A 72,089-nucleotide genomic window follows, 5' to 3' on the forward strand; every position below is an offset into this window, starting at 1 on the left:
GAAAAATTCGTCGTAGTGTTCATTGACGATATTTTGGTATACTCCAAGGATGAAGTCGAGCACGAGGAACATTTAAGACTTACCATGCTACGACTAAAGAAGCATAAACTTTATGCCAAGTTCAAGAAATGCGAATTTTGGCTATCACAAGTGGTGTTCCTCGACCATATAGTATCCAAGGATGGAGTCACAGTAGACCTAACTAAAGTAGAGGCTGCGAAGGTGTAACGCCCTGGATAACCAAGACCGTTACACTGTGTGTTTAAAATAGTGCAAGACTTGCTAATCAAGTCGTTTAAACAAAGTGTGATTTCCAAGTCGTCAACAGATTAGGAATAAAAGATTTTGGTCACAAACAGGCTATTTTTGTTAAAAATGACAGTTTAATACATGGAAACTCAAAACAGGATTTAGACGTCTTAGTTACAACAAATTCCAAGAGTTACAAATAGTTCAAGCCACTCTAATGGCAAAATATACATTTTAGGTTTCCGTCCCTGTACAATCCCTCGACCGTGGCGGCCGAGTAGCTGACAATGTACACCTCGCCCCCAGAGCTCTCCAACTCATGGTTGATTCAGCCTACCCTTGCCTTTACCTGCACCACGTAGCACCCGTGAGCCAAGGCCCAGCAAGAAAGCATGATAACATAGCAAGATCAACATCATCTATCAAATATTTCACAATGCACAACCAAGAATTCAGCATTTCATAACATTTATCCAATCAGTGATATCACACAACAGATTAATAGTTTGTCATCCAAACAGCCATCAAATCACGTTCATAACACAATATTCACAATCATAATCAATAGTTCATCACATCATTAAATGATATTTAGGGTCAGCGCCCTTAGTCGCACCCTCTATTTAATACACTGTCTTCGGCACTCTTGGGCTGCCCCTAGTGTAATACTCACTGACTCCGGCCAGCTTAACCAAGCTCAGTGATAGATAAGCTGCCTCAGCTACCAGTGGCCGAGTCGCGCCCTGTGCGCCAATATTGATTCCGACACTCTTAGGCCGGCTATCGCATGTCCCATGGCATAGTAATACCATCTCATGACATGATATACAAGTGTAGGGAGCTCTTAGTCCCACCATGTCCACATGGTTAAACACATTCACATAACGATGCATACAAACATAGGGAACACTTAGTCCCAACCTAGCCACATAATCAGGTGCAGCTTTCTTACCTTTGGCTTTCAAACGAGCTAGTTATAAGCGATGTTCCTTGAGCGCGATCCGATCCCCGAGCCCTAGCTTAGCACCTAGTCACAACCAAGATAAAGGTTACCATTAACAATCTTAAATGAGCTTCTAAACCAAGTTCTAGTTCTCGGAACATTGAACTTCACCAAATATGGTAAAAGACTCAACCCCGAGCACCCTAGGTTAAATTCCTAAGCCTAAATTCTCAAAATCCCAAAATCCCTTAAGCGCCGCGGCATGGGCCATCCATGCCGCGGCATAGCCCCTGACAGAACCCTCCATGGCCACAAAAACAGGTAAGGGCCGCGGCATTGCTTGGACCATGCCGCGGCCCGTCCTCCTTCCTCAGCATACAACAACTTCGAAGGGTCACGGCTCACCAAGAACCATGCCGCGGCCCGACCCTTCGAACCCAGAAAAAACCACCATTTTCAATCTCTAAACCTCACCTTAAGCCATCCCAAAGCCCCCAACTCAAAACCAATTAATAATAACAACATTATAATGATTTAGATAACACAACCCAACCAAAAATCCAGTCTAAGACTCACTAAAATCCCAATTCAAACCTCTGAAATTTCAAACCCACAGAACTCAAAACCAGCCATGAAAACTCTCAAATTCAACCATCAAACTTCAAATTAATCCTTACCTCAGCTTTAGAATAGTTTCTCCAAGAGTCCTCAGACCTATCTTCAAAGTTTCAAGCCTCAATTTCCACCTTAAACACCAAAATCACAGATATTTAAAACTCAGCCATTTCTCTAAATTCCTAACCTCAGAAACGAAAATTCAAAGCTTACCTTGGCTCCATCTCAGTCCTTGATTAGTTCTTGAGCTAATCCTCTAGCTTATCCCCTTCAATTCCCAGAAATCAGCTGGTTTCCCTTTACAAAATCAGAGTTTTCTTCCTTAAGAGGGAGAGGAAAGAGAGAGAGAGAAAGGAGAGAAGGCTGAAAGGTCGGTTTACATTTTCTATCTAGTATTTTCTAAGTCTTTCCAAGTATATCCTTAGGTTGTTAGACTAATCCCAAAGCTTGGGGTACCGGAAACGTCCCCGAGGGCAAAATAGTAAAATTCCCCAGTACTCCCGCCTAAACATTCTAACCTCAAATATATCTCCATATATTTATTTTCATCACCCGATATTCCAAATCACTACACGATACCTAAAGTACCCCTGACTTGCCCAAAGTCATGCATTAAGCCCCATTGTGACTTTCCTGCTATCTAGCTCCCTAGGATCGCCCCATGTCACCGGCTGCATATTTATCCACATAATAATCTGGTTCTCACATATTTCACTTATATATATCTACCTATCCACATAATAATGTGGTCTCAACAATTTATCACACACAATTACGTTTATGCCCTAACGGGCCAAAATTACGATTAAGCCCTTACCAGTCGAACAGGGCCCGCATGCTCACCAAATACTCATAAACATGCATCCTCACACTATTGATTCACATAACCTCCAATTATGCCCTCCCGGCACACTAATCAAGGTCCTTAAGCCTTATTAGTAATTTTTGGTCGTTACAGAAGGATTGGCCAAAACCTAAAAATGCATCAGAGGTTAGAAATTTTCTCGGGCTAGCAGGCTATTATCAGAGATTTGTAGAAGGATTTTCTAAGATAGCCACTCGGCTTACCATCCTAACCCAGAAACAACAAAAGTTCATCTGGACGCATAGATGTCAAGAGAGCTTCCAGTTGCTCAAAGACAAATTATGCTCAGCACCAGTACTTTGCGTACCGACACCCAACGACAAGTTTGTAGTATATTGTGATGCGTCCAAGGAAGGTTTGGGATGTGTGCTCATGCAAAATGATAAGGTGATAGCCTATGCCTCAAAGTAGCGGAAGGAATACGAGCAAAGATATCCAACACACAATATGGAGTTGGCAGCGGTGGTCTTCGCATTGAAAATCTAGCGCCACTATCTTTATGGAGAATGGTGTGAGATTTATACGAACCACAAGAGATTAAAATATTTCTTCACACAAAAGGAACTCAACATGAGGCAGCACAAGTGGTTAGAACTAGTAAAGGATTATGACTGCGAAATCCTGTACCACCCAGGAAAAGCGAATGTAGTTGCAGATGCGTTAAGTCGGAAGAGTTACGGAAATCTGGCAGCATTATCCGGAATAGAAAATTCGCTACAACAAGAGCTGATTAACGTCGGAATAGAAATAGTCATGGGTCAACTGGCTAACTTGTCCATCCAGCCGAGTTTACTAGATGATATACGGATCGGGCAAGGGCATGATGACACATTAGTATCACATATGGCTGCAGTCAAAGAAGGCAAGACTACATATTTCTCTATATCAGGACATGGGTTCTTGAGATATAAAGGCCGGGTGTGCGTGCTGAATGACTTTGGGATTAAGATGAAGATTTTAGAAGAGGCACACACTACTCCATACTCAGTTCACCCGGGGTCTACAAAGATGACTCATGACCTTAAAACACTATATTGGTGGCCGGGAATGAAGAAAGACGTAGCAGAATATGTGTCCAAATGCCTAATATGCCAACAAGTGAAGGCGGAACATCAGCGACCCCCAGGTTTATTGCAACTGCTTAGTATTCCGGAATGGAAGTGGGAAGACATAACCATGGACTTCATGATGGATTACCACAAACAAATAAGCAACATGACTCGGCTTGGGTTGTGATAGATAGACTCACCAAGTCAGCTCACTTCCTGCCTATCAAGACTACGTACACTGCGGACTAGTACGCAGACATTTATGTTCGAGAAATTGTACGATTGCATGGAATCCCTAAGATCATAGTATCTGATAGAGGATCAGTGTTTACATCAAAATTTTGGGGAAGCTTGCAACAAGCCATGGGTACCAAGCTAAGTCTCAGTATGGAATTTCATCCTCAGACTGACGGACAGTCCGAGCGTACCATACAAAATTTAGAAGATATGTTGTGCACTTGTGTACTAGACTTCAGAAGATCGTGGAGTAAGTATTTGCTACTTATAGATTTCTCCTACAATAATAGCTACCAGGAAACTATCGATATGACAACCTATGAGCTACTTTATGGAAGGAAGCGTCGGTCGCCATTACATTGGGACGAGGTAGGAGAAAGACAACTTCTTAGACCCGAAGCTGTTAGGAAGGCTCAAGATGCAGTGGAGTTGATTAGAAGGCGTATGCTCATTGCTCAGAGTCGAAAAAAGAGTTATGTGGATGCCAAGCGACGAGATGTGGAATTCAAAGTCGGAGATTATGTCTTCTTAAGAATATCTCCTATGAAAGGAGTGAAGCAGTTTAGGAAGAAAGGCAAACTTAGTCCCCAGTTTATAGGTCCTTTTGAGATATTGGACAAGGTGGGACCAGTAGCATATAGATTAGCCCTACTGCCAGCTCTAACCGATGGCCACAATGTGTTTCACATCTTGATGTTGTGTAGATATGTGTCAGACCCATCCCACGTTCTCAAGTACGATACATTAGCACTTCAAAAAGACCTGAGTTACGACTAACGACCGGTTAACATCCTAGAGAAGGGGGTGAAGGAATTACGGTCTAAGAGTATTCCAATAGTCAAGGTCTTATGGAGTAATAGTACAGAACGAGAGGCAACGTGGGAGTTGGAGGAAGACATCCGAGCATGGTATCCGAAATTGTTTGGTAACTAAATTTCGAGGACGAAATTCTTTTAAGTAGGGGAGAATTGTAGCATCTCGGAATTTTACTTAGCTAGATAATAGTAGTAGTACCTAAGTATTTTAGTTTTCATGGTTATTGGTTCAAGCCGGGATATAGTTGGAAACTCATAGAGCTAGTTATGGATTTTATAAGTTTAGCCTATAATTTAGAAATATTAATTTTAACATAAGGTTTGATTAATGTAGATGGTCCTAGAAATGATATTTATGATAACCTAAGGTTTAGATAGAATAATTAAGAACGTGACACTTGTCACATGCATGTTTATTAAGGATTTAAGGATTTTAGATGAATAAATTAACAAAGTCTAGAACCTTCCCTCAGTTGTTAGGATCATGTTTTACTCAGTCAAAGTTGTTTAAACAAATTCAAGTGTGCTGAAAGTGTGCAAAAATGTGTTTGATATATCACCGTATGCCGATACATCGCAGCTATAGGGGCCTGTAACACCCCAAGTTGCTAATAAGGTTTAAGACCTTGTTTAGCGTGCCTGGAGGGCAATAAATGAATTAACATGATAATATATGAATTTGATTGATTATGTGATTAGAATGCATGATTAGGTTGTATATTTATGCTTGTGGGCCCCGTTTGTATGTTAGGGGTAAATTGGTGATTTTGGCCCGTTGAGGGCATAAATGTGATAATTATATTATGTGATTTGTACCACGTGAGTGTGGTGTTTTAATTGTGATGCACGCGTCGAGACGGTCCTAGTGAGCTATTAGTCTAAAAGTCACAACGGGATTTTGTACCCGACTCGGAAGGGGCCTAGGGGTACTTTAGGAATTTTGTAAGTTGAATTGAGAACTAATGGTTATAGTTATTGGCAATTGAGTAACCTGTGTAACCGTTTGTAACTGCTTTGAGTAACAAGTTTTAGATAGAAAATGGTAGAATTGAAATAGAAGTGAAAGGACTTGAGTGCCCTTGAAGGTTTAGTTAGGAAGGATTATTAGGAAGGGGTAAAATGGTCTTTTGGCAAGGGATTTAGACAATTTGCAGCTGGGATATTGGGGTACACGGTTTGGGCTTTGGGTTATATGATGGTTTTGATAAAAATTGAAGAGAAGAAAAACTAGAAGAAAGAAAAAGCTAGGGCAAGAAGAAGAAAAAGAAGAAGAAGAGTAGAAGGGGCTGAAGTGGGAATTTAGGAGGAGAATCAAAGAAGCTTAAGGTTGTATTCTCCACTTGAGGTAAGGATTTTATGCAATTTTTAGGTTTGTTTATGTTTTGGTTTAAGAAATTGAAGCATGGTTTAAGTTTTGAGCTATGGGTTTAAATTTTCTGAAGTTGAAATCAAAGGTGTGGGTTTTTGGGTGTGATTGTGTTTATGATCTTGATGCTAGTGTATATAGGTTGTTAGATGGTTCATTTGAGGTTTCAATTTAGTTTTGGGGTTGAGATATGTGTTTGGGTTGGTTTAGAGGTGTTTTGGAGGAGGGAATTGCAGGAGAAAAACCCTGAATTTCTGGGTTCGCATAGGGGCGCCGCGGCCCTGTTCTTCGGCACCGCGGCGCGAGGCTGAGTCAGGGGGGGGGGGGCTTTCTGACTTCTCTGGGCGCCGCGGCCCTCACGGGTAGCGCCGCGGCGCTAGGCTATTTTCAGGATGGGAAATTTTGCAATTTTGGGCATTTGTTCCGGGGGCTCGGGGGATGTTTTCGATGCATTGTTTTATGAATTTGGAGGTCCTGAGAGTGCGGGATTGGTCCCGGAAAGTGGTTTTGGGTTTCGTTAGTATTAAAAGTGTTTTATGTGTGTTGTGACTAGGATTTTGGAAAGGCTCGTGCTAGAGGACCGTGCTTGTGACCTTGGTGCATCGGAAAGCTCGGGATACAGGTAAGAAAACTGTAGCACCCGAGAACAGGGCATGGGCCCATAGTGTTATTGCAGGGCATGGCCCTAGATTGTATTACGTGCTAATGTATAACCTTAAACGAATTATTATATGTTTGAATGATTATTTCGAGACGTACTATATGTGTGATTATAATGAAATGAACGGCTAAGGCCGAGAGCGACGAAGGATGAGAACGGCCGTGGGGCCAGAAGTAACACTTAGCACATGGAGTGCTTATAGTCAGGGTGGGACCCAATGGATACATGAGTTATCCTTACAGTAAGGACCGAGACCCCAGGCTTTGGTAAGGCCTCTAGGGCGGCATGGCCGTGTTTGTTCAGTCTAATGGTTTTCTTGTTTATCAGTGGATTATATGTTAACTATATTATATGCATATGTTATTTACTGTATGAGTTTTCTTGCTGGGCTTCGGCTCACGGGTGCTCTGTGTTGCAGGTAAAAGCAAGGGGTCAGTCAACCAGCCATGAGTACGGAGAGCGTGGGGGCGGCGCGTACATGTTCGGCCTGCCTGACTGCTTTGGTTGGGGGCATTTTGAATATGGCTGTATTAACTTGTTCTTTTGATAGTCAATCAAGTGTAAATCTATTTTTGAGTTGTAAATACTTTGTAAACCTTATTTTTGGGATCCCAGATGTTGATACTTAAAGTTTTCAATGAAACTAAGTATTTTCAAAGATTACAGCCTTAACTTCCGGTTAGTCACACTTTTGGTCTTTGAAAACCTCGTAGAGTCAGTTAATTGCACAGTTGTGTTTTAAACTCACTTAATAACGGCTCTAAGGTAGTAGGGCGTTGCAGGGCTGATATATCGCCTACGATTGATATAGAAAACAAGTCGACTTCGCACGAACGAAACCATGAAGGCTCAGGAATATGGGGGAAGCAATATATCGCCTATAGGGGCGATATATCGACTTCACACACATATTTTGAAAGTCCGTGGAATCTGAGCTAGAAACAACCCTCAACAACGTGGACTTGCTCTTGAACGTTTTTGATTGAGTTCTGGGCATCTGTTGAGCATAAAATTCCATTTTTATTCAATTATTTATTCATTTTAAAAGGAGTTTGTTTCACTCCTTGAACTCGAGAAATATGACCTTTCACTCAACCGTTTGCTTTATCATTCAAGCATTCTTCAGAGCCTCAAGCTGCTAAGTTCATTCTAGAGAGAAACACTAGGGTTTTGTGGTTAAAATCTTTCCAATCTAAGCTTTTCTAAACACTTGGGAAGTAAGATAGAGTGATATTTCTGTATTGAGGTGTAGATCGAAGTTCTAATATATCCAAGGTATTCTTTATCCTCAGGTTTAGTTCATTATAGTTCCTCTTATTCTTTTCATTTTTTTTCAAATCCTAACTTGTTATAATGGCTTTTGGTTAGGTGTTGAGTTTCTTGAAACTTAAGATTTTTTGGTAAGTTCTTATCTTGATGGTTTATATTTTCTTTTCTACTTCTTCTTTTCTTTAGAAAACTTATGATTTTACTGTTTGGTTTTAGGAGTTTTGAATCCCGCTCTTGTCTCCAATATCCCAATTTTTGGTAAGGAAAATAGGTTAGATTTTATGTGTTACAATCATGTTTATGTGCTATATGTTTTATGTTGTAGTCGCGTGGAAAATGTAGTTGCTTAGATAGGAAATAAGCAAATCCCAAGATTTTTATCATTATCGTAGATTATAGTTATGATTTAACCTACCTCGAATAGTAGCAAGAGGACCTAGATGGTTTATCATATACTATATTGTGTTTAAACCTACCTTGAATAGTAGCAAGAGGACCTAAATAGTTTCTATCACATACTATGGTAATGAGTTAATGGCCATTAATATTGTAGTTGTAACGACCTAAATTCGTTAATAAGGCTTAAGGGCCTTGATTAGTGTGCCTGGAGGGCATAATGGGATTTGTGTGCGTGCCTTTATTGAGTAAAATGCATGATTATGATTTAAAGCATGTTATATGACTATTTGACTATTTGAGATGCATGGCTATGTGTATTAGTATGCATGTAGACCTGATTGTGTTAGAAAGGGCATAATTGTAATTTGGCCATTTTGGGCATGGCTGTGTTGATTTCTGTGATCTGTGACTCGAGACGATCCTAGAATGAGCAGGTTAGCGGAAAAGTCAAAGCAGGAATTTATACCCGGCTTGGGTCAAGCCTGGGGAGTTTAAATGGGAATTTGGAAAATATATTGAGGTTAATCTTGATGATGAGGAATGTATATTTGGTGATTAATCAGGTATTAGGTAGCAAGCGGGAAATTATTAGAGACACTCGAGGAATTAGTGGGAATTGGGTAAAATGACTAAAATGGCCCTACATGGACAAAAAGGTTTAGAATTAATAGGGAGGGCATTTTGGTCTTTAGGATTTTTAGAGATAAGTTAAATGAAGCTTTATATTTAGTGGGATTGGTAGAATAGAGTTATAAGGCTGAGAAAAAGAAAGAAAGAAGGAAGAAAAAGAAAGAAAGAAGGAAGAAAAAAAAAAGAGAGAAAAAATAGTGTGGGTTTTCTTCAAAGGATCGGTTTGTGGTTCTCCCACTATTTCCCTTCATTTTTCTTGGAGTTAAGCTCAGTGGCGAGCTAGGATAGGCTGAGCATCAAGGATCCTAAGCTAGACTTGAAGATTGGCAAGGGATTAGCAAGAACACATCAAACATTGAGGTAAGTTTTTAGAAGTTTCAGTTTTAGGGTTTGACTGGTTTGAGCTGTGTAACTAAGCTGAATTGATGGGGATTTTAGGGGAATTCAGGCCAAGGTTGAGAAGGAGCAAGCTAAGGAGGTCTAGGGTTTAACTCAAGGTCGAATTTCCATCCACGGTATGATTTCTAAGTCTTTAACTTTTATGTTTGACTGAATTTCTGGGTTTAGGGTTCATTATGGTAGATCTTGAGTTTTGGGTTGCTTGAGCTTGGGTTATGAGTTCTTGGGATGCTTGGGATGAGTGTGAGGTGTTGATAAGTTTGTTTTTGGGTTTGGGAAAGATTTGGACAAGTTTGGGGTTGCAATGGTTGAAAGAAATCGCAGAAAACGATTTTGGGTGTTGCCAGTCTGCAACTAGCGCTACAGCGCTAGTCTTTGGGCGCTGTAGCGCTAGGCCCTGTTTCTGGGGATGTGTGGTTCTGCTTGTAGCGCTATAACGCCCTCTTTAGAGCGCTGTAGCGCTGCACTATTCCCAGAAAGGGGTTTTTGGGCTATTTTTGAGGGATTTTGACCTAGGGTTCGGGGCTCGATTCCGCCACCTTGTTTTGTGGATCTAGGACTTCCCGGGGGCTCGGGATTGGTCCCGAGGCTAGGTTTTGGACTTAAGGTTTGGTAATGACTTTGACTTATGGATTTTGTTTAGGTGAGCGCTAGGGCTCGAGTGGGATCGTGCTCGAGGAGTCAGGTGATCAAAGCTATCGTATTGAAAGGTAAGAAAACCGTAGTACCCGAGAACAAGGCATGGGCCCACAGTGTTGTTGCAGGGCATGGCCCTAGATTGTATCACGTGCGAATTTATAACCTTAGATGAATTATTATATGTTTGAATGATTATTTCGAAATGTACTATATGTGTGATTATAATGAAATGAACGGCTAAGGCCGAGAGCGGCGAAGGCTGAGTACGGCCTTGGGGCCGGAAGTAACACTTAGCACATGGAGTGCTTATAGCTAGGGTGGGACCCAATGGATACATGAGTTATCCTTACGGTAAGGACCGAGACCCCAGGCTTTGGTAAGGCCTCTGGGGCGGCATGGCCGTGTTTGTTCAGTCTGATGGTTTTCCTATTTATCAGTGGTTTATATGTCAGCTATATTTTATGCATATGTTATATACTGTATGAGTTTTCTTGCTGGGCTTCGGCTCACGGGTGCTCTGTGTGGCAGGTAAAAGCAAAGAGTCAGTCAACCGGCCATGAGTATGGAGAGCGTGGGGGCGGCGCGTACATGTTCGGTCTGCCCGACTGCTTTGGTTGGGGGCATTTTGTATATGGCTGTATTAACTTATTCTTTTGATAGTTAACCAGGTGTAAATCTATTTTTGAGTTGTAAATATTTTGTAAACCTTATTTTGGGATCCCAGATGTTTGACACTTAATGTTTTCAATGAAACTAAGCATTTTCAAAGACTACAGCCTTAACTTCTGATCAAGTCACACTTTTGGTTTTAGAAACCTCGTAGAGTCAGTTAGTTGCACAATTTTCGTTTTAAAGTCACTTAGTAACGACTCTAAGGTAGTAGGGCATTACAGTAGTCCTATGTTTTATGATTTAAATTTTTACGTCATATGTTTTATGATTTATGTTTTTAGTCTTATGATTTATGGTATGTTTTAGTAGATTATCTTTGCTGGGCATTAGGCTCATTCTTTTTTATTTTAGATGGTGCTAGAAAATAAGCTTGGAAGGCGGGATGGATCCATGGCAGCTTTGGCATGTGTATTGGGCGAGAACTGAATGAATGGACTGATGGGAAAGATTGAGGATGACGCTTTGTTTCCAGTTTTTTTTTTAAATTATGTATTTATGTTTTATTTCCGCAGTTAGTATTTGAACAATTAATTAAATATTTTGTTTTCCTTATGTAATAACAATGGGATCCCTTATTTTAGATTTTCTAATAAAGTTATATTATCTTATGTATGTATTCCAAAATAGTAGTTATGCTTTGTAGTTTTAATGGTTCGAGGTCTTTATGTTAGTTGGGTCGTTACATGTTATTTTCATATAATCTTCCTATACTTATTAACTTGTATTACTATTCATTTTTTATTCTAAAGGGCGGATAATAATACACTGAAAATCAAAAGTATCATTGAAACATCGTTGGCACATCCATCTACTACTCTATCATCTGTGGACTTCAAAAAATCGTAAAGATTTGTGATATTCCCTGTGCGATGAAGGCTTTGCAACCTATGGAGGTAAATATTACTATTTTTATTTAAGTTTAATAACAAAATACAATTTTAAACTTTCTAAAGAACAATTCTTATTTTATGTAGAAAACATACTTTTGGATGGAAGCAAAGATAAATATAATTGATTCTGCCTAAATGTACTATTACATGTCGTGTGCAACAGGCCATAGAAAAATACAACATAAGTATGACAAAATAATTATTTGTGAAAATCCAAACTGCAAACAGCGAGGGACCCCCACACCACAGTGAGTACTTTTTATTTAAATTAGTAAATAATAAAAAAATTATTAATATTCACATTAAAACTAATATATTTAAATACATTCTAAGTGCTAGGGCATATGTGCAACTACAAGATGATACTAGAAAGCTCGATGCTATTATGTTTGGAGAAGTAGTAGAAGAGACATTTGATTGTTCTGTAGTCCAGTTGATGGAAAATTCTACAGAGGTAAGAATAAATATTACTACATTTCAAAATAATACATATGAATAAAAAAACCATAATTCATACAAAGTAACTCTAAATTGTTATTGCAAGAAAATCTCCAATACATTCAACTTATACTATTTATCAAAAAAAATATAAAATTACCTTAAATATATATTTAAAATTATTATAAAAAAAATACGCGAAGGTAGGTATATTTTCTAATATATTTATATGATGTGGCACTCTAAAATTGCTCTAAAGCACCATTTCTATTTTCTTCTTTTTTCACATTTTTTTAATTTGAATTCAAATTTGATTAGATATTTAATTACGAAAATTGTTTAATTAAATTATAAATATAAGTAACCGTTAACTTTTCTCATTTTTTATTTTACTATTCTAATTTATGGCTATTAATTAATTAAGGAAAAAACTCTATCTATTTTCTTTTTTTTTCTCATTTTTATTTTAATAAAAATAATAGTAGATGTCGATTAAAAATATCTATATATAATAAAAAAAATGATCTATCTATTTGTATTTTTAACTTTTTGACAAAACACGAGATCCAAATGTTAATTCATAAAAATAAAGGATCCAAACAGGTAATCAACCTTTTGACAAAACACAAGGTCCACAAGTTAATTTTAAAAAATAAAGAGTCCAAATGAATAATCGACTAAAATACAAAATTCAAATTGGTTTGAACCCCTATAGAAAACATAAATTATATATATATATTTGTATAATTTACTTTTTATAAAAAAAATTTAACATTTTGAATAAATACATGCTCAAAAGGTTAATTTTTAAAAATAAAGAATCAAAACGAGTAATCGACCAAAATATAGTGTTCAAATAACTGATCTATTTATTCCTATTTTTAACCTGTTATACCCAAAAATTGGAGATCAATAACGTGGCAATAAAGGTGACAAGTGGCAGTGCATGATCAGTAAAAGACACATTAATAGTCAATAAATACATTGACTCCTCAGAGTTGTGATAAAGGGACCCGGTAGACTGACGAAGAATTTGGACTGCTTGAAAGATGTCATAACCAAGCCAAGTGCACCTTGGTCCGAGGAAAGCTAAGGAGAATGCATCCTAGGAGAGCTAAGGAGAGTGCATCCTAGGAGGCTAAGGAGAGTGCATCCTAGGAGGCTAAGGAGAATGCATCCTAGGAGGCTAAGGAGAATGCATCCTAGGAGAGCTAAGGAGAGTGCATCCGAGGAGAACTCAAGAGAGTGGTCCTAGGAGACCCCAAGAGGGTGGTCCTAGGAGACCCCAAGGATTTGGTCCGAGGAGAAACATGGCATGCTAGAGGAGAGTGCCATGATAGAGGAGAGAAGTGCATGTCCTACCACCATGCATGTCCTACCACCATGCACGTCCGACCAACAAATGTTTGTCCTACCACCATGCACATGTCCGACCAGCACTTGCATGGGTGGTCAGTAGGAGAGGTGGATCAACTAGCTAGAGGAGGACTGAGTCAAGATTCCCAGAAACAGCTTCAACAAGATACGCGGGAATCTCTCATTCTTCCCACAAATGGGGGGTTTGGTTACATTTTGAGTATTTTTTGTAATTTAAATGTAATAAATATAATAAAATATCCCAATTCTAAGGGATATCAGTTTGTATGACCCTAAGCCTATAAATAGAGGGCTTAAGGGATGAGAGAGGGGCTTCTTCTACTTCTTCTTTCTAGAGAGAGAAAATTTGGGTCTGAGTATTCTAGAGAGAGAAAGTGCTGGCATTTGAGAGAATTCTTGTATTTTTGCAATCTGTACTAAAGAAACTCAGTTGGCTTAATCCATCTGATCTTGAGTACGGATCAATAAATCACAACTCTAAGTGGATTAGGCTATTACCGACAATCGGGGCTGAACCACTATAAAAATCTCCTGTGTTATTTACTTTTCCTGTTTAAACCGTCTGTGTCGTTTTTATTTCTCTTGAAGGTTTGTCGTATTTGACGTTCTCACGTCGTTGGCTAAAAATGCAGTCAACATAACCTTTTGACAAAACTTGAGGTCCACAAGTTAATTTTTAAAAATAAAGGTCCCAACGAGTAATTGGCTAAAATACAAGGTTCAAATGGTGTGAACCATTACATAAAACATAATATATATAATTTAATTTTTTATAAAGAATTTTGAACATTTTGAATAAATACATTGTCCAAAGGTTAATTTTTAAAAATAAATGGTCAAAACGGGAAATGTTCAAATAATCAATCTGTCCATTCCTATATTTAATATTTTGACAAAACACGAGGTCTAAAAGTTAATTTTTAAAAATAAAGGGTTCAAACGAGTAATTGGGCAAAATAAGTCTTACACAAAAGATAAATTTTCTTATACATAATTTAGACTTTTTAATTAAAAAAATCATGTAAAGCATATAATAATAATAATAATAATAATAATAATAATAATAATAATAATAATAATAATAATAATAATAATAATAATAATAATAATAATAATAATATGGGCTCCTTGGAAAAATAGCCTCTTTTTATAGTGCAATTTGCACTTTGGCCTAGTTTCAATAGTTTTTAGCTAAATGACCTCTTTTATTAATGAATTTTATGTATTACCCATTTTACCCTTAAAATAAAATAATAATAAATTAAAACAAAAACCCTAAAAACTATCATCTTCTTTCTCTCACCCATCCACCCACACCCATCCACAACCATCCACTCTCATCCTGCCGCCACCACCATCACCACCAGCGACCCTTGCCCCTTGCCGCTGCCACCGCCGGCGAACACTGCTCATCATCGGCTGCCACCGTCTTTCCACAAATTTGGCCACCACCCATTCAAAATGTTAGTTTATATTTTTATGAAAAATGAGATTTTTGATATTGTTTTTGTATATTTAAAATGCAAAATGATTGTTTTAGTATATTGAAAATATAAGTAAGGATTTAGGTTTATTTCTGGATTTTTATGGAGGTTAAAATTTCAAAATCTGAAAAATTTAATAGTGGTTTTGGCCATTTTCGAGATAGAGAAACCCATAATTTTTTGACAGCTTGTCTAATTTTTCGACAATGAGTCTGATATTTTAGACCAGCTGTCTAAATTTCAGACCAGTAGTCATATTTTTTCGACCACCTGTCTAAATTTTAGACCATCTGTCGAATTTAGACAAGTAGTCTAATTTTTAGACAGATCGTCGTATATTTTCAATAACCTGTCGAATTTTTAGACGGGTTGTCGAATTATCAGACAAGTTGTCTAATTTTTAGACAGATTGTCGAATTTTTAGATTTTCAGCTTGATTTTAATTTTTTATATAAATTTTCAATCAATGTAATACTAGTAATTTATATTTGTTTATTGTATTATTATTTTTTTCACATGTCATTAAAAAATATTGTAATATTATGTGACAGATTGTGGAAAAAGAATGAAGACTCATGGAAATGGATTTCAAATGGCTCACGATCAAGATCAAGTTTGGTACAAACTAACCTCACTTATGAGGACTTAGTTGAACACATTTATGAAGTTACAAAAATCGATCGCAACCTCTTCGATATGAAATTAACTTACAAGATAACGACAATGGCGGAGATTGAACCAATTGTAATAAAAAAAAGTAGAGACATTGTTAGTTTATTTACATGGCAATTGCAAGCTAACGAAAATGATTGCAACATTCTTGTACATGTCGAGAGTTTGCCATTGATAAGATTCCATGTGCTCACGGTGTCGCTGTGACAATGTATCGTGGAGTAGATGTATATAGTCTATGCTCAAAATACACGACTTAATTTTGGAGGATGGCTGTGTAGAATCTATTTACCCTTTACCACCTGAGATAGAACGACATCTTCCAAAAGAGGTTAAGTCTCAAGTTGTTATCAAACCAACAAAGTTAATTCCCCCAGGGAGACCAAAGAATAAACGAATTCCTTCGAGATGAGAGTTTCCAAAGGAGAAGACTAATTCTGCACCTGAATTATCATCAAAGAAAGTAAAGGGTAAGGTTTTTGATGTTGATGGGGGAAAAAAGCAACGGAAATGTTTCAATTGTGGATGTTATGGACACAACAAAACCACATGCAAGAAATGATTGTTTTTGGATTTATTTTGGACTTGGTTTGATATGTAATGTTTTGATAATATTGTGTGATTTCATATTTTGGACTTGGTTTGATATGTAATGTTTTAACTAGGTTGTCTGAATATTGAAATTGGTTGTTGATAGTTTTAGACTACATATCAAAATTTTTAACTGGTGGTCGAAAATTTTAGACAAATTGTTAAAACATAACACAACCTATCGAAATATACAAACAGGTGGTCAAAAATTTTAGATAGGTTGTTGAATTATAAGACAACATGTCGATATATATAGACAGGTGGTCGAAAATGTTTAGACAAGTTGTCGAAACTCACGACTAATTGTAAAAAAGGTATAATTAAGATTCAATTCTACATGATAAAGTGTTGTTCTAATACTATGAAGATAATCATCATATCAGTACCTCAATAGCATATCTACCACCCAATCCTTGATCATCATAGTAGTTTGATTGAAATATGTACCACTCAATCTGTAATCATCATAAAGTCATAAAGATTAAGTTTTGTGTAACTTTATAAAATGTTAATTGGGATGTTATAATTAATATATATCGTTATATAGTTATTGGAGCCTTTTTATACATTTCAAACTTTTTGGACAACCTATGAAAATGTTTAGACATGTTGCCGAAATTTGAGACTACCTGTCAAAATTTGAGACAATTTGTCAAAACTCACGAGTAATTGTCAAAAAATTATAATTAAGATCTAATTCTACACGATAAAGTGTTGTTCTAATACTATGAAGATAATCATCATAATAGTACCTCAATAGGATATCTACCACCCAATCCTTGATCATCATAGTAGTTTGATTGAAATATGTACCACTCAATTTGTAATCACCATAATCTCATAAATATTAAGTTTTGTTTAACTTTATAAAATTTTAATTACGATATTATAATTAATATATATATATATATTGTTATATAGTTATTGGAGCCTTTTTGTACTTTTCAAACTTTTTGGACAATCTGTGAAAATGTTTAGACATGTTGTCGAAATTTGAGACTACCTGTCGAAATGTTTAGACAAGTTGTCGAAACTCACGACTAATTGTCAAAAAGGTATAATTAAGATCCAATTCTACATGATAAAGTGTTGTTCTAATAGTATAAAGATAATAATCATAGTAATACCTCAATAGAATACCTACCACCCAATCCTTGATCATCATAGTAGTTTGATAAAGATTAGAATCCATTAGATCCATTGATCATAATAGTTGATCATCATAGTAGTTTGAATGAAATATTTACTACTCATTAAGATTAAGTTTTGTTTAAGTTTATAAAATGTTAATTAAGATATATCTTGTTTTATTGTGTTATTGGAGCCTTTTTGGACATTTCAAACATATTAGACAACTTGTCGAAATTTCAGACAACCTGTCGAAAGTTTTAGACAGGTTGTTGAAATTTCAGACGAGGTGGCGAAAGTTTTAGACGGGCTGCCAAAATTTTAGACGAGGTATCAAAATTTTTAGACATGTTGTCGATATATGAGACTAGCTGTCGATATTTCAGACGAGTTTGGTTTTGGAATTGAGTTTGCTTAGGAGGAAAAATGTCTTTTTGGATTTGGAACTAAGTCAAGATGGGGCTTTGGGCTAAACACTTTAGCAGATTCATGTTCATCCCCTCTCACTCTCACTTTTGGTTACTCTAAAGAACACACTTGAGGAAATTCTTGAAGGTCTTTTGAAGTTAGTGGAATTTCTTGAGAGAATGTGGGATTTGTTGATGTTAGGAGCTGCTCATGACACTCATTCATCTGATAGTTTGACAGGTTATTATTAATTTTGAGAGGTTCTGTATCATTTTCGACATACAGTCTAACATTTAAAATACTTGTATCAATATTTCAACAGGCTGTCCAAAATTTTGACTGCCTGTCTAATGATTTCGACAGTTGGCTTGATATTTAGACTGCCTATTTCAAAAGTTCGACTGGTTGTCTGAAATTTCAACTGTCTGTCTAATAATTTCGACTACCGGTCTAAAATTGTGAAAATGTCCAAATAAACGGTCCAATAATTAAAGCTAAATAAAGTGCATATCGTCATTATTGGATTATAATTAATATTTTTCAAATAAAATTTTGTTAACCAACCATCACTTGATGATTTAGGAGTGAGTGGTGGATATCCTAGTAAAACTACTAAGAAAGGTTATGATATAATTTCAACTATCCAAAGTAGTAGGTCTGACTATTTTAGGATTATTTTGAAGCATCAAAATCACATATATACAAAATAATATTGCATTGAACCGTAGAGCATTATATGAAAAATACAAATCTCTACTTTGGGAATTCATTGCATAATTTGCATTAGTTTTAGACCACATGTGCACAAAACCAGGGAAATAAATATTTTTCAGTAATGAAATTGGATATGAGTAAGACATATGATTGAGTTGAATGGTCTTTCTTAGAGATGGTCATGCTCAAACTTGGTTTTGCCACACCTTGGGTTAATTTTTTAATGAATTTTGTTTGTTTTGTTCCCTATTCATTTAATATTAATGGGAAGGTCAAGCATGTGTGCTTTCATCTTCAACTCTTTCTTATCTACAAAATAGTGACACAAAAAATCTCTTCAATAGTACTTGTTGCATTTGAGCTTGGTGTACTACTAACATGACTTGTTTCATTACAATGATCATCATGGCATACATGAGGAAGTGGACCGTGGTTTTCTTCAACAGTGTGAGGTGCAGAACTAGAATCAGGAACATTACATATGTATGCACTATCAAAAGTTCTATTTTCATGACATGAGACATTCAAATTTACCTCAACAAGAACATCATCAATATTGTTTCTTTCCCCCTCTTCAACATCACTGTATTTTTCATCATCATCATCATCTTCTAAACCAACATCATTATCATCGTTTAAACCAGCAATATCAAAATCATCATCACTAGAAAGGTCTGTAATATAATCAACCTTTGCAGTAGAATCAATGTTGCGAATTTTTAAGCTATGCAAGTGCACACAGTCGCAATTTGTAATAATATGGTAAAAACCAAGTATCGTCCTCAAGGACTGAATTCTCAATTACTAGTCAATTAATTTCTCTTTCTATTTGATCAATTAGAATTCTTGATTCTTTTAGACACAGCAAAAGACTATAATATTCAGAAACAGTAATAAAAAATTTAAATAAAATAACAAATATTAGCAAAACCTTGGATTAAATTCACTGTAAAACAATTAGGAATCCTAATCTTCTCTACTATCCACTCTATTAATCTTTAATGTAATTACTACTGAAACTCTTCTTCACTGAAATGATAGGTTTGCAAAAGTGTTAACTATTCGAGTTAAGAAATAGAAAACCCAACCTAGTGTGAATTCCCTATATTTCTATGGTAAATTCAAACAATAGGAAGCAGTGAATACAACCCTCAATCACATAAACCAATTTGATACTCTCGTTCTAAATTGAAGTCTATGTCTATTCAATTTTAGCATATTCAAATCTCACTTTTCAGATTTTGATTCAAATTCGTAAATCATATGTAAGAGATGCGCAGTCAAATACATACACAATAAACCCAAATTGAATAGATTTCAGAATGAAGAGGAAATAGATAATTGCATTAAATCATAATAGAGTTTCAAGAGAGTCAATTAGAAAACCTAAACAGAAATTTAGTTCATAAACATGACTAAATCAAACATAAGCATAGAATCAAAAGATAAAGAAAAAGAAAAAGAACTCTGGATTTTCTTGTGGTTTCCTCTCTAGCCTCCTTGCTTAATCTGATCTCCCCCCTCTCAAAACGTCAATAATCAAGTTATAATAGACCCTAATTCATTTTTTCATGAAAAGACAAGATTACCCCTGAAAATTCCCCTAAATTGTGTTTCCGTACGGACCCTAGCGCTGGGGCGCTACGGGATAGCGCTGAGGCGTTATAAATAAGTCTCAAAACACGTTTCTGGAAAATTGATGGCGCTGGGGCGCTGAAACGTAGCGCCTAGGCGCTATAACCTGCATCAAAATATGCTCTCTGTTTCTCGGCAGCGCTGGGGCGCTACTTTGCACAGAATAAAACTGACTCTTTTTGAACAGCTTGCAGCGTTAGCTCATCGTATTTTGGTCATAGCTCCTTCAATATAACTCCGAATTAAATGATTCAAAAATATGTGGAAAGCTAAGAGAAATATCTACAACTTCTATTTCTAGACGTATTTCCAGAAAGTGATTAAATACTTGTCAAAATGTGGCATAAAGTCTCAGAATTGCGTTATAGAACATAAACGACGTGTGTTGAGCCTCTTTAATGTAGTATCTTCCACACATGATGTCTTGAGACTCCACAATCAACACTAAATCCATCTTATTCATCATTTTTAACATGTTTCTTCTCATCTCATGCCATAGTATGCACTTGACCATTAAAACCTGAAACAAAAAGAAAACAAGCGTAAATCTGCACTAACCAATCCTAAATAACTAAAAACACAGCCTAAAATGACCCTAACAATCAACATTGATAACAAGTTTATCCTTAGTGAGTGCATTTTCCATCTTCTTTATCAAACCCACACATAATGGAATTAGATCACGCTCTTGCCATGTAAAGAAACTAACAACGTCTCTACTATTCTTTATTGCAATCAGTTCAATTTCCACCATCGTTGTTACCTTGTAAGTTAATTCTATATCGAAGAGGTTGCGATCGAGTTTTGTAACTTCATAAATATGTTCAACTAACTCCTCAAAAGTGAGGTTAGTTTGTACCAAACTTGATCTTGATCGTGAGCCATTTGAAATCAATTTCCATGAGTCTTCATTCTTTTTCCATTATCCATCACATAGTATTACAATGTTTTTCGATGACATCTGAATAAAAAATACGACAAACAAACAAATATAAATTATTGGTATTACTTAAATTAAAATATTATATAAGAAAATGAAAATATGAAAATTCGGCGCCTTGTTTAAAAATTTGATAAGTGGTCGAAATAATGACATGCTGTCTGAAAATTAGACATGTGGTCTAAAATTTAGACTGGTGGTCGAAAATATACTATGACTAGTCTGAAATTTAGACAACTAGTCTGAAATATCAGACAACTGTCGAAAAATTAGCAAGTTGTCGAAAAATTCTGGGTTTCTCTATCCCCGAAAATGGCAAAACCACCATTAAAATTTTCAGATTTTCAAGCTTTAAGCTCCATAAAACTCCAGAAATAAACTCAATTCCTTACTAATATTTTCATTCTACTAAAAAAATCATTTTATACTTTTAATCTACAAAAACAACATCAAATCTTATTTTTAATAAAAACTCATATAAAGTAATATTGTTGGCCAAATTTGTGGAGAGGCGTGGTGGCGGTGGCGGTGGCGGTGATGGGAAGGGAGAGGGTGGTTGTGGGTAGGTGGGTGAGATGAGTGAGAAAGAAGAAGAAAATAGTTTTTAGAGTTTTTTTGTTTTGATTTAATATTATATTATTTTAAAGGTAAAAAGGATAATAACAAAGTTTCATTAATAAAAAAAACTATTTAACTAAAAACTATATAAAGTAGGCTTGCAAAAGACATCTTAAAAATAAAAATAGGTAATTTCCACCCATTTATCATAATAATTTTAGTCGTTTGAATTTTTGTAGAGAATGTCGTGTGTTTTGTAATTTTCCCATGAATAAAAGAGGAACATATTAATGCATGGTAAAATGGGGTTTTGGAGCGGGGCGGGGCGGGGCGGGACCCCGAAACAAATACTGTATTTCAGTGTAATCAGGGTATACCGTATACTCAGAGCCAAAATGTTCTTTCTCAGGCCATCCCCAAACGAAAACCCTTATTCTCCTGATTCCCCAAGCGAAACGAAGACGAAGAAGAAGAGGTTGCAGAAGGCTATTTTCGTCAAATGCTTCGGTTTCTTCCCTGGGCGGGGAGTAAAGCTTGAGGGGTTTCTATGAAATCGAAGCTTGAGGGGTTTTGCGGAAGGGTGGTTTTCGTCAAATGCAAATGGGTGTGTATATATATATTTGTGGGTTATGTACACAAATATGTATAAACACAAGCTTCTTGTATATATGTAATGGGTGTGCATTGCAGGGTCCGCTTCTATCAGCTCACAAGAAGCTTGTTGCAGAAAAACTCGCTGAAGAAGACGCTGAGAGGAAGGTGAAGAAGGAAGTCAGGAAGGAAAACACTTGGTAATTCAAATGACCTTTGTCTATAAAATATGAGTATATGAATAAGATTATTATTAAGAGAGAGAGCTAAGTAATTAAGATGGGTTCGATATATGGGGTTTGTGTGGTACTATTTGTCATATTTATATGTATATAGCTAGATCTTGTCCAAGTTGAGATATTCGATACTTGTGGAATCTGTATGTAAAATTGATGGTATATGAATATCAATGTTCCTAAGGTATATATATTGACATGTGTCACATTCAACCATGTTCTTAATCTATAATATTCAAGATCAATTTCTCTTTTCTGATATGATATCTCTCATCTATTACTGAATCCACATTTTCCACTCCTTTTCTCACTAGCTACCCCAACAGTACCAATTAGATTTAGTTGATCAAGCAAAAGCAAAGATATAACATTCTGAATCATTAACTCCGTTTCTTCTTCTTCTTCTCCCTTACCAGCAAGGATATCACAAACAATGATAGAATATTAGTAATTAATATTGGCTTAAGTTGTTATCTGTTAGCATTGAAACCATCAATATCAATACTTTTTCATTACCAATATGCTGTTACTAACTTCTATATCTTCAGGTTCAATACCACCCCTTTAGTATTGGTTCCTTTCTGGTTTTTAGTCCATTTAGAAAGAAATTAAGGAAGAGTTTGTTTAGTGAAAGTCTATGGTTTTCTTTCTTCACATCACCATCATCATTACGAACAAAAAGATTGTGCTTCCCCATATATATTAATGTTAAGTGAAGTGAAGTGAAGAAACATTAATTAATAATGCTTAAATAATATAAAAGTAAGTAATAAATTAATGAATTAACAAATTTAGTGATGAGTAGTAGTAGTAGTTTTTGTAGCCATGACCATTCTCCTAAGAGGACTAGGGCCAAGCTTCTTCCTTCTCATGAGATTTCCTCTTCTAATGACTTCCATTTGGTTCCTTCTCCTGAGTTGCATCATAGAAGCTTCTTCATCCACCACAAATCTTCTCATCAAAACATCTTCACTTTATGATTTCCCTTTGAATATCACTCTTCTACCTTCCATGCTATGCCCCCCACTTGTAGAAGCCCTAGTCTGATGATTATGATCTTGAAGATGATGATGATGACCACCTGATGATGATGAACTCAGCTTATTATTATTGTTATTTGATGATGATGATGATCTGGGAAAGCTGTTGCTCCTTCTAGGAGGAATGTTCATCTCAGCTCTAAACACTTCATTGTAGGATGATATGGGTGCACATAGGCAAACCCTAGTCTATATGAAGTTGCCACCTTGAGAGAGCTACACTTCCTTAGCTTATTTTGTCTGTTGTTATTAGAATTTGGTGTCATTGCACCATTACTACTACTTGACATTTATGTTGTCGTTTTGGATATTGTTTTCCATATCGTTAATGTGGAAGTAGTGTCGTTTCTAGTGGTAGTGGACCTATTGGAAATTGTTCTCCATAGGCTCCCCACCTCCATTGCTTTCTGATACCAAGGTTTCGTCCTGTGTTTGTACATTATTTATGAATATTATTTTGCATGCTCAAAGTTGTAAAATCAAATTAGTAAAGTCCGTACATACCTCAAAAACAAAAAACAGATAGATTTTTGTGACCAAGTCCAAGGATCAATCTACATATTATGATTCTAATATGTATATATTAAAATACATATATCTAAAACTTGTGTGTTGTTTGATTATTTTCATTGATATTGTTAGTTGGTTAGGTAAATACAATAGGGGAAATGTTGTCCGATTTTCTATAAATCTAGTTATCATTTAAAAATTTTTTTTGCATGCATAATTATTTTGATTTTGATCTAGTTATTATGTGGATATAATGTAGGTTAGAACGAACTCTAAACATGTCTACCTAAGCTGATACTGAATCTAATTTTGTTGATGATGTTGATTTTTTTCATTCAACACATACACAAGAGACACAATCTCTAGGCAATAGAAGAGATGAAAATGAGAGTAGAAGTACAAAAAGAAAGAGAACATCTCCTGCATGGGATCATTTTACATTGTAAAAAATTGATGGTAAAATGAAGGCAGTTTGTAACCATTGTAGGAGGAAATTATGGGGAAAGAGTAGTAATGGATGACAGTAGATTAGCCCTTTATTGGGGACATGGCAACTCAAATGATGTCTAAGTTTCAAAATTATTGGGAAGAAATTCATGGGCTTATGACTGTGGCAGTTGTTTTGGATCCAAGATATAAGTTTATGTTGATTGAATATTATTTTCCTACCATTTAAGGAAATGGTCAATATGAGATTGAAATTGAGAAGGTCCACAAGCTTTATTATGAGCTACTAGAAGAGTACAGTTCTATGTTTCCTAATATCAGAGAAAGAAGTCAGCAAATGGATAGTGTATCAGCATCTTCTCCAACACAAATGGATGATCTATCTAACTTTGACACATATTGTAACGCCTTGGGTAACCAAGACCGTTACACTGTGTGTTTAAAATAGTGCAGAACCTGCTAATCAGGTCATTTGAATATAAATGTGTTTCTAAGGTCATCTGACATATTAGGGTTAAAAGATTTTGATTGCAAAATGATTAATTTTCATTAAAATAGGAGTTTGATACATGGGATCCCAAAATTAAGGTTTACGTGGCAGAAACAACCCTCAAAAGTTAATACAACCCGAGCCAGTCTAAATGGTAAAATACAATTTAGAGCTCTAATCCTTGTAAATTCCTCGGCCATGGCGGTCGACCAGTTGCCAATATACATACTGCCCCAAAGCTCTCAAACTCATGGCTGGTCCAGCTTTCCTTTGCCTTTACCTGTACCATGTAGCACTCGTGAGCCAAGGCTCAGTAAGAAAACCATAATCAACAAGCATAGACAGCAACAAGAGCATGTAACAAACTTCAATCCAATCAGTTCAATTAATTAGCATAATACACGTATTAAGCTAGGCAATGTTAAACATATACTTTCAAACATATAATTCAATCTTTAATACAAATATTTAGCTATCGACACCCTTAGGCCAAGGCCTCTAGTTATTTAGCTGATTCCGACTTGCTTAGGTCGAGCTGCGTTTAGTAAGCATATCATCAGCCCCGACACCCTCAGGCTGTATTTTCACATCACACATAACAGATATATAATTCACAGAATACACATGTTCAATTACAGGGAATCTCAGTCCTGTTCACAACCACTTGGGTGCAGTTTTCTTACCAAGAATCCCGAGCGATGGATAAAGAACGGTTCCGAGCACGATCCTTAGTCCTGAGCCAGTCACAAGCAACAATGGATAACTATCAAATTCTAATCTAATTAAATGTTTTGGAAATAAATACTAGCCTTTGGGACCTCAAATTCTACTAAACCAGGTAGTAGAATTCTTCCTGAGCGCTTAAGTTTAAATTCTGGAGCCTCCCTGAGCCTAAAAACAAACCTAGGCCATGGCTGCCTAGGCGGGTCGCCACCTGGCCTTGAGGGTCGCGGTGCGCCTCAAGTCAGAGGCACAACCTCTTGCTTCTGGGGGGAGGCGGGCCGCGACTTGCCCCCTAGGGTCACGATGCACCCATAAATCAGCAAGCCCTCCCAGGGCCTTTTATGCATGCGGGCCTGGGCGCCCATGAACTGGGTCGCGGCGCGCCCCCGTGAACCCAAAAATCCCTGGGTGTCCAACTTTTTTTTCCCAACCCAAAGGCCTAGAATCCAACCTAATTATACACCCAAACCCATATCAAGTCTAGAATTCTTAATATCACTTCAAGAACAACACATATAGCCTAAAATTCCAATTCAATCTTCCCTAAAATAACAAATTCAGAAACCACCCAAGAACCCTTAAACCAAACCAAACCCAACATAATTCATCAATTAAAACTTAGAATCTTACCTCAGTTGATAGCCTAATCTCCTCATAAATTCTTTGACTGATCCTAGCCTTGGTTTTCCCCAATCCTCAAGCTCAATTCCCTGGCTTTATCCTTCAAAGCTTCAAAGTTTTCCAAGCCCAAGAGAGAGGGAGAGAGAGACCGTGTATGAGAGAGAGAGAGAGCTGAGGGAAATGTTTGAAAGTGTTCTGGTGGGTTCTGTCCATTCCTAGAATTAGCTAAATATACACTTTAACCAAAAGACTAAAATACCCCTCAAGACAACTCAACCCTCTAATTACTCTTAAGGGAAAAATGATCATTATTCCCAATTCTCGCTAATTCCTCGAGTCATCCTACCAATTCTCCAATTAATCCTGTCATGTCCAACTAATTACCAAATACTCACTCGTTACTCGATAAACCTCGATTATACCTTAAATTTCCCAAAATACCCTTAAGTTCACCCCGACTCGGGAATTAAACATTGTTGTGACTATTATGCTAATCCGCTCACTAGGATCACCTCGAGCTGTATACTGCAAATATATATCCACATAATAATGTGGTCTCAACCATTCTACACATATAATCACATTTATGCCCTTAACGAGCCAAATTACATATATGGCCTTATAAACAAGAATGGGCTTACATGCATATCTAATACTCATAAACATGCATATAAATATATTCATATCATCATATATATATCATGCATGCCACATAGTCACGCATTTAAATCGATTAATCACACATATATCCAATTATGCCCTCTCGGCACTCAAACCAGGGCACTAAACCCTATTAACATTTTTGGGTCGTTACACATATGTTAGAGTTGCATATGGTGTAGAGAATGTAAAGTCAGAGTTAGAACTCTATTTGGAAGAGAAATTGATACCTAGGATTGATGAGTTCTTTGGTATATGCAATTATTAGAAAGTAACAGGACTCAAATATCCTGTGTAATGGGCTTACATGCATATCTAATACTCATAAACATGCATATAAATATATTCATATCATCATATATATATCATGCATGCCACATAGTCACGCATTTAAATCGATTAATCACACATATATCCAATTATGCCCTCTCGGCACTCAAACCAGGGCACTAAACCCTATTAGCATTTTTGGGTCATTACACATATGTTAGAGTTGCATATGGTGTAGAGAATGTAAAGTCAGAGTTAGAACTCTATTTGGAAGAGAAATTGATACCTAGGATTGATGAGTTCTTTGGTATATGCAATTATTAGAAAGTAACAGGACTCAAATATCCTGTGTTGAATATGACTGCCAAAGATATATTTGTTGTGTCCATTAGCATCGTTTTGGAATCTACATTCAGTACTGGTGGTAGACATGTGGGTTCACACCGAGCAAGACTTCATCCTTCTACATTAGAAGCATTGATATGCACTCAAAATTGGTTGGTAAATGACAAAAAAGGTAAATATACTTATCTTTTTATATATATATATATATATTCATATTTTGATGTATTATTTCGATATTAATTATTTTTATTTTCTTTACAGAAGCGACTCCACTAGTCACCATGAATGATGAAGACAATGATACAGATCCAACTATGGTAATTAATTAAGTTTTTATAAGTCATCAAATAAATTATTAACTTTTATTATTAATACATATATATTTTTTGTAGGAGCCATACATAATTGATCTTGATGATTGAGGTAGCAGGTCAATGAAGAAGAAAAAAGTCATTTGATTCTTTTGAAGCACCATAAGTGGAGCACTATGTTGTATATGATAGTTTTATTATACTTTGTTCTCTTGAGAAACTCTTATTATACTTTGCGAATTCTAGATATAAATGACGATATAATGATATGATTTAATCCAATTCTCTCATGCTACTTACATACATGCATAGTACTTAAAATTGACATTTTATATGTGGTTTAGAATATCTTTAATTCTAATAGACTTTAGGTGTAAGATTTATATATTTTTTATCCCACAACTACTATATAAAAGAATTGTAAATATTAAAAAATATGTTTTATATAATTTATCCTGATTCTTGTATTTATTTTTGTAAATTTTAAAATAAAAAAACAAAATAAAATTTTTGAGGGTGTAGTTGATACGAAGTGTAAAAAATAAGGATTGCAATAAAAAAAAATTTAGGCCTAGGGAGAATTCTAAAATTATAATTTAATGTTTCTTTTAAAAAAAGTTAAATGAGGCAAATGGGGCGGGGCAGACCCGCCCCGATTAAACCGAGGTGGGGTGACCCAACCCACTTCAAGAAACTAATCAGGGTGGGGCGGCCAGAGTGTTAGCTGGGCAGAGCGAGGCGGGGCAGACCCATCCCATTTATATGCCTAAACATATTCGATCTAGGATAATGAGAAGGAAACCAAACTTCCCAACCAAAAAGGTGTAGAGGTAAACAATCTAGAAAGTCATGTAATTAGGAAAACTGAAAATATGGCATTACAGTGCTTAATAATGTGAGATGAAGGTCATCAATAGATATTAGCTCTTCGGCTGAATGATAACAAAAGTTTAACCCGATTTGAACAATAATTAATTTTTTTTTTGGTCAAGTATACCAACAATAGTTAGTAAATAATGCACATTTGCCACATAAAACAAAGAATATATGATATAATAATGACACCTAAGAAAGAGATGGAAAGGAAGGTGTAAAAAGAGATGATTAAAAACTATGAGAGGGGACAAAAATGGATGGTGAAAAAATAGGAAAAAGTAGTTGAATGTCATAATATTAAATTAAGACGTCTTTTTCTCTCCCACTCCCTTGTTTGTATCATTCCCCTTAGTTTTAGGGTTTCTTCTTTTGAGTGAATGGCTCTTTCGGTCGGAGTGCCACCTCCACCCTCATGACAAGGTGGGCTTCAGCCGAGATGCTCTCTTGTTGGGGGAGAGTGAGATAACACCACCTCAAAATTTAGAATCTACACAAAATGGATTGACAGAGACTAAATAAAGATTGAGAAAGATTATGCAAACCCAAGTTGGTGAATGATCTTCTTCAACCTTGATGAACATTCAAAACCCTTGTAGAACCCCAACTTTGAGCAAATCCTTAGAACAAAACAAAACAAAAAATCAAAGGCTTATACACATTTCTTAACGATGTCCTAATACTTTATTTCCTAGCCATCATGGATGTTTGATGCCTTTTTGAGGAGGAAATAAGGATTGAGATTGAACAAGCCTTAAACTCACAAAGTCAAGCACTTTCTTTATGAGTTCTTGGATAAAACTTGAGATTCTTGGATATGGAGAGAGAGAGGGAGAGGGTAGAGAGAGATTGTAGAGAGTGATCAAGTCTTCCAAAACACTATTTTGACCCTTATATAGAGTAGGCATCGTCATTAGGTCTAACCAATATGATTAGACTTGTAAAACACATAATTTAGAGCATTTTACGTAACTTGTACGGATTCGAGTAGGCAACATGTCACCTTAATGCACGCGATGCATCGTTTGCTAGGGTTTTTGAAACCTTAAGCATTAGGCGATGCTACACCACTTGGGTGGCGACGCATCGCCACCCTCTCTGTTTTTTGACACTTCCAAAGGTCCTAAAATTGCTCCAAATGCTACCAAACTTTTGGGAACCCTTAGATAACTTCATGCATCACTTTGGACTCGAAAATGCATTTTTAAAGTGCCTACAATTCAAGCTCAATGTGAAATTTTACTAAGTGTTTATATCTAGCTTGTATTTTAATACTTATCTTTTTCTATTTAACCAATCATAATACCTTTTTCCCTACAAGAGTGCATAGTTGGAGCAATTGGCATGTAAAATTTCTTGGTGTTGAGGGGCCAGATCTCCCTCTCCTCTTTGAGTCCATTCAGCTCCTTAGTGCGACATTCTTCCCTCTCACCGCGGCTACTAGTGGTGCTGCGTTTTACTTCCATTTATGACTCCCCCGCTCCTCTACTCAATGTGGTGTGGTTCGACTTTAGGGAATGGCTTAGCGTCAGGACTAGCGTGGATTCTCTAGGATTGAGGTCATGGTCGTGGGTCATTAATGGTGGTGCTTAGGGGCGAACTTGGTTATGTGGGGGTGGAGCTCGTAGATCTCAACCGCTGGTAATGGTGAAGTTTTTGCTTGCCTCTCTGCAATGTCCTGTGTATTATTGTGATTTTGTTATTTGGTTTATGTATTTTGTTTTATTTAGATTTTGTTTTGTTTGTTAGGTTTTACTTTGTTTTGGTGTTGTAATAATAATGTTTACCACCCTGCCCTATGGAATGTGGATTTTTTTCTTTTTTTGTTTGATCACTCCCTTAACTAGTTCATATTTAGGTGGTTTACTGATTCAGTTTGGAGTACAGTTGCTTAATTGCAATATTTTTGAAAAATAAACCACTATCACATGTTTCTATTCGAGAGGGGGGGGGGGGGGTGGTTGATATGTCCTTTGGTGTTTGCGTTTGTCCTATTTTGGGTTCGTTTTATTTCTGGGTTATTTGCTCCATTGTTGTAATCAACGTGGTTTGTCATATTTGGATCATCTTCATTGTGAGATACATGTAGCTCTTTTGAGTGTTAGTCTCACCCGTAAGACTTTGGTCATTTTTTAACCATTGAAAGATATTCCTGTTGCAAATTTTATATGCTACGCAAGTGCACGTATCGCAATTTAGTAATAATCTTTGTAAAACCAAGTATCGTCCTCAAGGACTGAATCCCCAATTACCAGTCAATTAATTTTTTTTTATTTGGTCGATTAGACTTTCGATTCTTGTATACAAAGCAAAAGAATATATAAAATGCAGAAACAATAATTAAAGATTAAATAAAGCAATGAGTAATAACAAAACCTTAGAATTAAGCAATGAAAGAGTAATTAGGATATTTAATCTCATCAACTATCCTCCCTATCACTCCATAATACAAAATACTAAATTCTTCTTTTTTCTACCTATTTCAATTAACGAGTTGACAAAAGCAGCTTATAATCATATTATGAATTATAAACTCAACCTAAGTGACAATTTCCTATATTTCTATGGTAAATTAAATGACAAAGACAACATTAATCTTAACAACTCAATAAATAGTTACACAATTAATCTGGATACTCTCGTTCCAAATTAGAATTATGTCCAATGTAACCAAAGCAAATTCAAACCGCACTTCTCAGATTTTGATTAAAAAACATATAGATAATGACTATAGATGGCCAATCAATAATAAATCAATAAGAACAAGATATAAGGAATTGAAAAGAGATTGAAGAAGAAAATTGAATTTGCATTAATTCATAATAGGGATTCGAGTGATTCAATTAAAAATCCTAAACAACAAATTAGTTCATAATTGTAATTCTAATCACAAAGAAAATTAAAAATAACATAAAGATAATAAATGAAAAGTAAACAATTGAGAATTCTCCAAGCCTTCCTCAGCCTCCAAGACTCTTCCCTTCTATCTTCCTTGTTTCTTTTTTTCTCCTTTCTTTTCTTATAAAACCTAATTTCTTTTCAATTCTTGAAGAGGCGGGCCGCAACTCTACATGAACCATGCCGCGGTCCGTATCAAAATTCACGAGGATTTGCACTTCTGAGCCGCGGCTCTCCCAAAGCCATGCCGCGGCCCAAGTCTCTCCTCCAAAACAGTGGTTCTGTTTAGAGGGCTGGCCGCGGCTCCAAAGCACTCATGCCCCGGCTCTTAAGCAATTTTTCAACTCATGCATTTTTAAGCCCAAAAAATTACCAACGCCTCCAAATCACATCGAGATCCATCCTTTGTCAAAAATATTACTAAAACTTGGATATTTCTTCTCTTTTTGGACATTTTTCTTCCAAGTACTCAAATCTACCTGTTATTCACAAAAACTATAAAACAAACAAACGAAAGCATAAACCCGCACTAAATGAAAGAAAAATGACATAAAAGACTACCTAAAACACCACCTAAACATGATAAAAACTAAACTCAACAATCCCCCCTTGAAAAAAAACTAAGGTCCCCATCTTGAAATCTTGTCTCTTAAGTGGCTATTAATTTAATAAACTCAAAATACCTCCAAATAATCCAAACAAATAAACAAATATGATCAATTTTGATTTCTAATATTGATTCTCAATTTAGAAAGAAAAAAAGTAAACAAGTTTAATAGGTCATAACAACGTAAAAATAACATTTTAACAATCAATAACATAGTATTTCATCCTTAAATTATGAAATTACACATTTATCTAAGCAATTATAATATTTAAATAATGAAATAATTAGCTGGAAAACACTAAAATTAAGAAGTTGAAAAAAATAATAATTCTTAAATAATTTTTTGAAGGGATCTTTGTAGTGAAAGTACCAAAGCTATACAAAATATTACAATTAAGTACCTAAGTTATTTTTTTGACAGCAAATGTCCCCAAGTTCAACTTTTCTTGTACCATTGGTACTTGTCGTTACCATTTAACGGAAAAGTTAACGACAGGTACTAACGGTGCAACTAAAAGTTGATATTGGGTACTTTTGTAGTAAAAAAAAATAAACTTAGGTACTTAAGTGCAAATTCAGAAAACTTATATGTTGGGAATATATGACTTTACTCTTTGCAAATCAACAATGAATTATGATAATAATGCAATATTCCAAACCCTAGATATTGATCAAGATTCAAATTCAAAGTATGAAGGCAATTCTTGATAATCAAATAAACATGTTCATGATATGAATGTTAATATTGAATATAATGAACTAAATGATTAAATGATGGTAAGATGAATTTAGATACATTTAATCATCAATACTAATAATGAATAACATAATAGAATTACAAAATACAAGATTAGGGTTAGAGAGACACAACATTTGTATTGAGAAACTTGAATCTTCAACTTGGGGAACTTCTAAGACTTATACACAATGTGAATATTGTTGTCCAAAATCTCTATTCCGAGCATTCCCAATTTCTTGAAACTTCAACTAAGTAGAGTGAGATTTGGGATTGAACAAGCCTTGAAACTCATGCAAGTCAAGCAAGCTTTATGAGTTTCTTGGAGAAAACTTTGGTCTTAGAGAGCTAGAGAGAGAGTTTGAAAGTGTGATCAAGTCTTTTCAACTATAATAACTCATATATATATATATATATATATAGTGTAGGAATCATCATTAGTCTAACCAATAGGATCAGATCATTTAAAACACATCATTTGGAGCATTTTACGTAAATTGTACGACCCTAAAAGACCGCACAGGCGATGCATCGCCTGCATGTAGGCGATGTATTGCCTCGCAGGAGATACGTCACCTACTAGTAGGTGATGCATCGCTTGCTAGGGCTTTTGAAGCCCTTCGTATTTAGGCGATGCTACGCCACTTATGGGGCGATGTATCGCCACCCTCTCTGACTTTGGACCACTCCAATGGTCCTAAAATTGCTCCAAATGCTACCAAATTTTTTGGGAATGTTTGGATATCTCATTGTATCACTTTAGATCCATAAAAATCACTTTTAGATGTCTTCTACACAATCTCATGTTTTCACTTCTCTTAAGGTGAAAATCGTTAAGTGTTTTACACCTCAACGTGTAAATAACTTAACCATTATATTTAACCAATCTCAACAATCCCCCACTTGGTTAAATATAATCCCCTCTTCTTAGCTTAACAGTTTTGGTATATAAAATAAAGTATCTTTCGATTTGAACTTTATCTTAGTGAAAGTATTACAAAGCCTTATTGAAGTCGTTGGTGTCTTAAAGATTGAACCAAGTACTCCTTAATGATAAAACTGGTAACACCACACACACCTCCACTTGGCCATTCATTTTCCCACTTTTCTTTCTTAGCACTCATATGCCCATGTACTCATCCATTTCATGAACGTTCTGGGGAGAAACTCCAACTCCCATGAGAGGCGGTGCCACCTCTAAGTTCACATAGGTGAAGTTTTTATAGAATCTTTGCTACCTTTAGAGATGCTTGTTGCACACAATTGAACTTCACTAAAAGCTTTAGGCTTAACCCTCACTCGGTAGCAACCAACACTAACCATCCTTGGATGGAACTCATGATTTTGTTAGTGTTGAAACTATTCACCCAATAACTTGTTCTTACCCATTGAACTATTAACCTTTATGTTCACAAGTTTGGAGTTGGGTTGCTATCATTGGTAAATATATTATTCTAGGGATTTTAGTCCCATCCCTTTTGAAGTAGAACTTACTAACCTCTTCGCAAGAGGTTTTGTAATGCCCTGACTATTTTTAAGACCTCAGACCATTAAAACCTACTATGACATAACTACTATTTTGAAACACATTCATATGAAATAACATAACTTTATTTAAAACCCAAAATATTGTACGAAATACAAAATATGGTATGGGATCCCATTGTTATAAAACATAAACATAAACTTTAAATCAATTGTTTAAAATACTAAGTGCGGAAATACATAAGAGCATAATTTAAAAGACTTTAAACAACGTCATCCTCGAACTTCCAGTAGTCCATCCATCCTCAACACACATGCCAAGCTGCCACGAATCCTTCCCGCCTTCCACATTCATTTTCCTGCATCATTCTAAAAAAAAGAAAAGGAATGAGCCTAATGCCCAACAAGGAAAAATCTACTAACAACATATATCATAAATCATAAACATAAGACTATATCATAAGCATATACTATAAAACATATGACTATAAAAACGTATATCATATAGGACTACAATATTAATGGCCATTAACTCATTAACATGGTATGTGATAAAACCATCTAGGTCCTCTGTCTACTAATCGAGTTAGGGTAAATCATAACTCTAAACCATGAAAATGATAAAAAAATTCTTGGGGCTTGCTATCTAAGCAAGTCATAGGCCCAAGCGACTACAAAACATAAATTTTTGGGGCTTGCCTTCTAAGCAAGTCATATGCCCAAACGACTACAAAACATATTTATACATATACATATCATAGCATAAAACATATCATAACATAAATATATAAACACATATAATCTAACCTATTTTCCTTACCAAAAACCTGGATATGGAGACAAGAACAGGATTTGGAAAACTCCTAAAATTAGTAGTAAAAACCATGAGTTTCTAAAGAAAAGGGATGAAAAAGAGAACTAAACCATCCAAGTAGAAACTTACCGAAAAGAACCTTAAGTTTCAAGAAACTTAAACACCTAACCAAGAATCATAAATAAGAGTTAGGATCTGAATGAAAATAAAAGAAAACTAAAAGAACCATGAAGAACTGAACTTAAGGATAAGAATACCTTGGATAACTATGACTTGATCTACACCTCGATACCGAAACAACACTATATCTTACTTCCTAAGTGTTTAGAAAAGCTTAGATTGGAAAAGCTTTTAACCCAAAACCCAGGTGTTTCTCTCTATAGTAATCTTAGCAGCTTGGAGGATTTGAACAATGCTTGAATGATGAATGAAATGGATGAGTTCTAGGTCCTATTTATAGAGTTCAAGGAGTGAAACTAACCCCTTTTAATTTGAATAAATAAATAAATATAAAATGAAAAAGATTTGATTTTTCGTTCAATAGATACCCAGAACTCGGTCAAAATCATTCAAGGGTAGGTCCAAGTGGTTAAGGCTGTTTTTAAATTTAAAAACCTCAAGCTTCCAAAAATACATGCCAGGGGAAATATATCACCTAGACCTATATCATGAGCCTCGTTCGTTCGTTCGTGCAAAGTCGACGTGTTTTCCGTATCTCTCGTAGGTGATATATCAGCCCCTAAAGCTGCGATATATCGGCATACGTTGATATATCAAACACGTATTTTCACTTTTTTAGCATATTTTGAATTGATTAAACAGCTTTGACTGAGTCAAAACGTTATCCTAACAGCTGCGGGAAGGTTCTAGAGTTTCTAGATCTTTCTTTTAATTAAACTATTCATAAAAAATACTTAAATCCTTAATAAACATGATTATGACAAGTGTCATATTCTTAATAATTCTATCTAAACCTTATGTTGTAAATCATATTTCTAAACTATAGGTTAAACTTATAAAATCCATAACTGTTGCTATGAGTTTCCAACTAAGTCCCGGCTTGAACCAAAATCCACGGAAACTACTGCTACTGCTACCACCCCTAAAATTTACTTACCAAAAAATTTCGGATACCGTACTAAGATGTCTTCCTCCAACTCCCACGTTGCCTCCCATTCTGAACTATTACTCTCTTCCTCCAACTCCCACGTTGCCTCCCATTCTGAACTACTACTACCACCACTACTATAACTGTTGCTATGAGTTTCCAACTAAGTCACGGCTTGAACTAGCTAAGTAAAATTCCAAGACACTACAATTCTTCCCTACTTAAAAGAATTTCATCCCTGAAATTTACGTACCAAAAAATTCTGGATGCCGTGCTAAGATGTCTTCCTCCAACTCCCACGTTGCCTTCCATTCTGAACTATTACTCCATAGGACCTTGACTATCGGAATACTCTTAGACCGTAATTCCTTCATCCCTCTATCTAGGATGCTAACCGGTCGTTCCTCGTAACCCAAGTATTTTTGGAGTGCTATCATATCGTACTTGAGGACGTGAGATGAGTCTGACACATATATACGCAGCATCGAGATGTTAAACACATTGTGGCTATCTGCTAAAGCTGGCGGTAGGGCTAATCTATATGCAACTGTTCCCACCTTGTCCAATATCTCAAAAGGACCTATAAACCGGGGACTAAGTTTGCCTCTCTTCCCAAACCGCTTCACACCTTTCATAGGGGATATCTTGAAGAAGAGTTGTTCTCCGACTTTGAATTCTACATCTCGCCGCTTAGCTTCTACATAACTTTTCTATCAGCTCTGAGCAACGAGCATACACTTTCTAATCAGCGCCACTGCATCCTAAGCCTCTCTAACAGCTTCGGGTCCAAGAAGTTGTCTTTCTCCTACCTCGTCCCAATGTAATGACGATCGACACATCCTTCCATAAAGTAACTCATAGGGTGCCATATCGATCGTTGACTGGTAGCTATTGTTGTAGGAGAATTATATTAGTGGAAAATACTTACTCCACGATCCTCCGAAGTTCAGTACAAACGCGCACAACATATCCTCTAAAATCAGTATGGTACGCTCGGACTGGCCGTCGGTCTGAGGATGAAATGCCGTACTAAGACTTAACTTGGTACCCATGGCTTGCTGCAAGCTTCCCCAAAATCTCGATGTAAACACTGATCCTCTATCAAATACTATGGTCTTAGGGATTCCATGTAGTCATACTATTTCTCAGACATAAATGTATGCGTACTGGTCTGCTGTGTACGTAGACTTGATAGGCGGGAAGTGAGCTGACTTGGTTAGTCTATCTACTACTACCCAAGCCAATTCGTGCTGCTTATTTGTTCGTGGTAATCCTATCAGGAAGGCCATGGCTATATCTTCCCACTTCCATTATGGAATACTAAGCGATTGCAATAAGCCTGCGGGTCGCTGATGTTCCGCTTTTACTTGTTGACATACTAGGCATTTGGACACATATTCTGCTATGTCTTTCTTCATTCCCGACAACCAATACAGAGCCTTAAGGTCGTGAGTCATCTTGGTCGACCCTGGGTGAATTGAGTATGGGGTATTGTGTGCCTCTTCTAAAATCTTCATCTTAATTCCATGGTCATTTGGCACGCATACCCGTCCCTTATATCTCAAGAATCCCTATCCTAATGTAGCGAAATCTGTGGCCTTGCCTTCTTTGACAGCAACCATATGTGCCACTAATGTGTCATCATGCTCTTGCCCAATCCGTATATCTTCTAAAAGATTTGGCTGGATGGACAAGTTAGCCAGTTTACCAATGACTACTTCTATTCTGACATTGATCAGCTCTTGCTGTAGCGGCTTTTCTATTCCATATAACGCTGCTAGATTTCTGTAACTCTTCCTACTTAGCACATCAGCAACTATGTTTGCTTTTCCTGGGTAGTATAGGATTTCATAGTCATAATCCTTTACTAGTTCTAACCACATGCGATGCCTCATGTTGAGCTCTTTCTGCGTGAAGAAATACTTAGCTCTTGTGGTCAGTATAAATCTCACATTGTTCTCCATAAAGATAGTGGCACCATATTTTCAATGCGAAGACCACCGCTGCCAACTCCATATTGTGCATTGGATAGCGTTGCTCATATTCCTTCAGATGCCTTGAGGCGTAGGCTATCACTTTGTCATTTTGCATCAGCACACAACCCAAACCTTGTTTTGATGCATCACAGTATACTACAAACTTGTCGTTGGGTGTCGGTACACAAAGTACTAGTGATAAACAAAAATTATCCTTGAGTAACTGGAAGCTCTCTTCACTTCTATCCGTCCATTTGAACTTCTGCTATTTCCGAGTCAGGTTGGTAAGTGGAGTGGCTATCTTAGAAAAGCCCTCTACAAACCTCCGATAATAGCCTGCTAGCCCAAGAAAACTTCTAACCTCTGACGTATTCTTAGGTCTTGGCCAATCCTTCACAGCCTCTACCTTAGCTGGGTCTACAGTAACTCCATCCTTAGATACTATATGGCTGAGGAACGCTACTTGTGAAAGCCAAAATTTGCATTTCTTGAACTTGGCGTATAGTTGATGCTCCTTTAGTCACAACATGGTCATTCTTAAATGTTCCTCATGCTCGACTTTGTCCTTGGAGTACACCAAAATATCATCAATGAACACTACAATGAATTTGTCCAAGTAATCCTTGAAGACACGATTCATTAAATCCATAAATGCGGCTGGAGCGCTGGTAAGACCAAAAGACATAGCTAGAAACTCATATTGTCCATATCGAGTTCTAAAAGCTATCTTTGGAATATCTTCTTCCCGTACCTTGAGCTAGTGATAACCGGATCGTAGATCAATCTTTGAAAATACGGTTGCTCCTCGGAGTTGATAAAACAAGTCGTCGATCCGGGGTAGCGGGCACTTATTCTTAATTTTCATCTTATTCAGCTCGCGGTAATCTATAGACATTCGCATGCTTCCGTCCTTTTTCTTCACAAATAGAACTGGAGCTCCCCATGGAGAATGTCTTGGTCTAATGAAACCTAAGTCTAAGAGTTCTTCTAGCTCCATCTTTAATTCCTTGAGTTTGGTTGGTGCCATCCAATATGGTGCCTTTGAGATAGGCTCGATTCCTGGTACTAGTTCGATTGTGAAGTCAATTTCCTGAGTCGGCGGCAACCCTGGTAAGTTGTCAGGAAATACTTCTAGGAATTCTTTTATAATGCGGACATCTCCAACCTTTAGTGGTGTTTCCTTTACCACATCCGTGACGCTGGCTAAGAATGTGTGACATCCTTTATTTATCATCCTCTGAGCTTTGAGAGATGAAATAAGCGGTGTTCGTAGTCTTGAAACCTTTCCCATAAAACATAGTCTCTGACCGTCAGGAGTTTTGAACATCACTTTCTTGCGTCTACAGTCGATGGTTGCGCCATGCCTTGCTAGCCAATCCATGCCCAATATTACGTTGAAGTTTTTGATCTTTAGTTCTATCAGGTCTCCTTCTAGTTCTACATCCTCAATTTTGATCAGTACGCCTCGTACTATCCGTGATGATAGGACTACTTCGCCTGAAGGCAATTCTATCACAAACCTAGTTCTAAATCTTTCACAAGGTTTGTCTAATTTCTCTATCATTCCTAACGAGATATACGAGTGTGTTGCTCCCAAATCAAATAATACTGAACATATATTATCGAGGATAAGAATCTGACTTGTGACCACTTTGTTACTAGCTTCGGCTTCTCCCTGGGTCAAGGCAAAGACTTTGGCTAGAACCATCTTGTTGTCCCTTTTCTCTTCTTGCTTGAGTTGTGGACATTCCCTCTTCCGATGACCTTCTTGGAGACAATTGTAACATCCTTTGGTGTTTGCATGACACTCCCTAGGATGTTTCTTTTGGCATTTGGAGCACTGCAAGTATTCTACATAACCCGACCTATTGTTTCCATTGTTAGTCCATGCTTTTTTGTCATTGCCGGATTGCTTACTATCAGGATGCATTCACTTCTGGCCATTATTGTTGCTATGCTGATGGTTGTTGTTGTGGTTCCGACCATTCTGAGGTTGATTCTACTGCTTTGGTTCAGGCTTGCTGGCCTTTTCCTTACTAACATTCGCCTGAAGCCTTTTGTAACGCCCTACTTCCTTAAAGCTGTTACTAAGTGAGTTTAAGATCGTGCTTTCAACTCGCTAATCGAGGTTTTAAGTCAAACCGTGTAACTAAGCCATAATTAAAAGAAAAACATTAGAGAAAGTAGTTTTTCATAGCAAATCATAAAAGTTTACACTTGGGATCCCAAAACACAGTTTAGAAAATATTTACAACACAAAACTGTTCCGAGTCGACTAAACGACAAACTCTAAGTTCATTTACAATCATCACCCAAAATCCCCTAGCCGTGGCAGCCATGCTGGCCAAACATGTACATGCCGCCTCACGCCTGCTGTACTCATGGTTGGTTGATATTCTCTTTACCCTTACCTGCACCACAGAGCATCCGTGAGCCGAAGCCCAGGAAGAAAACCCATAACAGATAACATATGCAATACACAAGTCAAGCATATAAACAGGCCACCAGTGGCTAAACACATACGGCCTAGCCGTCCCAGGCGTTTACCAAGCCCTGGGTTCGCGGACCACACCGTGAGGATATCCCAGGTATCCTTTTAGGGTCTCGCCCTGGCAACTCGCACCCCACGTGCTCAACGCTGCTCCCGGCCCCTTGCCGTTCTCGGCCTTGCACTCAACGTGCCTAGCGCCGTTCCCGGCCCCACGCCGTTCTCGGTCTACACCGTTTCCGGCTCTTGTTGATCACACACATAATATCATACACGATATAATAACAAATACAGAATTCAAGCATAAACAGATTAAGAGCCACGTTATGAAATTCTAGTATATAGGGCTCGGCCCTGCATATCATTTCCATTCAACACATTGGGCTCAGCCCTGCACACAAGCTCTATGGAAACAAAGGTTTTCTTACCTGAATTCCGAGCTTCCTGAGCACCGATGCCCCGAGCACAGTACTCTAACGCGAGCCTCGCCGAAACCCTAGTCACAACACATTAACAATATCCGTCCATCAAATTCTAACCCAATAAATAACTCCGAGCTATAATCCCTAACCTCCGGGACCTTGAATTCTATCAATCCGGATGATAAAATCCATCCCGAGCCTTACCCCTTGAGTTCCCAAGCCTAAAATAATATTAAAACCCAAACTGACACTAAGGGCCGCGGCCCCACCCACTAGAGCCGCGGCTAGCCTCGAAACAGAGGCTAGCTCCCCGCTGACCCCCACACAGGCCGCGGCGCGCCCACCAGGCGCCGCGGTGCGCATGAATCTCTCGGCCTCCCATGGCCGTGCGTGAACGCGGGCCGCGGCGCACCTCTCCTAGGGCCGCGGCGCTCCACAGCGAACCCAGATTTCTACACCATTTTCCAAACCTTTCCTCAAGCCAATTCTCACCAAAACCAAGCTAACAATTATAGATTATAACACCATCATTCCAGCTCAATATCAACACTAAAACCCCACAGAAATCTGCTCCAAAAATACAACTAGAATACCCAAAAACAGCTTAGATTCTACCCACATGCAAAGCTTGGAAACACAGTTGAAACTTAAGCATAACTTTCATGAAAAATAACTTACCTCTTACTGATTTAAACCTCTGAAGTTGAACCTTAATCCTCAAGCCTTTAGCTCCTAAGTTATCACAGCTGAATCCCTTGCTTATGCTAGCTTGCACCAAGAATTCCCTTTGAAAACCTTAGAGAGTGAAGGAGGGAAAGAGATAGAAGCTAACTTCAATTGGGGAAAATAGGCTAATGTCGGTTTCCTTAAGTTTCTAAGCTATTCCTCTATTTTGTTTTATTCAGCTTAAGTCTATATGGTTACCTCAAGGCTCGGGGTACCAAAACGTCCCCGAGGGCAAAATGGTAAATTCCCCAAATATTCCCGCCTAGACATTCTATCCTCAAATATATCTCCAAATATTTATTTTCATGTCCCAATAACCCCATAACTCATCTAATACCCAAATCACCCCTCGACTCACCCCGAGTCCGAATCTCAACCCCGTTGTGACTCTCCGACTAATCGTTCCCCAGAACTGTCTCGGATCATGCTATACGGACATATCACGCATATACAACATATATCTCATCTATCACACTTATGCCCCTAATATCCAAACGGGGGTCACATGCACATTTAACTCAATTAAACATGCATCATAATCATATATACACATAAATTCACATATAAGCACATTAACCCACTTATTGCCCTCCAGGCACAATAATCAAGGCTCCTAAGCCTGATTAGCAAATTCAGGTCGTTACAACTATCCCCTCCTTACAGAAATTTCTTCCTCGAAATTACCTGAACAACTCGGGGTACCGCTCCCTCATCTCTAACTCAAGTTCCCACGTCGCCTCCTCAACCTTGCTGTTTCTCCACAACACTTTCACTAAGGCGATGGTCTTGTTCCTCAAGGCCTTATCTTTTCAGTCAAGAATCTGAATCGGCTTCTCCTCATAGGACAAATCCTGATCAAGCTCCAAATTCTCAAAACTCAAGACATGCATTGAATCTGACATATACTTTCGGAGCATAGATATATGGAATACATCATGAACTCCCGATAAAGCTGGAGGCATCACTAATCTGTAAGCTACCTCTCCAACTCGTTCCAGAATCTCGAAGGGGCCGACAAACCTGGGGCTTAACTTACCCCGAACACCAAACCATTTCACACCCCTCATGGGTGAAACCCTAAGGAACACATGATCACCAACCTGGAACTCCACGCTCCTGCGTCTCAGGTCTGAATAACTTTTCTGTCGACTCTGGGAGGCGAGCATACGCGCTCTAATTTTCTCAACTGCCTCATTGGTCCTCTGAACCATCTCTGGACCCAAATACCTTCTCTCACCTGTCTCATCCCAATGAATAGGTGATCTACACTTCCTTCCATAAAGCATCTCGTACGGAGCCACACCAATGGTTTTTTGATAACTGTTATTGTACGAGAATTTGATCAAAGGAAGATACCTACTCCACGATCCCCCAAAGTCAAGCACACAGGCTCGCAGCAGAACCTCCAATATCTGAATCGTCCTCTCAGACTGCCCATCCGTCTGAGGATGGTAAGCGGTACTAAACCGTAACTGCGTGCCCATAGCCTTCTGCAAACTCTCCCAGAACTTGGAAGTGAAGGTGGGGTCTCTATCCGACACTATCGACCTCGGAGCCCCATGAAGTCGAACAATCTCCTTCACATACAACTCAACATACTACTCCACAGTATAAGTTGTCTTAACAGGCAAAAAGTGGGCGGACTTGGTATACCTATCCACAATCACCCACACAGAGTCATGCTGTCCCACAGTTCTCAGTAAACCAACTACAAAATCCATAGTAATATCTTCCCACTTCCACTCTGGGATCCCCAAAGGCTGTAATAACCCCGCTGGCCTCTGGTGCTCAGCCTTAACCTGCTGACAAGTTAAGCACTTAGCCACATAATCCACCACATCCCTCTTCATGCCCAACCACCAATATAGAGCTCTCAAGTCCTGGTACATCTTCGTTGTACCCGGGTGCAAAGAATAGGGAGTGGTATGCGATTCATCCAGGATCTCTCGCCGTAGATCAGAATCCATCGGAACACATATCCGACCCTTATACTTCAGTAATCCTATCTCTGAAATGGAGAAGTCCTTTGTCGCTCCGACTAAGGCACTCTCCCTATGACCTCGCAACAGAGAATCCTTCTCCTGTGCTTCCTTGATTCTCTCAAGGAGTGTAGACTGAAGAGTGATGTTGGCCAACTGACCAATCACCAACTCTATACCTGCTCTGGTCATCTCCTCAGCTAACTTATCAGATATCTGCCTTGAGCTAAACAACTGTCCTGGGCCCTTCCGACTCAATGCATCAGCCACAACATTAGCCTTCCCAGGATGGTAAAGGATATCACAATCATAATCCTTAACCAACTCCAGCCACAGTCTCTGGCGCATATTCAAGTCCTTCTGAGTAAAGAAATACTTTAGGCTCTTATGGTTGGTGTATATCTCGCACTTCTCACCATAAAGATAATGCCTCCAAATCTTAAGTGCAAACACCACTGCTTCCAACTCTAGGTCATGCGTAGGATACCTCTGCTCATATTCCTTTAACTGTCTAGAAGCATAGGCTATCACCTTGCCAGCTTGCATAAACACACACCCCAAACCCTGCATGGATGCATCATAGTAGACCACAAACTTTTCATTCTCTGTCGGCAAGCTAAGTACTGGCACAGTAATCAATCGCCGCTTTAGTTCCTTAAAACTGTTCTCACATCTGTCCGTCCAGACATACCTGGTCTTCTTCTTTGTCAACTCTGTCAATGGCGTAGCTATTCTGGAGAACCCCTCAACAAACCGCCGATAATACCCTGCCAAACCCAGAAAGCTTCTCACCTCAGGAACATTGCTCGGTCTAGGCCAATCTCTGACATCCTCAATCTTACTTGGGTCAACTGGAATCCCCTCCTTACTGACGATATGGCCCAGAAATGTAACTTGTGGCAACCAAAACTCACACTTACTAAACTTAGCATACAACTTATGCTCCCTCAACCGCTGTAATACCAACCGCAGATGCTGCTCATCCTCCATCTCTGACTGAGAGTACACCAAGATGTCGTCAATGAATACGATCAAAAACTTGTCCAGATAGTCCTTGAAAACTCTATTCATCATGTCCATAAAGGCTGTTGAGGCATTGGTTAATCCAAAGGACATAACCAGGAATTCATAGTGTCCATACCTCGTTCGAAATGCGGTCTTTGGTATGTCCTCCTCTTTAATCCTTAGCTGGTGATAACCTGATCGAAGATCTATCTTGGAAATCACTGTTCTTCCCTGTAGCTGATCAAACAAATCGTCGATCCTAGGCAATGGATACTTATTCTTAATGGTTAACTTGTTCAGCTCCCTGTAATCAATACACATTCTGAGGGACCCATCCTTCTTCTTAACGAACAACATTGGAGCACCCCATGGCGAAAAACTCGGTCTGATGAACCCCAAATCAAGTAACTCCTGCAGCTGAATCTTCAACTCCTTTAATTCCGCCGGAGCCATTCTATAAGGTGTCCTAGATACTGGCTCCGCTCCTGGTATCAACTCTATACCAAAGTCAATCTCCCTCTGAGGCGGCAATCCTGGCAAATCCGCTGGAAACAACTCCGGAAACTCACACACCACCCTTGTCTCACCCAGTCCAACCGACACCACCCTAGAAGTATCCACAACACTTGCCAGGAATCCTATGCAACCTTCCTGCATCAGGTCCCTAGCCCTTAGGGCTGAAATTATTGGTACACGCGGTACACTAACCGAACCCACAAACACAAAGGGTACCTCCCCTTCTGGTTCAAAAGTCACCATTCTGCGCCTCAGTCAATCGTTGCCCCAAACTTGGATAGCCAATCTGTAACGACCCAAAATTACTAATAAGGCTTAAGGACCTTGATTAGTGTGCCGGGAGGGCATAACTGGAGGTTATGTGAATCAATAGTGTGAGAAGGCATGTCTATGAGTATTGGGTGAGCATGCGGGCCCTGTTCGACTGGTAAGGGCTTAATCGTAATTTTGGCCCGTTAGGGCATAACCGTAATTGTGTGTGATAAATTGTTGAGACCACATTATTATGTGGATAGGTAGATATATATATATGTGTGAAATATGTGAGAACCACATTATTATGTGGATAAATATGCAGCCGGTGACATGGGGCGATCCTAGGGAGCTAGATAGCAGGAAAGTCACAACGGGGCTTAATGCTTGACTTTGGGCAAGTCAGGGGTACTTTAGGTATCGTGTAGTGATTTGGAATATCGGGTGATGAAAATAAATATATGGAGATATATTTGAGGTTAGAATGTTTAGGCGGGAGTACTGGGGAATTTTACTATTTTGCCCTCGGGGACGTTTCCGGTACCCCAAGCTTTGGGATTAGTCTAACAACCTAAGGATATACTTGGAAAGACTTAGAAAATACTAGATAGAAAATGTAAACCGACCTTTCAGCCTTCTCTCCCTTCTCTCTCTTTCCTCTCCCTCTTAAGGAAGAAAAACTCTGATTTTGTAAAGGGAAACCATCTGATTTCTGGGAATTGAAGGGGATAAGCTAGAGGATTAGCTCAAGAACTAATCAAGGACTGAGATAGAGCCAAGGTAAGTTTGAATTTTCGTTTCTGAGGTTAGGAACTTTCAGAAAATGGCTGAGTTTTGAATATTTGTGGTTTTGGCATTTAGGGTGGAATTTGAGGCTGGAACTTTGAAGATAGGTCAGGGGACTCTTGGAGAAACGATTCTACAGTTGAGGTAAGGATTAATTTGAAGTTTGATGGTTGAATTTGAGAGATTTCATGGCTGGTTTTGAGTTCTGTGGGTTTGAAATTTCAGAGGTTGGAATTGGGATTTTGGTGAGTCTTAGACTGGATTTTTGGTTGGGTTGTGTTGTCTAAATCATTCTAATGTTGTTATTATTAATTGGTTTTGAGTTGGGGGCTTTGGGATGGCTTATGGTGAGGTTTAGAGATTGAAAATGGTGGTCTTTTTCTGGGTTCGAAGGGTCGGGCCGCGGCATGGTTCTTGGTGAGCCGCGGCCCTTCGATGTTGTGGCATGCTGAGGAAGGAGGGCGGGCCGCGGCATGTTCCAAGCAATGCCGCGGCCCTTACCTATTTTTGTGCCCATGGAGGGTTCTGTCAGGGGCCATGCCGCGGCATGGATGGCCCATGCCGCGGCGCTTAAGGGATTTTGGGATTTTGAGATTTTAGGCTTGGGAATTTAACCTAGGGTGCTCGGGGTTGAGTCTTTCACCATATTTGGTGAAGTTCAATGTTCCGAGGACTAGAACTTGGTTTAGAAGCTCATTTAAGATTGTTAATGGTAACCTTTATCTTGGTTGTGACTAGGTGCTAAGCTAGGGCTCGGGGATCGGATCGCGCTCAAGGAACATCGCTTATAACTAGCTCGTTTGAAAGCCAAAGGTAAGAAAGCTGCACCTGAGTATGTGGCTAGGTTGGGACTAAGTGTTCCCTATGTTTGTATGCATTGTTATGTGAATGTGTTTAACCATGTGGACACGATGGGACTAAGAGCTCCCTACACTTGTATATCATGTCATGAGATGGTATTATTATGCCATGGGACATGCGATAACCGACCTAAGAGTGTCGGAATCAATATTTGCGCACAGGGTGCGGCTCGGCCATTGGTAGCTGAGGCAGCTTATCTATCACCGAGCTCGGTTAAGCTGGCCGGAGTCAGTGAGTATTACACTGGGGGCGGCCCAAGAGAGCCGAAGATAGTGTATTATATAGAGGGTGCGACTAAGGGCGCTGACCCTGAATATCATTTGATGATGTGATGAACTGTTGATTATGATCGTGAATATTGTGTTATGAACGTGATTTGTTGGCTGTTTGGATGACAAACTGTTAATCTATTGTGTGATGTCACTGATTGGATAAATGTTATGAATTGCTGAATTCCTGGTTGTGCATTGTGAAATATTTGATAAATGATGTTGATCTTGCTATGTTATCATGCTTTCTTGCTGGGCCTCGGCTCACGGGTGCTACATGGTGCAGGTAAAGGCAAGGGTAAGCTGAATCAACCATGAGTTGGAGAGCTCTGGGGGCGAGGTGTACATTGTCAGCTGCTCGGTCGCCACGGTCGAGGAATTGTACAGGGACGGAAACCTAAAATATATATTTTGCCATTAGAGTGGCTTGAATTATTTGTAACTCTTGGAATTTGTTGTAACTAAGACATCCGAACCCTGTTTTGAGTTTCCATGTAGTAAACTGCCATTTTAATGAAAATAGCCTGTTTGTGACCAAAATCTTTTATTCCTAATCTGTTGATGACATTGAATTCACACTTTGTTTAAATGACTTGATTAGCAAGTCTTGCACTATTTTAAACACACAGTGTAACGGTCTTGGTTATCCAGGGCGTTACACAATCCATTCCCAAAATCATGTCAAAATCATCCATCTCTAGCTCAATCAAATCAACAAACAATTCCCTACCATCTACCTCCACTGGCAATGCCCTAATCCACTTCCTAGAGACTACCAATTCTTCTATTGGCAACAAAGTCTGAAATCCCCTAGCATACACACCACTAGGTCTACAAAGCTGATCTATCACCCTAGCAGATACAAATGAGTTGGTAGCCCCTGAATCAAACAATGCAGTATACAAAGAACCAACACTAGAGATTTGACCTGTCACCACTGAGGGACTAGCCTCTGCCTCAGTCTGTGTCAAAGTGAACACCCTGGCAGGAGCAAGACTGTCACTCTGCTTCTGCTCCTCCTTCTTAACTTGAGGACAATCCCTCTTCAAATGGCTGGCACTCCCACAAACAAAGCAGGCCCTGATCCTGCACTCACCCTGGTGTCGACGCCTGCACCGTGGACACATAGGAAAACTCCTCCAATTATCACTGCCACTCTGACGGCCGGTGGTAGCACCCCGCACTCTCCTATTAGAACCAGGAGGAGTAAATGAATCTGGAACTCTTCTTTTCTGTTCACTGGGACCACTGCCCCGACTGGACCCAACAAAAGGAGGCACCGTCCTCCTGGCATCGCGCCTAACAGCGTTGTCCTTCCATATCTGATCCTCAGCCCTTTCTGCAGTAAGGGCCTTATCCATCGCTTGGCCATAAGTAGTAGTCGTTGGGTCCAAGGTAATATTCACATCGTGGGAAATCATGACATTCAACCCTCGCACGAACCTATCCCTCCTGGCCGCATCTGTCGGCACTAGATCTGGCGCAAACTTTTCCAATCTATCAAACTTTATTGCATACTCTGTTACTGTCGATCGATTCTGAGTCAAGTTGATGAACTCATCAACCTTCACAGCTCGTACTGCCACACTATAGTATTTCTCGTTAAAGACACTCTTAAATTCCTCCCATGTCATGACTGCAACATTCCTCCGCTGGCCTACCACATCCCACCAGATACGGGCATCATCCCTCAGCATATAGCTTGCACAAGCAACCCTTTCACTTCCCTCGACCCTCATAAAGTCTAAGATCAAGGAAACCATGTTCATCCACTGCTCTGCCAGTAGTGGGTCTGAACCACCCTCAAAGGTAGGAGGTTGTTGCTTCCTGAACCTTTCATACAAAGGTTCCCACCTATTCTCCAAAGCAGACTGAACAGGCACTAGCGCTGCAGCCTGCTGCATTGGCAGCCCAGTAACCTGAGGCGGGGCCTGCTGCCTCATCTGTCGCAGCTCTTCCTCTGTTCTCTGCAGTCTGGCCTCCATTTCAACCAATATCTGTTGCCAGTTCTGTGGGGCAGGTGGAGGGTCCTGACCCTGATTGTCATCCTTGGCTCTACTACCACGGAGTCTAGCTGATTGTTGAGGCATCTCAGCAAATATGCCTACAACCAGCGACGCCGCCCATTAGGCATGACAACAATATCCAAAACCACCTTCCACGCACAACATTAATCCACAAATAACAACTCATATAGCATATAACACACAACGGGCCATGCCCTAAAATCATGCATATGTTAATTCATTCATCATGCTCTATACAAAATAAGCAGGCACACAGGGCATTTAAACACATATTCAGACATACCAACCAATCTTACCAACCAACCCTGAGTTAAGCCTGTCACTGACTGCGTGTGTACATGTTCTGTCAATCTCCAGAATTAATAACCTTGGCTCGCTCTGAAACCAAGTTGTAACGCCCTACTTCCTTAGAGCCGTTACTAAGTGAGTTTAAGATCGTGCTTTCAACTCGCTAATCGAGGTTTTAAGGAAAACCGTGTAACTAAGCCATAATTAAAAGAAAAACATTAGAGAAAGTAGTTTTTCATAGCAAATCATAAAAGTTTACACTTGGGATCCCAAAACACAGTTTAGAAAATATTTACAACACAAAACTGTTCTGAGTCGACTAAACGACAAAGTCTAAGTTCATTTACAATCATCACCCAAAATCCCCTAGCCGTGGCAGCCATGCTGGCCAAACATGTACACGCCTGCTGTACTCATGGTTGGTTGATCTTCTCTTTACCCTTACCTGCACCACAGAGCATCTGTGAGCCGAAGCCCAGCAAGAAAACCCATAACAGATAACATATGCAATACACAAGTCAAGCATATAAACAGGCCACCAGTGGCTAAACACATACGGCCTAGCCATCCCAGGCGTTTACAAAGCCCTGGGTTTGCGGACCACATCGTGAGGATATCCCAGGTATCCTTTTAGGGTCTCGCCCTGGCAACTCGCACCCCACGTGCTCAACGCTGCTCTCGGCCCCTTGCCGTTCTCAGCCTTGCACTCAACGTGCCTAGTGCCGTTCCCGGCCCCACGCCGTTCTCGGTCTACACCGTTTTCGGCTCTTGCCGATCACACACATAATATCATACACGATATAATAACAAATACAGAATTCAAGCATAAACAGATTAAGAGCCACGCTCTGCAATTCTAGTATATAGGGCTCGGCCCTGCATATCATTTCCATTCAACACATTGGGCTTAGCCCTGCACACAAGCTCTATGGAAACAGGGGTTTTCTTACCTGAATTTCGAGCTTCCTGAGCACCGATGCCCCGAGCACAGTCCTCTAACGTGAGCCTCGTCGAAACCCTAGTCACAACACATTAACAATATCCGTCCATCAAATTCTAACCCAATAAATAACTCCGAGCCATAATCCCTAACCTTCGGGGCCTTGAATTCTATCAATTCGGTTGATAAAATCCATCCCGAGCCTTACCCCTTGAGTTCCCAAGCCTAAAATACCATTAAAACCCAAACTAACACTAAGGGTCGCGGCCCCACCCACTAGAGCCGCGGCTAGCCTCGAAACAGAGGTTAGCTCCCCGCTAACCCCCACATGGGCCGCGGCGCGCATGAATCTCTCGGCCTCCCATGGCCATGCGCGCACGCGGGCCACGGCGCACCCCTCCTAGGGCCGCGACGCTCCACAGCGAACCCAGATTTCTACACCATTTTCCAAACCTTTCCTCAAGCCAATTCTCACCAAAACCAAGCTAACAATTCTAGATTATAACACCATCATTCCAGCTCAATATCAACACTAAAACCCCACAGAAATCTGCTCCAAAAATACAACTAGAATACCCAAAAACAGCTTAGATTCTACCCACATGCAAAGCTTGGAAACACAGTTGAAACTTAAGCATAACTTTCATGAAAAAAAACTTACCTCTTGCTGATTTAAACCTCTGAAGTTGAACCTTAATCCTCAAGCCTTTAGCTCCTAAGTTATCACAGCTGAATCCCTTGCTTATGCTAGCTTGCACCAAGAATTCCCTTTGAAAACCTTAGAGAGTGAAGGAGGGAAAGAGATAGAAGCTAACTTCAATTGGGGAAAATAGGCTAATGTCGGTTTCCTTAAGTTTCTAAGCTATTCCTCTATTTTGTTTTATTCAGCTTAAGTCTATATGGTTACCTCAAGGCTCGGGGTACCAAAACGTCCCCGAGGGCAAAATGGTAAATTCCCCAAATATTCCCGCCTAGACATTCTATCCTCAAATATTTATTTTCATGTCTCAATAACCCCATAACTCATCTAATACCCAAATCACCCCTCGACTCACCTCGAGTCCGAATCTCAACCCCGTTGTGACTCTCCGACTAACCGTTCCCTAGAACTGTCTCGGATCGTGCTGTACGGACATATCATGCATATACAACATATATCTCATCTATCACACTTGTGGCCCTAATATCCAAACGGGGGTCACATGCACATTTAACTCAATTAAACATGCATCATAATCATATATACACATAAATTCACATATAAGCACATTAACCCACTTATTGCCCTCCAGGCACACTAATCAAGGCTCCTAAGCCTGATTAGCAAATTCAGGTCGTTACACCTTTCCACCTCTATAACCATTTCTAGAGCATCGGCGTAAGAAGTGGTTCCAGGATTTGCTAGCTTGACTCCTAGCTCAATCTTTTGTTTGAGTCCTATAACGAACTTGGTAGCCCTCAGGAAATCGGCTTGGACCAACTCTGGTGCAAACTTGGCTAGTCGATTGAACTGTCGAGCATACTCTGCTACTGTCAAGTTGCCCTGCTTCAGACTAGTGAACTCTTCTACCCTCGTAGCGATGACTGACGAGTTGTAGTACTTCTTATGAAAGAGCTCCACAAATGTAGTCCATGTCATGGTGGCGATGTCATGAGTCTGCTGTACTAAATCCCACAAGATTCTAGCATCCTTATTTAAAAGAGACGAAATGCAGGATATGCAGTTTGTGTTACCGAGATTCATGTGCGCTAGGATCGTCTCCACATTCCTGAGTCATTCTTCCGCCTCGAAGGGGTCGGTTGTCCCTTCAAAGTTTGGAGCGTGTTGCTTACGAAACTGATCGTAGATTGGCTCTGTGTACTGAGCTGGGTAAGGTGCATAGTTCACCATTTCCCATCCCCCATAAGGACCTACTTGCTGGGGTACTTGAGCCATTTGCTGAGGCTGCGGTTGCGGCTGAGGCTGAGTCTGTGGCTGCGACTGAGCCTGTTGTCATTGCTGCGGCAGCAATTCTTCCACTTGTTGTTGTAGTCGGACAACCTCAACGGTGTTGTCAACCAGAGGCGGTGCACTACTATTAGCAGTAGCCTTGGTTGCACGCGTTCCCCTTTTTCAGACTGGAGGGGCTTCGTTAGTCTCGTTGGCGGTGCTGGAGGCATTTCCGGCTGTGTGTGCTGATCTTCTGAGCGACATCTTCAGCAAAGTTCTAACTGTCGAGAAAAACATGTTAGAACTTACCCTAATAGGCTCTAAGGAAAAACTTAGTCTAAGCAAATATAACTCGGACCTACTAGTTATGATTTCTTATGAAAAATTATGTAAGCCTTCTTTATAATTAGGGTGTGTTTCTATACTTAGAAAAAAAAGAAATCAGCAATCTTTATTATTTTCTAAGTTTGTTTCTAATCATCCTATATGACTTAATTCTCAGGCTCGAAACTCGTCGTTGTTCCAAAGTTAACCATATTGAGGGAGGGCTGGGATCACCAAAATCGTTTCCACTACTATGGCCCCCTAAACTCTCAATATAGAATCTGGTCCATTGATTTGTATCCACCCTCACCGAACTTGGTCGTTATTTATTGAATTTATTATTTATTATGATTGTAAAAAAAATCAAACTCATACATGTCTTTCAAAAATAACAATAATATATTCATTTGGAAAAAGATTTTCACTAAGTACAATCATAAATAAATAAACTAAACTAAACTAAACTAACATAACTAGGGTAAATCTAAAAATCAGGATCTTCTACATCTGACCCTTCATCTAGCATATCATCATCTATTTCTTCATAATCATCATTATCTTGAGCCTCAAAATTACCTCAGGGAAGATTCATGAAGATGTTATGCTTTTGCTCATTAGTGAATTGAAATTCCAACTTAGAGGTGAACCTAAGTATGAGAAAATAATATCTCATGGCTACCGGTAAATCATCATCATCATCTATAGTCTCCCATATTTCTTCTAATGTTGAAATTACAGAAGGAAAATCTTTAAAAAGCCTAATTATTAGGACATATTGTTATGAAGCTCTCATCATAATTTGCTTAGTAGTTTGAAGGTGGACCATCTCCTTGTGGAATAAGATCAATCTCTGAGTGATTCTTTATAACACTCCTACAGTATTCCTTGGCTCTCTAATCATTTTCAATGCCTTAATGGCTCGGATATCCTGATAGGTCAAGGCTCCATCCATTCTTAACTGAAAACATAATGGATAAAACGTAGCTAATAACATAAACATAAGCATAATAAACATAAACACTTACATTGGCAGTTAGATTCGGAGCTTGTGCGTGTGTATCAAGGAGAACTTCATGCATATGAACTATTGCTCTGATACCAACTATAATGCCCCGACTATTTCTAAGACCCCGGACCATTAAAAACTACTATGACATAACTACTATTTTGAAATACATTCATATGAAATAATATAACTTTATTTAAAACCCAAAATATTGTACGAAATATAAAATATGGTATGGGATCCCATTTTTATAAAACATAAACATAAACATAAACTTTAAATCAGTTGTATAAAATACTAAGTGCGGAAATACATAAGAACATGATTTAAAAGACTTTAAACAACGTCATCCTCAACCCAGCAGTCCATTCAATCCATTGATCCTCAACACACATGCCAAGCAGCCACGAATCCTTCCCGCCTTCCACGTTCATTTTCCTACATCATTCTAAAAAAAAAGGAATGAGCCTAATGCACAGCAAGGAAAAATCTACTAACAATATATATCATAAATCATAAACATAAGACTATATCATAAACATATACTATAAAACATATGACTATAAAAACGTATATCATATAGGACTACAATATTAATGGCCATTAACTCATTAACATGGTATGTGATAAAAACCATCTGGGTCCCTTGTCTACTAATCGAGGTAGGTTAGATCACAACTATAGTATATGATAACCCATCTAGGTCCTCTGTCTACTAATCTAGGTAGGGTAAATCATAACTCTAAACCATGAAAATGATCAAAAAAATTCTTGGGGCTTGCTATCTAAGTAAGTCATATGCCCAAGCGACAACAAAACATAAATTCTTGGGGCTTGCTATCTAAGCAAGTCATATGCCCAAGCGACTACAAAACATATTTATACATATACATATCATAGCATAAAACATATCATAACATAAACATATAAAGACACATAATCTAACATATTTTCCTTACCAAAAATTGGGATATGGAAACAAGAACGGGATTTGGAAAACTCCTAAAATCAGCAGTAAAAACCATGAGTTTCTAAAGAAAAGGGATGGAAAAGAGAACTAAAGCATCCAAGTAGAAACTTACTGAAAATAACCTTAAGTTTCAAGAAACTTAAACTCCTAACCAATAATCATAAACAAGAGTTAGCATCTGAATGAAAACAAAAGAAAACTAAAGAACCATGAAGAACTGAACTTAAGGATAAGAATACCTTGGATAACTATGACTTAATCTACACCTCAATACTGAAACAACACTATATCTTACTTCCCAAGTATTTAGAAAAGATAAGATTGGAAAAGATTTTAACCCAAAACCCAGGTGTTTCTCTCTATAGTAATCTTAGCAGCTTGGCGGCTCCAAACAATGCTTGAATGATGAATGAAATAGCTGAGTACTAGGTTCTATTTATAGAGTTCAAGGAGTGACACTAACCCCTTTTAATGTGAATAAATAAATGAATATAAAATGAAAAAGATTTGAATTTTCGTTCAATAGATGCCCAGAACTCGGTCAAAATCGTTCAAGGGCAGGTTCAAGGGGTTAAGGCTATTTTTAAATTTAAAAACCCCAAGCTTCCACATGCCAGGGGTGATATATCGCCTACCCTGGGCGATATATCGCCTAGACATATATCCCGAGCCTCGTTCTTTCGTTCATGTGAAGTCGACATGTTTTCCATATCTCTCTTAGGTGATATATCGACCCCTAAAGTTGCGATACATCAACATCCGTTGATATATCAAACACGTATTTGCACTTTTTCAGCATATTTTGAATTGATTAAACAACTTTGACTGAGTCAAAATGTGATCCTAATAGCTGCTGGAAGGTTCTAGAGCTTCTAGATCTTTCTTTTAATTAAACTATTCATAAAAAATACTTAAATCCTTAATAAACATGATTATGACAAGTGTCACATGCTTAATAATTCTATTTAAACCTTAGGTTATAATAAATAATATTTCTAGGACCAGCAATATTAATCAAACCTTATGTTATAATTAATATTTCTAAACTATAGGTTAAACTTATAAAATCCATAACAGTTGCTATGAGTTTCCAACTAAGTCCCGGCTTGAACTGAAATCCACGGAAACTAACATACTACAAGCTACTACTAGCTACTACTACTACTACTACTACTACTACTACTACTACTATCTAGCTAATTAAAATTTCGAGACACTACACATTTTGTAAATGGATCCACTAAGTTCTCACTTGTCTTAACATATGAGATCGATATGATTCCTCCATGGATCAATTGTCTCACATACTCCTGTCTTAGACTTATATGTCTAGACTTCCCATTATGTACGCCATTATATGCTCTAGCCAATGTGGCTTGACTATCACAAAGTGTCGAGATCGTCAATACCTCATCTACAGAAATTGGGATCTCCAACATGAGATCCCTAAGCCACTCAACCTCTTTGTTGGTTGTCGCTAGATCTATAAATTTGGCCTCCATGGTTGAGTGTGAAATACATGTATTTTCTAAGAACCCCAAGAAACCGCTCCTCCTCTGAGCATAAACTCCCAACCACTTGTGGAGAGATTATCTCCTACATTTGATATCCAACTCGCATCGGAATATCCTTCAAGTATCTTCGGGAACTTTGAATATTGGAGGCCTAGCTTCTTGGTCCTTTTAAGGTACCCTAGAACTCTCTCAATTGCTTTCCAATTTTCCATACTTGGATTGCTAGTAAACCTACTTAGTTTACTAACCACATATGCAATATCTGCTCTTGTACAATGAGCAACATACATTAGACTCTCTAATGCACTTGCATACTCAAGTTGAGCCACTACTCTACCATTATTCTTTCCAAGCTTTATGCTTGAGTCAAATGGTGTATTTTCCTCTTTAATTTTAAGATGACTAAACTTGTCAAGCACTTTCTCAACATAGTGTTCCTAAATTAAGGCATAACCCCACTATTTCTTCTCACTTTTATACCCAAGATGGTATCAACCTGTCCGAGGTCTTTCATCTTGAAAGTGGAAGATAAAAACCTCTTCGTTTCCATTATGCCTTTCATATCATTACTCAAAATCAACATATCATCAACACATAGACACACCAAGATGACATAGATATCACAAGTCTCAGATTATACGCACTTGTCTGCATTATTGTGTCTAAACCCATCCGAAATTATGGCTTTATCAAATTTAATCATGCCAGTTTTTCGGTGCTTGCTTTAAACCGTATAATGATTTAACAAGCCTACACATTTTATGTTCATTTCCCTTTAGAACAAAACCCTCCGGTTGTTCCATATAAATCTCTTTATCGAGATCTCCATTTAGGAATGTTGTTTTGACATCCATTTGATGATCATAAAGGTTATATATTGATGATAAGACAAATAGTACTCTTATAGTGGTTGCTCTAGAAACTGGAGTATACGTGTCAAAATAATCGACTTCTTCCTTTTGTTTAAACCATTTGGCTACTAGTCTTGCCTTGAAGGTTTATAATGTGCCATCGGTGTGATGTTTCCTTCGAAATACCCACTTGCACCCAATTGGTTTTGAACCTTGTGGAAGGTCTACCAATTCCCATGTGTGGTTTGAAATAATTGAATCCATCTCATCATTTATTGCATCATTCCAAAACATGGAGTCTCTCGAAGACATTGCTTCTTGGAATATTTTGGGATCATCCTTAACTTGAAGAGCCATAGGAAATTTCCATGTGACTTATTCAAGGTTTCCTCTACTAGGTAGAGTGTCTCCACTTGAGAACATATCTCATTTGATCCCAATTCTTTAATCCTTTGGCTTCTCCGAGGCAATATAGGTTGCTCATCAACCATTGGATCTTTCTCTTTAAGAGATTCTCCAACACTTTTGGGTTCTTGAGAACTGCTATCACAATATAACATATTCTCAAAGAACTCCGCTTCTCTTTATTCAATTATCACATTAGACTCCAAGTCTAATAGCCTACAGGCCTTGCTATTTGAGGCATAGCCAACAAATGCACACTTTACGGCCCTTGGACTCAACTTGGTCCTTTCGGGCTCCATGCTCTTGCAATAAACAAGGCACCCCCACACTTTAAGATAGCCTAGGTTAGTCTTCTTTCCTCTCCATAAATCATATGGAGACACATTTTTCTTTTTCATATGAATTCGATTCAATATTTGACATGCAGTTTGCAAGGCTTCACCCTACAAATTATAACACAATTTAGCATGTAAAAGCATAGAGTTAATCATCTCAAAATAAGTCATATTCTTTCTTTCAGCTATTCCATTTTGTTGTGGAGTGATGGTGCAGTGCATTCATGTATAATGTCATGTTGTTCATAAAACGCATTGAAATCATTGGAAAAGTATTCACCCTCTCTATAATTTCTAAGATCTTTATTTTCCTTTCCAATTGTTTTTCTACTTCAGCTTTATAGATTTTAAATGCATTAAATGCCTCATCCTTACTCTTAAGTAAATACATATAAGTATACCTAGAGCAATCATCTATAAAAGTCATGAAGTATCTTTTTCCTCCTCTAGTCAACATGTCATTCAATTCACATAAATCACTATGTATTAAATCTAACAAGTTTGAACATCTATCAACACTTGGAAAAAGTTTCTTTACCATTTTAGATTTAACACATTATTCACATTTATCATGCTCATGCTCATTCACATCACAATTAATTAATCCACATTTAAAAACTATTTTAATTGTGCTATAACCTATATGAGCAAGTCTATTATGCCACAAAGTAATAGAATTAGAATTAATCACATTGCAAGATTTAGATGCCATATCATTATTGTCACTATCAAGAGCACAAAGTTTGATCATTCCATCACATGTATAACCTTTTCCTACAAAAGTATCCAACTTAGTCAAAGTGAGTTTACCGAATTCAAACTCCATTTTGATATCGTATTTACTCAATAGACTTCCACTCATAATGTTTCTAGTCATATCAGGAACATAAAAAACATTAATTAGGGTCACTTTCTTTCCATTTGTGAAGAACACATCAATGCAGCCTCTTCCAAGTACCTTGGATCTCTTTTCATTTCTCATTTGGACTTCAAGTCCCACCTATGCACTTTCAAAGGTTTTGAAAAGAGTTTTATCATAGGTTGCATGAATGATGGCACAAGTATCATACCATCATCATTATACATTTCCTTAGGCTGCATTAACTTCACTCAAGGTTGCAATGATCTCAACATCAATTGCATTGACATGTTCACATTCTCTGAAGGTTGCATTAGTCTCATCACTACATGCATGAACCATGTCAATTCTCTGTAGGGTTATCATACATTCCTCATCGAATGCATTAAATTCAATTAAGGTCACAAAGATCTCATCATCAATTGTATTGACCTCAATCTCATTATGGTTAATTTTACAATCTCCATATCTCACATGATGATCAATAACTTTACAAAAAAAAAAAAAACAAGTACAACAATAACCCTTGAATTGTTTATTAACATTCACCATTGTACTCGTAATATAAACAATAATCTCAAACTCACAAAAATATGGAAGCAAACAAATTTCATTCAAATTCTTGAAATCTACACATTTAAAAATAAGGATGTTATCCCTAAAAAATCCAAGGATGATGTGGCGAATGAGAAAGCGGCACGTGGCATCACAAATCAGGGAAAAACAATGAAGTATTGAAAAAAGACCAATGAGAAAAAAAGATAGGTCCAGGACCTATAGGGAAGTCGACCAGGCCTAAACCCCCTAGGGGTGGTCGACTTGGCCCTAGCCCCTAGGGATGGACGGCCTCACCCCAACCCCTAGGGGTGGTCGACTTGAGATGTTAAAAAAAACCCTGGGGGTGGTTGACCTGGCCCTAACCCCTAGGGGTGGTCGGCCTAACCCCAACCTCTAGGGGTGGTCAGCCCAAGCATGCCCAAGAGACCCTCAGGGTGGTTGGCCCACCCTGTAATGCCCTGGATAGCCAAGACCACTACACTGTATATTTATAAAGGTGCAGGAGTTGCTAATCAAGTCATTAAGTTGAAAACGTATCATTAAAGCCGCTAATGAACTCAGGTTTAAAAAGGTTTTGGTCATAAAAGACACATTTCATAAAATTAAACGTTTTTGTACAAGGGGATCCCAAAAGAAACAACGTTTGAAAGTCAGTTTACAAAATTTCAAGGTATAAACAACTGCTAGCCACTCTAAGGGGAAAATAGCCTTTTATGATCCTCCTGTTCCTGTCCCTTCCTCAACCATGGCGGCTGAGCAGACAATCATGTACATTCTGCCTTCAGAGCTCTTCGATCAGGGATGATCAAGCTTACCCTTGCCTTTACCTGCACCACGTAGCACCTGTGAGCCAAGGCCCCGCAAGAAAACATAACATCATAGCACAAGCACTGATAATAATCATATAACTCTTAAAGCATGTTTATACACTTAGCAATCCCTAAAAATCACATAATTCATAGGCATACTCATGATTCCATAAGATAATACTTAGCCACTTAGCAACTCATATACCACAGTTAACAATGACAATCATATCACACAATAATTAGGGTCGACGCCCTTAGGTCACACCCTCTGTTTACCCCACTGATTCCGGTCTGCTTAAACCGAGCTCAGTGAATATTAAGTTGTCCTCAGCTACCAGTGGCTTAGTCGCGCCCTGTACACCAGTGCAAACCTCGACCCTCTTAGTTCGTTGATTTAATATTCTCATGGCATAATACCAACTTTCATAATGCATACAAGAATAGGGAACCCTTAGTCCCATAATTAACTCACAACCAGGTGCAGTTTTCTTAATTTTGATTTCCAAATGCTTAGATAACAAGAGATGCCCCCTGAGCACGATCTGTTTCCCGAGCCCTAGCTCTTACCTAGTCACAACCAAGATAAGGAATTCTATTAACAATTGTAAAAAGGTTTCCGATTGAAGTTCTAGCTTCCAGGACATCGAATTCCACCAAACACGGTAGTAGAATCGATCCCAAGCATCCTAGACTAGGTTCCCGCACTTAAAACCTCCAAAAGGCTAAAAATGCCCTTAAGGGTCGTGGCCCTTAAGACCCATGCCGCGGCCTGCCCCCTGAAATAGAGGCTAACACAGACACGCACCGTGACCCTGCCCCTATGGCGCCGCGGCGCTCCCTTACCTCAGAGCCTTACTGCTCCTCCTTGCTCCGTAGGACTGCGACACTGTAGAACAGAGTCGCGACCCATCCCCTCGAACCTAGAAAACCACCATTTTTTACACTCATACCTCACTTAAAAGCATTAAAGACCATCCCAATTCCACAACTCAATTATCACAAAACTTCTAACACGTTTCCAGCAACATAATCAAGCAAAAACTTAGCCTAGAAACTCATCAAAATCCCACTTCAATCTCTGAAACCCAAAAGCTTAAAAACATCAAAACCAGTCAAGAAAACACCAAGATTCAGACATTAGATCATAAATTCGAGCTTACCTTCACTGAAGAACCAATTCTCTAAGAAATTTCTGAGCTAACTCCCAAGTTCCTAGCTTCAATTCAGTCTTCTATTTCAAAACCCAAAAACCTCTAAGAACTCAGTCAAAACCACAGAATTTAAATAACCAAGAGTGTGGTTCAAGTCTTACCTCAATCCTGGTTGAACTCCTTAGCTAAAAACTAAGTTAATCTTCCAAAACTTCAGTTCAAATCACAGAGTTCCCAGCCAAATTTCCTTAGTTTTCAGTAGTTTCCCTTGAGAGAAAAAGAGAGGAAAGGAAAGTGACAAGCTGAAAGAAGGAGAGGGTCGGTGTGAGTATCTTCCAGTGTTTTCTAAGCTTTAACTTAGTCTATCTGTGGATGCCAAAAATCCACCAAAGAAAAAAATCTATAGTCCCTGGTTGGAGCACAGGGATAACAGTCACTTAGTCATGTCACTGGGCTCGTGCCCATAGGTCTCATGAGACCACGTTCTGGCCAAAACTCTTAAAACCCCGCAAGTCTCTGCCTTTCTGGAGACTAAGTCACCTTATGCCAAGGAACCACGCACCATTACGCCTGGCGAGACCCGCATGCTCAATGGGACCATCCCGCCTCACATGCGGCCAAGGAGCCCCGCGCACTGATGCCTTGGCCAGGAGGGCCTCACGCGCACACTGGTGGCCTCGTACACATGCTGGTGTCTCAGCCAGGAGGGCCTCACGCTCGCGCTGGTGTCTCGGCCAGGAGGGCCTCGTGTGCACACCAGTGTCTTGGCCAGGAGGACCTCGTGCGGGTGCTTCAGCCGCTCATGCACCTCGCCTTGCCCGCCTCAATGGAGACCCCATGGTCTCGCGCATCTATGGGTTTCGCCCAAGTGCCGTCTTGCACGAGTGTTCAAGCCACCTTGCGCCTTATGTAGCTGCAACCCCCATCTCGTGCTTAGGTGATGCGCACCTACGGACCGTGCCAGTCACCATCTCGCACATGCGTCTCGTGGCACCCAAGCAACTTTGGCTCGATGGTCTCATGGCCTCCGTCTCGCGCTTATGTGACGCGCACCTACGGACCGCGTCCATCAGCGCCTCGCGCCTCTCAGGGCCTCGCGCCCATCAGCGCCTCGCACCCCTCAGCGCCTCGCGTCCATTAGGGCCTCACGCCCCTCAGCTCCTCGCGCCCATCAGTGCCTTGCGCCCCTCAGTACCTCGCGCCCCTCAGGGCCTCACGCCCATCAAGGCCTTGAGCCCATCAAGGGTGTCGTGAGGGCCTTCCCTCACAGGCATCTTGGAACCATGTCATCCGAGGCAGCGCATAAGGGTTTCAATACATTAAGCTCGTTAGAATAAGGTGCCTTGTAAGAGTAAGAACTCACGTATGACTCAAAGAGCTAGTATAGGTACGAAATGCACCTCTTAACCAAGAGGAATTAGAGTACGGATACGACGTCCACGCCAGAAAGTAGTGGCAGTACAAGAATGGTAGATGGTGAGGACTCCCTCACCACACTTACGAGGTCCGTACTCGACAAGTAGTGGAGGCATAATATGGTACCAAGATAGGAGTACTTTTGTAGGCCCCTGACACATACTAAAGCCGACAACCACTCCTTCAACACCACTACGACTTGTGCCACAACCCTGACAGTGTACCTATGTACCATCTTGTCCCTTGGGACCACGATGTACCAGGAGCCATTAGAGCTCCAATATAAATAGACTTTCACCCCTCCAGCAAAGGGGTTGGAAAACTCATTGTACACTCAGGCTATTGTGAAATATGCAAAGGCTTACTCCATTGTTGATCTGTTTTTTTACCTTTCCTTAAGCTTATTCTAAGTTCTTATCTAAATCTAAATATCTCCATCCTTATCTTTGAGTTTTCCGATCTAATTTCGTTGATGAGATTTCACCGTCAATAGTTTGGCCCCATCTGTGGGAAGAACAAGCATCAAGCCAACGTTCTTTCATCACTTCCAACAAAGAAAGATGCTAAGACGTTCAAAACGCCTATGGCAACTACAAGATGATGAGGTTTGCCGGGACGGAATAGAGTGGAGGGCTCCCAAGAAAGACCCCCCTCCGCCTAAGCATGGAGGAAGACCGGAGGAACCTCTTCCCCCAAAGCAGGCTGAGGAAGCATCGTCCCCGGCCATCCGGCTCGACGGAGATCATTCAGAATCGCCAGTGCATTCCCTTCACCGGCCCCCGGTAGCACCACGCTTAGGCCAACACAACTCAGGTCCATCGACACACGAGCTATGTAACGCCCTACAACCTTAGAGTCGTTACTAATTGAGTTTAAAATGTGCAATTAACCCGCTAAACGAGGTTTTTAGAACAAAAGTGTGTTTAAACAAAAGTCAAGGCTGTAATCTTTGAAAATTCTCTATTTCATTGAAAATTTCAAGTGTCTTGCATTTGGGATCCCAAAATATGGTTTATAAAATATTGACAACTCAAAATAGATTTACAAATAATTAACCATCAAAATCATAGTTTAATACAGCCATTTCTCAAAAAGCCCCTAACCAAAGCAGTCGGGCAGGCCAAACATGTAATCGCTGCTTCATGCTCTCCGTACTCATGGCTGGTTGACTTTTTCTTTGCCCTTACCTGCAACACAGAGCACCCGTGAGCTGAAGCCCAGCAAGAAAACTCTCATAGCACATAAAATATGCATATTATATAACCATTATATCAGATGATCCACAGATAAACAGATAATCCATCAGACTAAACATATACAGGCATGCTGTCCCAGAAGCATTACCAAAGTCTAGGATCTCAGTCCTCACCGTAAGGATATCCAATGTATCCATTGGGGTCTCACCCTAGTGATATGCACTCCGCGTGCCAAATGTTAATCTCGGCCCCACTGCCGTTCTCGACCCTTTGCTCTTCATTCAACTATAACCACATATAGCATAACTTAAACAACATTCAAACATATAATAGTTCAATCAAGGGCTATGCCCTAACATATAATTCAATCTAGAGTCGTGCCCTGCAACAACATTATGGGCCCATGCCCTGCTCTACGGGTACTACAATTTTCTTACCTGTGTCCCAAGCTTCTCAATGCACCAAAGTCACGAGCACGGTCCTCTATCCCGAGCCTCTTCGAAAACCTAGTCACAACACATATAAAAAACTCTTTAATACTAACCAATCCAAAACCACTTCCCGGGACCAATCCCATACTCTTGGGACCTCCAATTTCCCAAAGCAATACAACAGAAAAATCCCCTGAGACCCCGGGACAAATGCCCAAAAATGCATAATTTCCTTGTCCTGAAAATAGCCTAGCGCCGCGGCACTACCCTTTGAGGGCCGCGGCGCCCAGAAAGTCCCCCAGCTCCTGATGCAGCCTTGCGCGACGGCAGCAAAGAACAGGGCCGCGATGCCCCTTCGCGAACCCAGATTTCTGGGTTTTCCCCTGCATTTTCCCCGAGCCAAAACACTTCCAACTCAACCCAAACACATACCTAAACCCCAAAACCAATTTAAAACCACAAATGAACCATCTAACAACCTATAAACACCAACAACAAGCTCAATCACACAATCACACCCAAAATCCACACTTAGGTTTCAAATTTCAGAAACTTAAACCATAGCTTTTAAAACTTAAACCAAGGCTTGAAAAATGTAAACCATGCCTCAATATTCTTAAACCACACCATAAACGAAAATTCAAAGATGCTTAGAACCCTTACCTCAATCAATAATTCAACTTTGAACTCCCTCCAATTCCAGCTTTAAGTCAATTCCTCTGGATTACCAAGCTGAATTCCCATACAAAACCAGCCACAACTCTCTTTCAATTTTCATTCTCACTTTCTAAAATCAAGCTTAAAACTTAGCAAAACAGGGGATAAACTCTTACCTCTGAACAAGCCTTAGCCTATACTTGATTTTAGTTGCCTCAAGCCTCTTGATTCTCCTCCTAAGTTTCCCAATTTCAGCTCCCCTATTTTCTTCTTCTTGCCCTTTGTTTTCCTTTTCCTTCTAGTTTCTCTTCCAATTTCAGCAAGAGCAGAATATGACCAAGTGTTAACACGTAAATCATCTTTTCCCTCAACTGAAGGTTTCTATACCCTGCCAAAAGAATACTTTACCCCTCCAAGTAACTCATTTCCTAACTAAACCTCAAAGGCATTCTTGTCATTCACCTTTCTTACAAATCTACCATCTTTCTCATCTAAAATCTACTACTCTTAATGGTCACCAATGGTCACTCAAGTTACTCAATTACCATTAACCATTAACTCACAAACTCAAAGTATAAAATTCCCAAAATACCCCTAGGCTCCTCCCGAGCCGGGTATTTAATCCCGTTGTGACTTTTAAACTAATTAGCTCACTCACACGTGGTATTAATCATATAATACATTTATTACATTTATGCCCTCAGCGGCTAAAATTACCAATTTACCCCAAACAAACAAACAGGGCCCACATGCATATTTATTCCACTTAAACATGCATTCTAATCACATATTCATTTAAATTCATATATTATCATGTTAATTCATTTATTGCCCTCCAGGCACGCTAGTCAAGGTCCTAAACCTTATTAGCAAATTGGGGATGTTACAGGCTAGGCAAGGGTCCCAGGGTACGCTTGGTAAGTTCCAACTCAAGGACTCGCTCATACAAGGATGAGATTCACGAGTTACATAAAAATACTCGAAGGCTGGAAACAACGATAGAGAACATGCAGGAGATCTTAAACGGCCTACTGCAAGGAAAGTCAAGCATACCCCTTCCTAAGCGTAAAGAGATGGAACATGAAAAAGGGGAAAACGTTGTCCCCGTAGATGATGGGAGAACCCGAATTCCCACCAGTAAAACTCCCCCGACAAAGTCCCATGGGGGACTTAAGTCGACGAAATGCCCCCAGGAGCAAAGGTGGAGGGAAGACGATGGTCATAAGAATGAATTAGAAGTCACCTCAAAAGAAGCGCCCCCTAGCTTAAGAGAAAAGCTCGATGGAAAAAGGTCTGAAGTAAAAAGCACGCCCCCCGCGGTTCCCCCGAGGAACACAACCAAAGCAAGGGTTCAGTCTGAGGACCCACGAGACTCCTCAAACAAAAAGAGGAGGGGACTAGACACCAAATTGCGAAGCCCTCGAGGCAAGATTACTACTGCACTTGGGGGGCACAAAGATGACGAAGAATTTGACCGTGATTTGCCCTTCACAATGGAGATCCAGGCTGAGCAAATGCCCAGCTTCAGAGAGCCTCGCATGACTTCGTACGAGGGCACTACAGACCCAAAGTATCACTTAGACTTTTTCAATAACTTGATGAGGTTAAGAGGGGTCAACAACAGGGAAAAGTGTCACTGCTTTGTCGTTATGCTTAAAGGAGTAGCGTACAAGTGGTTCAAGAGGTTAAGGCCAGGAACAATCAAGTCATGGCAGCAATTCTTTGATGAATTTCTCCAGCAACACCATGCAGCCTGTGATTACGTCATGCCAATTACCAGCCTCGCTATCGTAAAACAAGGTGAGAATGAAAGTCTAAAGAACTATATCTATAGGTTCAATATAGAATCAACAAAGGTGGGAAGTTTAACGAAAGCGGAGCTCAAGATGGCTATTACTGCCGGAGTTCATCCAGGGAGCAAGCTATGGGATAACATGCTCAAAAGAGAAGTTTTAAATTTAGATGATTTCTTCGAGAGAGCACAGAAGTACATACGGGTGGAAGAGGGTCGTAAGAACTCGCATGTTGAAGAAAGCGAACCTTCCTCCAGTCGCCCTATAACCAATACGTCTGAAGATTCCATATAGAAGGGGGCGTCGTGCTAGAGGGGTCGCTGACCAAGTTTGAGATTGAACGAAGACCATCTAGCCATGAAAGTCCTGACCCGAGGGGAGATAACCTCAAAAATTGCAAAAAGGGTCTCAAAAGTATACGCCTGCAAAAAGGGTCTCAAAAGTAGACGCCTGCAAAAAGGGTCTCAAAGTAGACGCTCAAAAAAATGGTCTAAAAGTATACGCTTGCCAAAAAGGGTCTCAAAGTAGACACTTGAAAAAAGGGTCTGAAAGTAGACGCTCGCAAAAAGGGTCTCAAAGTAGACGCTTGCCAAAAAGGGTCTCAAAGAAGACGCTTGCAAAAAGGGCCTCAAAGAAGACGCTTGCAAAAATAGTACTATGCCTAATGACGAGAAGGACGCTTCTCGCAAGAAAAAATAAGCGCACGCAAAAGTATGTAAAAGGATAACTAGAGCCCAAGGGGTCAACATATCCTTATAGATACTATCAAGGTGCACCAAAGAGAGACCTACCGAACCCCCATTCCCATGGGTTCCAAAGGACCTCGAGCATGATAAATACAAAAAAATAAAATAATAATAAAAAGAAAAAGAGAATAATAAAAAGGAAGAGAAGAGTGTACAAGAATGCCTAAAGGCCTCCCTATAGACTGGGGGGAAAGTGTGGATGCCAAAAATCCACCAAAGAAAAAAATCTATAGTCCCTGGTTGGAGCACAGGGATAACAATCACTTAGTCATGTCACTGGGCTCGTGCCCATAGGTCTCATGAGACCACGTTCTGGCCAAAACTCTTAAAAACCCCGTAAGTCTCTGCCTTTTTGGAGACTAAGTCACCTTATGCCAAGGAACCACGCACCATTACGCCTGGCGAGACCCGCATGCTCAATGGGACCATCCCGCCTCACATGCGGCCAAGGAGCCCTGCGCACTGATGCCTCGGCCAGGAGGGCCTCACGCGCACGCTGGTGGCATCGCACACATGTTGGTGTCTCAGCCAGGAGGGCCTCACGTGCGCGCTGGTGTCTTGGTCAGGAGGGCCTTGCACGCACACCGGTGTCTCGCCCAGGAGGGCCTCGCGCGGGTGCTCCAGCCACCCATGTACCTCACCTTGCCCACCTCAATGGAGACCCCATGGTCTCACACATCTATGGGTTTCGTCCAAGTGCCGTCTTGCGCGAGTGTTCCAGCCACCTTCCGCCTTATGTAGCCGCGACCCCCGTCTCATGCTTAGGTGATGCGCACCTGCGGACCGTGCCCAGTCACCATCTCGCACATGCGTCTCGCGATACCCAAGAAACTTTGGCTCGATGGTCTCATGGCCTCCGTCTCGCACTTATGTGATGCACACCTATGGGCCGCGCCCATCAGCGCCTCGCGCCTCTCAGGGCCTCGCGCCCATCAGGGCCTCGCACCCCTCAGCGCCTCGCACCCCTCAGTGCCTCGTGCCCATCAGGGACTCATGCCCCTCAGCTCTTCGCGCCCATCAGTGCCTTGCACCTCTTAGCGCCTTGCGCCCATCAGGGCCTCGAGCCCATCAGGGGTGTTGTGAGGGCCTTCCCTCAAAGGCATCTTGGAACCATGTCATCCGAGGCAGCGCATAAGTGTTTCAATACATTAAGCTCGTTAGAATAAGGTGCCTTGTGAGAGTAAGAACTCACGTATGACTCAAAGAGCTAGTATAGGTACGAAATGCACCTACTAACCAAGAGGAATTAGAGTACGGATACGACGTCCACGCCAGACAAGTAGTGGTAGTACAAGAATGGTAGATAGTGAGGACTCCCTCAGCACACTTATGAGGTCCGTACCCGACAAGTAGTGGAGGCATAATATGGTACCAAGACAGGAGTACTTTTGCAGGCCCCTAACACGTACTAGAGCCGACCACCACTCCTTCAACACCACTACGTCCTGTCCCACAACCCTGACACTGTACCTATGTACCATCTTGTCCCCTGGGACCACGATGTACCAGGAGCCATTAGAGCTCCAATATAAATAGACTTTCACCCCTCTAGCAAAGGGGTTGGAAAACTCATTGTACATTCAGGCTATTGTGAAATATACAAAGGCTTACTCCATTGTTGATCTGTGTTTTACCTTTCCTTAAGCTTATTCTAAGTTCTTATCTAAATCTAAATATCTTCATCCTTATCTTTGAGTTTTTCGATCTAATTTCATTGATGAGATTTCACCGTCAACACTATCTTTAATTGATTAAGTCAATCCTGAGGCTCGGGGTACCAAAACGTCCCCGAGTGAAAAAATGGTAAAATTCCCCAGTATTCCCACCTAGGCTTCCTACCCTCAAATATATCTTCAAATATTTATTTTCATAACCCGATAACCCAAATAACCATCTAATACCTAAAATACCCCTTGACTCGACCCAAGCCAAGTATTAGGTCCTGTTGTGACTTTTCTGCTAACTAGCTCCCTAGGATCGCCTCAAGTTTCATACTGCAAACATATCCACATAATAATGTGGTCTCCACAATCTGTCACATTTATACCCTCAACGGGCCAAAATTACAAATATGCCCTAATATTCTTCATAGGGTCTACATGCATACTAATTCTCAGAATCATGCATCTCATTTATTCATATAATCATATAAGCATGCTCATCACATAATCATGCATTAAATCATTACAATCATACATAAACCAATTATGCCCTCCTGGCATGCTAATTAAGGCCCTTAAGCCTTATTAGTAATTTTGGGTCGTTACACACCCTATCCTCCATAGGGTGGTTGGCCTACACTCCCGAAAACGGGTAAAACTCACGCTCATTCAGACTGAGATCAACAAGCCTAGCATCCATAAGATCAACAGGCCTAGCACCCAGAAGATCACAAGCCTAGCACCCTGAGGACCAACAGGCCTAGCACCCTGAGGACCAACAGGCCTAGCACCCAAGCTCTAAAGAGTCGTCGAGCCTAGCACCTAAGTCTCATAGACCAATTTAGACTTAGTATTTTCCCAGAGGTTTCAATTGTTCATTGTCTACCATGATCTAGAGAAACAACGAGAAGACCCACAATCTCATAATCATGGGGAGGTGGACAAGTATCTTCATTACCTAATAATCGTGTACCAAACCACGATCCTAGTACTACTGATCATGTAACAGCCCCTGTGTACTATGAATAAAGGACCCAGGGCTTCATTGAAGGGGATCTGAGGAATATTTGGGGAGAAACTCTGGGCATATTAGTAACGAGTGAATACTTTTGTTCATCAGTGTAATTGTCTATCGAGTGATTCAATACTAAAAACTAAGTGGATTAGGTTATTATTGTTCATCATAACAAGGCTGAACCACTATAAAATTTCTATGTGTTTGTTTAAGATATTTGTACTCTATCGTTTATTAAATTTATTTCGTTCAAAAAGTGTCATATACTGTACATACGACTGTTGGCCAATTTCACAGGTCAACAAAGGAACTTGATGATACCAATCTCCTTAAGCATGTAATCTCATTGAGTTGTCTCATCCTTTGTTGATGAAGACTTTGAATCCATATCCACATTCATGTAGAGCATTTCCAAATAGAAATTTCTTTGATCTTTCATGGTTATGTATCCAACACAAACCAATTCTTGAAACAAGGATTTGAAAGTTGTAGAAGATGAACCAATTTCCCTTATTGTTGATTATGCAAAACACAAAATGAAAGTAATTAGAAATAGAGATTTTGATTGTTAGGAATATATGGCTTTACTCTTTGCGAATCAACAATGAATTATGATACTAATGCAATATTCCAAACCCTAGATGTTGATCAAGATTCAAATTCAAAGTATGAAGGCAATTCTTAATAATCAAAGAAACAAGTTCATGATATAAATGTTAATCTTGAATATAATGAACTAAATGATTAAATGATGATAAGATGAATTTAGATACATTTAATCAACAATACTAACAATGAATAACATGATAGAATTACAAAATACAAGATTAGGGTTAGAGAGATATAACCTTTGTATTGAGCAACTTGAATCTTCAACTTGGGGAACTTCTAAGGCTTATACACAATATGAATATTATTGTCCAAAATCTCTATTCCGAGCCTTCCCAATTGCTTGAAGCTTCAACTAAGTAAAATGAGATTTGGGATTGAACAAGCCTTGAAACTCATGCAAGTCAAGCAAGCTTGAAGAGTTTCTTGGAGAAAACTTTGGTCTTAGAAAGCTAGAGAGAGAAAGAGTTGGAAAGTCTGATCAAGGCTTTTCAACTCAAATAACCCATATGTAAAGTGTAGGCATCATTATTAGTCTAACCAATAGGATTAGAGCATTTAAAACACATCATTTGGAGCATTTTACGTAAACTGTATGTAGCATCCCAAATTTGCTATTATGGCTTAGGGCCTTGATTAGCGTGCCAGGTGGCAATAATTGATTTAATTAAGTTAATATGTGAATGAAATGATTATGTGATGAGAAATGCATGTTTACGTGAATTAAATATGAATGTGGGCCCCATTTGGTTATTAGGGGTATATTTGTAATTTTAGCCTGTTAAGGGCATAATTGTGATATATGTGTGCATTGTGATTGATACCACAAGAGTGTGGTGATATTTTTGTGATGCTTGATCCGAGACGGTCCTAGAAATCGGAATAGATAAATAATCACAACGGGGTCGAA

General features: G+C 39.2%; 1 long non-coding RNA gene and 1 pseudogene across 1 annotated transcript; one reads left to right on the plus strand and one right to left on the minus strand.

Annotated features, from left to right (window-relative positions):
• The first annotated feature begins 21,934 nt into the window (after positions 1-21,934).
• On the plus strand, positions 21,935-22,729 carry LOC133829129 (uncharacterized). The gene is made up of 2 exons (XR_009891553.1): positions 21,935-22,247; positions 22,334-22,729. It is a non-coding gene; the product is annotated as an uncharacterized LOC133829129 (long non-coding RNA).
• A 253-nt stretch (positions 22,730-22,982) lies between these two features.
• LOC133832498 (uncharacterized) lies at positions 22,983-23,950 on the minus strand (annotated as a pseudogene).
• Positions 23,951-72,089: the final 48,139 nt, after the last annotated feature.

The sequence above is a fragment of the Humulus lupulus genome, chromosome 4 (assembly GCF_963169125.1).
Source record: "Humulus lupulus chromosome 4, drHumLupu1.1, whole genome shotgun sequence".
In the NCBI taxonomy this organism is placed as follows: Eukaryota; Viridiplantae; Streptophyta; class Magnoliopsida; order Rosales; family Cannabaceae; genus Humulus; species Humulus lupulus.